The sequence below is a fragment of the Oncorhynchus kisutch genome, linkage group LG16, assembly GCF_002021735.2.
Source record: "Oncorhynchus kisutch isolate 150728-3 linkage group LG16, Okis_V2, whole genome shotgun sequence".
Lineage (NCBI taxonomy): Eukaryota > Metazoa > Chordata > Actinopteri > Salmoniformes > Salmonidae > Oncorhynchus > Oncorhynchus kisutch.
The window spans coordinates 39101420-39173508 of record NC_034189.2 but is presented as its reverse complement, the minus strand read 5'-3'; the positions used below and the strand labels follow the sequence as shown (position 1 = coordinate 39173508).

At 42.6% G+C, this 72089-nt stretch overlaps 3 protein-coding genes across 3 annotated transcripts; 2 read left to right on the top strand and 1 right to left on the bottom strand.

The window, feature by feature from the left end:
* Nucleotides 1–5169: 5169 nt before the first annotated feature.
* On the bottom strand, nt 5170–7367 carry s100b (S100 calcium binding protein, beta (neural)). Its single transcript, XM_020482649.2, has 3 exons — nt 7253–7367; nt 6541–6696; nt 5170–6254 (listed from the first exon to the last, which is right to left on the bottom strand). The coding sequence occupies exons 2-3, from the start codon at nt 6676–6678 to the stop codon at nt 6105–6107; spliced, it is 288 nt and encodes a 95-aa protein (XP_020338238.1). The 5' UTR covers nt 6679–6696; nt 7253–7367; the 3' UTR covers nt 5170–6104.
* Nucleotides 7368–27273: 19906 nt separating this feature from the next.
* sh3bp4a (SH3-domain binding protein 4a) lies at nt 27274–55915 on the top strand. The gene is made up of 5 exons (XM_020482640.2): nt 27274–27405; nt 39968–40186; nt 40317–42724; nt 53689–53877; nt 54159–55915. Exons 2-5 carry the CDS (start codon nt 40063–40065, stop codon nt 54381–54383), a joined length of 2946 nt encoding a protein of 981 aa, XP_020338229.2. The 5' UTR covers nt 27274–27405; nt 39968–40062; the 3' UTR covers nt 54384–55915.
* A 7161-nt stretch (nt 55916–63076) lies between these two features.
* On the top strand, nt 63077–65885 carry arl4ca (ADP-ribosylation factor-like 4Ca). The gene has a single exon (XM_020482646.2). The coding sequence runs from the start codon at nt 63191–63193 to the stop codon at nt 63767–63769; it is 579 nt and encodes a 192-aa protein (XP_020338235.1). The 5' UTR covers nt 63077–63190; the 3' UTR covers nt 63770–65885.
* Nucleotides 65886–72089: the final 6204 nt, after the last annotated feature.

Here is a 72089-nt window from a genome sequence, read left to right as displayed (position 1 = left end):
TATGGTATTAATATAAAGACATAAATATAGCTCTCCTGTCAGGGGCTATAATCATTCTCAAAACAGCTCCAATGGTACCAGAAAGACCAGGAAAACAATGTTGGTTAGGAGTTTACCAGACCCAGATTAAGCATATCCCTGGACAAAAAAAAACACCTTTTCACCCCAGTAGTAGTCTTATCTGGTGCAGATCGGCCTGATGTATGTTTATCGTATGCTTATCCTTGTACCTCGGCCAGACTTCATACTTTTTTAAATTATCCTTGGAAACAGAAGAAGAGAGATCATCCTTGAGTCCCACCCTGCTGTGGAAGTCACTCCCTATAGAGGGATTTAGAGGCTTATGGATTTAAATGTCCATGTGGCTTTCATACCTGGGGCTGTCGCTGTCCTCTGGCCCACATCTGCATCTGCTGCACTGTTTACAAGGCCACTACAGATCACTGGAGATCTATCTGCATGGCTGATAGATGATACGGGTAATTTATCACTGGACCAGCAGGATTTATAGTATAGTATATTTACGCAGTTTGTTTCCTAAACACTATATCCAAAAATGTTTCACATTTGTGTTTTTTCATCAGAAATGATTACCTTCATGTGTGTGTAAAATATTACTGTTCTCAGATTTTCTTCATGTGTGTGTAAAATATTACTGTTCTCAGATTTTCTTCATGTGTGTGTAAAATATTACTGTTCTCAGATTTTCTTAATGTGTGTGTAAAATATTACTGTTCTCAGATTTTTTTAATTCTTACATTTCAGAATTATATTTGTAAAATGCTATTTATCTATTATTTAGCTGGAATGGAGTGTTCTCTGTCTCACCACGTAAAATGAATGCACTGGCTGTAAGTCACTCTGGATAACAGCATCTGCTAAATGTTTACGTACAGATCTCATATTGCTGTATTGAATTGAGTTTCTTTTTATATTTCACAAATGTATCATTTGTACGTTTCTTTATAAAACATGTATTTATTTGTTACATTTGACTGTGTAAAAACTAGCAGTCCTGAAATTAAACCATCAAGTCTGTCATTGAACAACCCCATGCCATGATTGGATAGTGAAAAAACACGCCAATCTCTTTCATCATTTCTTTAACACCCACCCCCACCCCGCTGGACGGTTGAGCTAACATAGGCTAATGTGATTAGCATGAGGTTGTAAGTAACAAAGGGTCAGATCCTTTTAAACAATAAAAGTTCATTTACCAACATTTCTGAAAATGGATATATAGTGATTTGGAATGAAACTTCCTTTTCTCCCTTACTAAAAAAACAGATACCAATTGTCGCTGAAAGGGAAATATTTCCTCCAAACCAGTGTGCAAAACTATTCAATGTCATTAAAACCAGAAACCTGTTGATTAATTTCAAATGCATATCGATGTTGATGCATGTAACGTCCGTCGTTAAAAGGAGACCAAGGTGCAGCGTGGTAGGCGTACATTTTCTTTTCATTTTAAATGTTCCACCAAAAACAATAAACAGCTCAACGAACGTAAAGCTAGGAGTCCAAACACATGAAACACACAAAGACAATATCCCACAACAGAAGGTGGGGAAAAGAGCTGCCTAAGTATGATCTCCAATCAGAGACAACGATAGACAGCTGCCTCTGATTGGGAACCATACTCCGCCAACAAAGAAATATAAACAGATTTCCCACCCTAGTCACACCCTGACCTACCAAATAGAGAATTTAAAGGATCTCTAAGGTCAGGGCGTGACAACACAATTGCTTAATGCAATTGATTAGTGGGCATTACCCATGATTCTTATCTTTTCGCAAAAGCTTTACTTTTTGTGGATTAAAAGCTAATAGAAGCCTGGTCGAACTGATGTCATTCCAACCAGTTTTGCCCACAGCGAACCAGGTTCATGTTCACTTGATTTAATAGATTTAGATTTCTATTCTTCTCCCTGTAGAACAGATCTTAAGATATTTGAAACTTGATAATATTGTCTCAGGGGTGGATGTACTGGAAATACTGTTATGCTTGCCCTGGGGCGATGTTTTCTTAATCTCTCAGTCACTCATTAATTCAATTAATCAGTCGGTTTACCTGAAACACTCACTGAACACAAATCTTTACCTTTGTGGTGATGATAAAGTGGGGGACTTTTCCAGAGTAAAAAAGTAACAAGTTGTCACTGACATTTTCCCAATCCTCCATGGCTGGACCCACAGGCAGCTTGACGTTTATTGTCACTAATCTTCCCTGGAGGCAGACCTGAGTGATTTACACTAGATGGGCTAGCTGCAAAGTCAAAATTGTCTATATTGTGGCTGTGCTAGCTAGTGACAACTCTGCAGAGCTGCCTCCAGGTCAAGATTCATGACAATAAATGCCAATCTGTGACAGTCAGCCAAAAACCACCCGTGGCTGACAATACCATCGCCCAATGGAGATGCCAAGGATTTTTTTTAATGCCCTTGGTTCCTTAGGATCGCTGTTACCATTTCTCGCATGGTAACAGCAATATAATATTAACATAATATTATTAACGTAATATTAAACATATTAACATTTTTACATATACTGTACGGAAAGTCGCCATTGGTGCCTGACTGTCATTAATTAAAGTTCCACAGTCAGTCAGTCTACGTCAGTCTATGTCAGTAATTGTCATTGAGTCCCATTGTGGTAACCAATCTAGTTCCATGAAACAGATGGTTCCTCAGTTGGTGACTATGGGAAAAGGAACAAGCAATCGACCCACCAGAGTGACAATGCTCCCCATTTCCACTTTAGACCTTGCTGTCATGCCACGACAATGAGATGAACTGTCATGCCACGACAATGTTTTGCAGAGACACAATGGATATGTCCCAAATGGTACCCTATTCCCTACATATTGCACTTCTTTTGTGCACTACCCTATGGGCCCTGGTCAAAATCAGTGCTCTAAATAGGGAATAGGGTGCTATTTGGGACACAGGTAAAGAGAGAAGACTGATACTGCGACATGCTGATAGCCCATTAATAACCTATTAACACAGGGAATATTGTCATTGCATCATTTGATCCCACAGTATGTCATATTCATAGGTAGCTTCTACAGAGATGGTTTTTCCAGAGTATTTCAGCGTTGAAATGTCACGTCCAATGTCCAAACTTCAACAGGGGGTAATAAACAGAACAGATGGGTTGATGGGAATTTAAATGGCATTCAATTTACCCCACAGAGTCCCCATCACAGCTCTCCTAGATCAACTCCCAGAATGAATTGCAGTGGAACTCAATTTATTGTCCGGCTAGGCGCATTGTTGGATCAGGAACAGTATTGCTCAACACACACACACACACACACACACACACACACACACACACACACACACACACACACACACACACACACACTGCACCAGCAGTTCATATATCGTAAATAAACCCAAATAATTATCTGCAAAGGTATACTTTGTCATCTTTGAATAGAACAGGAATTGAAGGCATATAATGATCCTGTCCAGCGCAAACAAAACCTGTACAGTTACTAATCCCTTTGTTTACCAAGAGTAGCATAATGTAATCTAGATTGCAAAGAATTATGGAGAGATTAAAAGGAGGTCCCATCTCTACGTTCCAGCTAATGTCTAAGTGGATGGATATGAGATCTATCATATGTATGTAAAGCTGTGTATGGAGACAAAGCCAAGATATATATGATCTGATTCCAGTAGGGAATATCCCATGTGAATAAGGTCTATTACAGTCCACTCAAGTAATGAAACAGCTGGAGCTATTTTTGGACCATCTGTTGGTGTCTCAACATTCCATTTCCACAACACGTCCACTATACAATATTCAAGCCCAGCTGTTACCTGCAGCTCCTTGGGATGTGTTAAAGGGTCTGATGGGACTGATGATGCAGCTTCATGATTCTTATTATTGCCATTTATGTTGAACAATATGTTCCAAGTTGGACCGACTCATTAGACACCGTGGCACCGTTTTTTTTTGGTGTGACCACCACAGGCAGATCTGAACAACGTAGGCGCACACATACAGTTGCATTCCTGGTTCAAAGGTTATTTTGCTCTTTGAATAAGGTGCGCGACAGTGCACCTTGGAGAGAATCTCTAATAGGCAGTTTATTAAGCCTTTGACAGAGGAGACGACAGGACCACATCCCTAGATCTCTCCATCTGCACCCGCTCAAAGGGTAGCAGGGATGTACCACAGGCCACCATCCAATGAGGCCCTGCCAATTAAGATGGCCACAACCAGTAAGAAGGATGCATTTTCTGATCATGCACTCAGGTGCATGCATGTTTTAACAGATGCACCGTGTGCATGGTAACATTCTGCTGTCTATTCTCATACGCAACACATACATCTCGCCTAGTCGCGTCAAAAGGACCAGGAATCCATCAAGGAAGTGCGTCAGAGATTGATAGTCCAATTAAAACTTTTCCCCAAATGACATTAACGTCTATCTCTGTTGAGGAGTAAAAACAAGCTATTTGCCAACTCACAATGTTCCCTCAGAGTTTTGGAGCACTGCCCATCCACTTTATTTCCTGGTCTCACACTGGGGGCTGAGGCAGCTCTCCAGACCATTACGTTATGTTTCAGCACCAGATGCAGCAGCCTGTGTTGAAGGGTGTTTAAATGAGGCTTTTATGTCCCGTGTGCGTAAATACTTTTTGACATTTTACATCCACAATACGTATACTGTCCCCAGCGGTGTCATGTCCATAGGAAAAAGCCATTTCAGACTAGCACGTTAGAGCAGCTAGCTCGTTTGACTCTCTTAGCTGGCAATGTTGGTAGACTTTAGAAAAGCAGGCAATAACTAAACGCACTGAAAAGGACTCACATTCCTTTCAATCTTTTTACTCAGCTTTTTAGCAGAGACGCGCAGTTTGTTTCTTTTAAAAATGAACCACCATTCAGAGGGACACAGACGGCTCAAGAGGTATGCTTAGACGTGCATAAAAATAAACATGTACCTTTTGACATAGATCCAAGCGTAATGATTATGGCTCTAGATTACAGGAGAATGCTGTTTCAGGTTTTTTTTTTTAAAGTGAAATTCTCTTACTTACGGACGAGGAGCCTAGCACCCCTGCAAACAGAGAGAAAAATCTCATCTTGTGTCAGCCGTTGTGTGTATACTTTCTGAGAACATGGTCTCCCAGGAGAGCGTTGCCATTGGCTCAGTGGACCACTCCGTTTATTGATTTCACTGTCTCTTCATTCCCAGCACAGTTGAAACACAGAATTGGTAACAGACATCAAGAGGTATGCACGTATGGCATGTAGTCATGATAGTATGGAGATGTTTACTGAGGATGCATCAGGGAGATTTATACATTCTCCGTGTCACTGATTCAATATATTTGACATAGTCGCTACATCCAGTAGGTGCCAATGCTTTTGTCATGGAGCAACACTGCCACTCAGGGGCACACATCACAACTTTTCTACAGGAGACAGAAATATGAATGGTATGAATCTGAAGTGAAAAATGACATGGTTTAACTGGTGAAAAGTATGTCCTTGTATTCATCGGATCATCTTTATTGATTCTCTATGTTATACTTTTAATAGCATCTCACAAAGCACAGTTCAATTTGAAAACAACTTTCATAAAAACAGAATTCAGTTCAAGATATTGGCTGGAATTCGTCAACATTTTTTGGGTTCAAAATCAAACTGGAGAGTACTTGTTTTACTTGCCAAACCATGTCCAATGTAGCTGATTATACATGCATTGTTAGTGATAACAATTTAACCAATTTAGAGCCGCAGAAATGCATGAGTCTATTACCTTGGGTCTTAGCTTTACAGTATAACAAGGAAAGTGCTCTATGCTTTGTTGGCAAAAGCTATTCTATGAAGTTTCAGTACTAAACCAATTTGGTTTTGTCAACTCTGACAAGACACAGGCAATGAAACAAAGTGCCTTAACCCTTTGTAGGCAAACAGGTTATAAGAAACCTATTGAAACTAAATGGGACCAACAGGAAAAATACAACGTTTTCATTGACATTTAAGTTTTTTTTATCAAACTAAAGTTCCTACTTCATAATTTACTCGCTTTCTCTCTTTCTCTTTTCCTCTCTCTCTCTCTTGTTTAACTGGTGCCTAGCTACTCGTCCTCATGGTGCTCGCAGAAATCATGGCAACAGACAGTTACCATGGTGATAAATGTCATGAACTCTTGGAAGTCCAATTCCGAGTCTCCATCCGTGTCCAGGCTCTCCATCAAACTGTCCATAGTGGCCTGGTCCTTCACTTGCTGAGGGCAAAAACAGTAGATAAGATATGGTCATATTTGATTGGCTAAAGGTGCATTCGGCAATATTTACGGCTGGTTTATGGTCATTTCACCCATTGATTCTAGAATAATAATGTACGAAGGCCTCATGAGCTTAGTGCAACAAAGTCTGTCAAATGACTTATGATTATGATTTATTGATAAATGCACATACGTTGTCAACATAGCCTAGATCCTAACCTCATGTTCAATTTAAAACAACAACGTATTAAATATTGTAGTGAAAATGTGGTAGTGATATACTCACCCCTGTAAGGGCTGGTAGCTCCTCATTGATCAAGTCTTTCAGTTCACATTTCTTCACTTTGTGCTTGTCCCCTTCTTTCTCTGCATACTTATGGAACACCTCCATGATGGTGGCCAGTGAACTCTCCAGATCAGTCATTGTGGTTTGTAATGCGATCTACAAAGTAGAGCAAAAAAGCATTTCATCTCTAGGCCTAGCATGTGACATAAACAACAGGCTCTTAATTCATTTGAGTTTGCTACAGCAGGGGAAATAGTCCTGCAGCAACAGGAAATATGAATTATTATGGGGATAATAACCAAATTGACTTTTTTTTTTGTAGGGGTTGAAACATTTCTCATCAGGGAAAATCAAGTCTGAAATGTCAAAGTGGAAATGACAAACTTCCAAAGTATTTTTAAACCTCAAATATACTACAAGACGTTTCCTTCGTTGGAGGAACCTGCAAACAGGGTGATAAAACATTAAGATCCTACACCTGTAAGCAGTCATGTAACTTAAATATATCACATGATGACATTCTGTCTCTCAGACCTCTCTCTCAACAACAACAACAACAAAGGACAGCTCAGTGATTAGCGGGGAGTAATGAAGATACTCGTACAATTTAAAATAACCTTTTAAGCCTGTCATTTCACTATACAAATCCCCAAATCGAAGTCCATGAACGAATGCCTCCAAACAGCAGATACAGCAGAACATCTTGACTTACCAGTGAGTCTCGGACTGGAACAAAGGTTATTTGCGGATGAGAGTGAGTAGTGGCTGTGGAGGGACAAAGAGTATAGGCTTTTATAGTTGGTGTGGGGAGGGCCTAGTGCCTCTGGTCAACCACCCTGCCAGTCCAGCACACTGACCAATAGGCTCTTTTTCACCCTCTCACTCCACTGTATTCTCACACAGAATTCACCATTGATGGCTATGCCAGTCTTTTACCATGTTATAATGGTCAATTTACAGTATTGTTTGAATACCATTCTTTTGTATGACATTATGACATTGAGCTGAATTTGTGGATTTGAGCTTCCAGGTTTACAACTGATGTGTAAGAAAGGGATATCACTAGATTGCACTATATTATAATAGGCTATCTAATGTTCATATGATTGCACAGGCCTTGAAAGCATTGTCCAACGAATTAGGCAAAACAAACAAGGAGGACTTTCACCCTCTCCCCCTATGCGCCTTCCTAACCTCCACCGTTAAACCACTTTACCTGTGATTGTGAAGAGGATTTTCCATGCATGGCCATTTGTATTGATCTCTTAGACATAGGACCTTCTGGTTGCCACAATCCCCACCAACGTTTTGTCTGAGACAATGGCCTGTTTCAGAGGAAATGGATGGTTGTGCATGTTAATGAAGACATTTCTTTTCACTTGTGGAGTTGGCCAGACGTGTGCCCTATACACCCTCTGACTACTAAGTAGGCACAGCCATTCATGTCAAACCCATGTAAAAAAAAAAAGTGAAATATGCTGTCGTGTTTCATCATTATGAATAGATGCCTGAACTGTAGGAATGATAAGTGTTACAGTTAACTAGAGCAAAAATAGGAGGGCTCGGATTTAGTTGATTTACTATTGAGCTAAGACTTCCAAATGTGAGGTGTCTAAAGTGTAGGTATGCATAAACTACAAAAAGCTTAACCTACAGTAACAACATAATCCCTTACCATTTCATTAAAAGAGGTTCAAAAATGTTTTGATCAAGTTCCAGAACACATTGAATTCCTGTTCTACTGACTTCACCCTCCCCATGAACTCCCTCAACTTTCTGGCCAGCATCTGTTTTGCATTCTTCTCAGGAAGCGTTTGGGAGAAAGTGCTTTTAACTTCATGATAAATGTTTCTTTGTCTCTTCCGAAATATATTTCACATGCTTCTGACAACAGTTGACCATTGTCCACTGAAAACAGTTGTTCTTGTGTGAAGAAAGCAGCGTTGCTTGCTTTGAAAGACTGTCTATAGTCATTGTAGTCAGATGATTATATAAACTGATCCAGTCAAATCCATGATCTATCATTTTCATACCTCTTCTCTCTCTAACTCATTCATTAAGCATAAAACAAACTACGCTCTGGAAAATGCTATTGGTAGGAGGTTGAGTTTTTCTAGATGATTTCAGCTGAGCTCAGAGAAAAATCCACCCAATACCGAACAATCATCTGATCATATCATATGCACTCTATCCAATGACCCGACAGGACTGTTGGGCGGGTAGGTGATAGAGTTGACGACGTGACGCCGAGCTGAGAATAATCTCTCTCTCTCGATCCTTTGAGCACAAACAAATCGGTGTAATGATGAATGCATGATTATTTCAGTGTATCACGTATCAAGTAAGAGGATTCATACAGATCAAGATGAAGAGTGTTGTGTTCCTATTGGGTCTGATGGTTTCTGGTGGACTTGTGACTTCCCATCTTGAAGAGATGCATATGATGAGCCACGGTGGTGGGGGATGCTGGGATAGTAGTGAAGACACAACAGACAGGGCTCTGTAAAGACTAGCCAAGCAACCAATCACGTGCTCCCATTGACTAGTCATCTCAGGGCAGGAGTTGTAGTACCAGGATGTGAGTATGGCTGTCATTCCTTGTCCACATCGGCTAGCTATCCATCGACGTCTTTAATATTACTATTGATACTGGTGTTAACCTAACCCCAAAACTGGATTATATGGCTTGGAGATGTTGGTAGACAGATTTGTTATACTTGTGGCTTAAAGCAAGAGTCCTTAATTGAAACAATAAGAAAGTGCTCACCCCACCTCCATTATGGAAAAAGCTTTTTTAAATTATATTTTTATTTTTACATCTTATAAGTTAAATAACTCTTTAAATGTTTATAAAAACATTGTCTCGCTGTAACTCTCCAAAAGAGAGATGTCACCTTTTGTAGAGTGAGATAATGCGGTCTCCCTGTGTTTTGCTGTAACCATGGCTACAGGTCAGAGCCTCTCGCTGAGTTGAAAAGGTTTGCCAAGTAGCTGACTCATCCCTGGCAGAGTGTAGGGTGCTCTAGTGGTCTGGACACTGACTGGGGGAGTAACCAGGGGTAGAAATAAGAAAACAACACTGAGGTTTGGTAATCTCAGTATGTTCTTGTCTCTCTCCTTCTCTCTCCTTCTCTCCCCTTCTCTCTCCTTCTCTCTCCTTCTTTCTTATTCTGTCCCCTTATCTCCACTTTTCTCTCTCCAATTGGTAGTTTTCTACTTCAACTGGGATATATGTATATTGCTTGTAAGTCATGTATTAGCGTGGGGCTTTAGGTTAACAAGTTATTCCATTGATCCCCTTAGCTTACCATCTAAAAGCTCTACAGAAATGTAATGTTGGGCTCGTTGCCACAAGGTGGCACTCATGCTGTACATAGAGGACAAGTTTCAAGTTTCAAAAGACACACAAAAAAGTGATCAGTTTCAGTCATCATGTTAGTATTTTTAAACGCACTGGTTATGATATGGGTGAGGAGAGAAAGTCACATCCTGCTGGGAACACTGCTTTTATGAGAAGGAAGTGTAATGTTTCGTTCAACACACAAAGACACTTCATTTTCCTCCGGATCCAATCTGTGTTCAGGGACACCACTCCTCATCAACCTCTTCTAATTACATTGCATCTATTAACATATTTGATGTGTTCGACAGGTTATCATCAAGTCCCAGCGCCAGCGTTTGCACAGATAAGTACTGCGTTTCACTGGAATTGAGATGCGAAAAGGTTGAGGAAGGTTATGGACGAATCCATTCTGCAAAGTAATTAACTCAATATGGTGAGGGAATTTGCCAGCAGCAACTCCCAGAACATTCCCCTCGGAAGTAAATAGATATCTGGGATTGGTCCATTCATTATATGATAGGAGCTGGATGAGAGTTAGATTTCATAAAATAATAATGTTATGGTATTCACCACTAGAGGGAAGTAACTTAACACTTTATTTAGTAAAGAAGTTGTGACTTCAACTCTTGAATGCTTGGCATACCCACGTACAGAACACCCATTGACTGGTAGTAGGCTCTTTACAACCCATCTCAGACGGCTTGTGACAGCCAATCAGATCGAGATGCATGCCATAGAGCGCGTACCTCTGCACATGTGTCGCTGTCGCATGCCAGATCTTACAAATGCCTGGATAGGCATTTTACCTATCAACGCGACCAGTCACTTTCCGCCAACTCAGGTTGCATGCATCAGTCAATGGTCAAGTGCCACATCATCGACTGTGCAATCGGGCACCAAATTGAGATAAAATATGATGTGATTAGCTGAAACGTAAAATACCTTATCCAGGCGTGATAAGATCTAGCACATGTCAGCAACGCCTGGGCAGAGAGACACACCCACCATCTTCTCAATGTCACAAGATGTCCTTGTGATGAGATAACTGTGGGCCAACTTGGAGTCTTCACACTTGAGATATAATATTCCATTTGGCTTTTCTCACTGTCACGCTCACATACATTTTAACATATGGTTGCCCCAGCGGGAATCAAACCCCTTAACCCTTGGCGTTGCAAGCACCATGCTCTGCCGACTAAGCCACACAGGACAACTTGCACTGCCACTGACTCATTGACTGGTAGTCATCATCACTGTGACTATATGAGACAAATACCGGGCCATACTGACACACTATCCACCTTGGCAGTTGTCTGAGGATTGGCCGATGACACCCACACTCTGGATTAGCTACGAACTGGTAATTGGCCTTCTTCCTGAGTGCCTCTCAATACATCACAGAGTAATCATGAGAGAGCCTATATCCACCAATCCTATGTGTGTGATCCAATGCAACTCTCACTGAAAGTAGGACAGGGGTCAGGGGATACAATCCCCACCCAGAATCTGCTTCATCTTCATCCCCACACAAAGACAGACAGACATCCCTGTTGGCCAACATTGTAAGTGTATTTCCTGTGTACTACAGCTCTATTTCCTGTGTACTTTAGTCTGATAGTACACTACCTGCATGGGACTGATAGTACACTACCTGCATGGGACTGATAGTACACTACCTGCATGGGACTGATAGTACACTACCTGCATGGGACTGATAGTACACTACCTGCATGGGACTGATAGTACACTACCTGCATGGGACTGATAGTACACTACCTGCATGGGACTGATAGTACACTACCTGCATGGGACTGATAGTACACTACCTGCATGGGACTGATAGTACACTACCTGCATGGGACTGATAGTACACTACCTGCATGGGACTGATAGTACACTACCTGCATGGGACTGATAGTACACTACCTGCATGGGACTGATAGTACACTACCTGCATGGGACTGATAGTACACTACCTGCATGGGCCTGATAGTACACTACCTGCATGGGCCTGATAGTACACTACCTGCATGGGCCTGATAGTATACTACCTGCATGGGCCTGATAGTACACTACCTGCATGGGCCTGATAGTACACTACCTGCATGGGACTGATAGTACACTACCTGCATGGGACTGATAGTACACTACCTGCATGGGACTGATAGTACACTACCTGCATGGGATTGATAGTACACTACCTGCATGGGACTGATAGTACACTACCTGCATGGGCCTGATAGTACACTACCTGCATGGGCCTGATAGTACACTACCTGCATGGGACTGATAGTACACTACCTGCATGGGACTGATAGTACACTACCTGCATGGGACTGATAGTACACTACCTGCATGGGACTGATAGTACACTACCTGCATGGGACTGATAGTACACTACCTGCATGGGACTGATAGTACACTACCTGCATGGGATTGAAAGTACACTACCTGCATGGGCCAATTTTTTTTAATGCAAGAAACACATCGTGAAATGTTAACTAGTCCTTAACTATGAATATTTCCATATAGCAAAGAAAGCAACAATGGGCCAATTTAGAGGGGGTTTATTTGTTGATTGGAGAACATGCAGATTGAAGCTCAGCTCAGTTGTAATTCAGACTTGGCAACAGTAGTGCTCCTCTATTTGTATACACTTGCAAATGAAGTAGCTCAGTCAGGAGACTTCTAGAAGTGACCAGGGACAGGAATAGCAACATCTACACACCTAGTTAGATTATGGGTCAGTGTACTAGTAGGGCTGGGGTGGGGATGAGTAGTGTGTGTGTGTGTGTGTGTGTGTGTGTGTGTGTGTGTGTGTGTGTGTGTGTGTGTGTGTGTGTGTGTGTGTGTGTGTGTGTGTGTGTGTGTGTGTGTGTGTGTGTGTGTGTGTGTGCTTGCGTGGGTGCCTGCTTGTGTGTGTGTGTGTGTGTGTTGGCTAATCCTGTCATTCACACTCTCTACTAACTCTGCCAACTGCCTCAGTGAGACAGACAGTTAAAGTCGGCCAGGCCTAACACCATATGTGTGTATCCGGTCTCTGCCGGAAGAGACTCCGGCAGAAGAGACAAACAAACAAAACCATTTACAGTTAGATCTTTAAGCCAATTCCTACTGTGGAAGAAACAGAGGTCACGTGACATCAGGCCACGTAGCTCTAAGGCTTAGCGAAGAGAATTGCCAGAACTACACGGGGCAGCTGAGACTTGGGAACAAGTCCTGACTTGTTCTAAACTCTTTGCACAACACCAGAAGAATATCTACTGTGATAAGTGATTTCATCCATGGTCTCACACTCAGAGGCGGAGGCTGATTAGGAGAAGATAAGGTCCCATTATCATACTGTGATTAAAACGATAGCAGCCTCAGGTAGCAATGTGAACAGCCTTCACGAGTAGAGCCTTGCAGACCTTCTTTCTTCCTCAGATGCAGGTACGCAGCTATTCAGAAAGGGTTTGTAATAGAACTGGGCATCTGATTATGGTCATAGGAATTGGCTTAAAGAGGTAGGGTGTTTAAAGGTGCTACTGATAAATCAAAGAGCACCTTGATTAATTGCACTATTACCAACAGCCAGAAGCCTCTCTGAAATGGTTTTGAATTCATTCCAGTACAGCTACAGTGCCGAAAGCCAAAAGTAGAGGTAGAATTGCTTGGCTTTGTTACACAATAGATATGCCAAGAATTGGAATGTTATCTTTTTTGAATTTTTTAAACTAGGGCAAGTTAGTTAAGATTTTTATCTTATTTACAATTGACGCCTGATAAATTACTATCAATTCAGCATCAATTTAGCTTCAAAATTGTGCTTAGTCAATGCTTATCGGGGAGGAATGTTATGCCATTCTGTGCAGATCTACAGAGCTCAATAGCTGCTAGAACTGCTTTCCATACTGAACCATATGAGGGAACATATTTCATAGTAACGTATGGTGGTGGTACCCCTACAGTAACTCTGTAGCTTATTATACAGTCCAATTCATTACTGGCCTCTCCCTACTACACTCCAATCATGTAGGAGACACACACACACTCACACACACACACACATTTTTGAGCTGAGCAATTGGACGGGAGGAAATGGCCATGTAGCATTTTTAAAGGGTGTGGTAGTTCTGACTTGGCATCACTTTAGTCTCTATAATAAGTCTGTAAAGTACACTAGCTCTGCTAGAGGACAGATTTATCTGGCTTTATGAAGCAACTCCTTGCTTTAATGTTAGTTTAATGGCCTGGTCCAGTATCGTAGCATGCAGAGAGTGAGATAGCACCACACTTTCAAAAAAGACAAGTGAAATGTGTAGTTTCACATGTGACAAGCCCATTTTCAAAAGTGAAATGGCTTAGATTCCACATGTGAAATCACATTTTCACCTGTATTAAATTTAGAGTTCACATGTTAACACCACCTTTTCTCATGTGGGAGGATAACATGTTTTCACCTCACATGTGAATTGCAATTTCACATATGAAAATTAACATGTGAAAATCACATTTGCAGTTTCACATGTGACATTGCAAGTTCAGATGTGGGGGTGAAATAGTGTTATTCTCCTCACATGTGACAAGCTTGTGTTAACATCTTGCAGTAGCAATGTTTCCACATGTGGAATTGCAAATTATGTAATGCCTTTCTGTAAAAAGGCTACTTAGCCTACCTGAGTATAATAATTAAAGTGTGTTAAAAATAATGATTTATTAATTATTGTAGTCCTCCATGGTGATACAGCAAATTCAGAAATTATTCAGACCCCTTGAATTTTTCCACATTTTGTTACGTTACAGCCTTATTCTAAAATGGATTAAATCGTTTTTCCCTTGTCAATTTACACACAATACCCCGTAATGACAATACCCCGTTTTTCATATAACATTTGCATAAGTATTCAGACCCTTTTCTCAGTACTTTGTTGCAGCACCTTTGGCAGTGATTACAGCCTCAAGTCTTCTTGGGTATGACGCTACGAGCTTGGCACACCTGTATTTGGGGAGTTTCTCCCATTCTTCTCTGCAAATCCTCTCAAGATATGTCAGGTTGGATGGGGAGTGTCACTGCACAGCTATTTTCATGTCTCTCCAGAGCTGTTAGATCGGGTTCAAGTCCAGGATCTGACTGGGCCACTCAAAGACATTCAGAGACTTGTCCCAAAGCCACTCCTGCATTGTCTTGGCTGTGTGCTTTGGGTCGTTGTCCTGTTGGAAGGTGAACCTTCACCCCAGTCTGAGGTCCAGAGCGCTCTGGAGCATGTTTCCATCAATAATCTCTCTGCACTTCGCTCCATTCATCTTTCTCTCAATCCTGACTAGTCTCTGAGTCCCTGCCACTGAAAAATATCCCCACAACATGATGCTGCCACCACCATGCCAATGCTTGGCATTCAGGCCAAAGAGCTCAATATTGGTTTTATCAGACCAGAGAATCTTGTTTCTCATGGTCTGAGAGTCCTTTAGGTGCCTTTTGGTAAACTTCAAGCGGGCTGTCATGTGCCTTTTACTGAGGAGTGACTTCTGTCTGGTCACTCTACCATAAAGGCCTGATTGGTGGAGTACTGCAGAGATGGTTGTCTTTCTTGAAGTTTCTCCCATCTCCACAGAGGAACTCTGGAGCTCTGTCAGAGTGACCATCGAGTTCTTGGTCACATCCCTGACCAAGGCCCTTTTCCCCTGATTGGCCAGCTATAGGAAGAGTCTTGGTGGTTCCAAACTTCTTCCATTTAAGAATGATGAAGGTCACTGTGTTCTTGGGGACCTTCAATGCTGCAGAAATGTTTTGGTACCCTTCCCCAGATCTGTCTCTCAACACAATTCTGTCTCGGAGCTCTACAGACAATTCCTTTGACCTCATGGCTTTTTTTCTCTGACATGTTGTCAACTGTGGGACCTTATATAGACAAGTGTGTGCCTTTCCAAATCATGTCCAATCAATTGAATTTACCACAGGTGGACTCCAATGAAATTGTAGAAACAGCTTAAAGGTGATTAATAGAAACAGGATGCACCTGAGTTCAATTTCCATCATAGCAAAGGATCTGAATTTTTATGTAAATAAGTTATTTCTGTTTTTTTATTATATACTTTGCCAATATTTCTAAAAACCTGTCTTGGTGTTGTCATTATGGGGTATTGTGTGTAGATTGATGAGAAAACAAACCATTTTTCTAAATTTTAGAATAAGGCTGTAACATAACATAATGTGAAAAAAGTAAAGGGGTCTGAATACTTTCTGAATACAATGTCTACATGTTTACAGTACGTAGCGCTACCACTAGGAACGGCCTTCGGAGTGCTTCTGCTGCAGCCTCTTCTTCGACAATGTTCCGTGACCATTGGAAGAAGAAGCCCAGTGAAAATAACAGAGAAACTCGCTCTCTATTTCTATATTTCTATATTTATCCTGTTTACCGGTTTGTAATCATTTTCATATCGAGAGGTAACATGTTTAAATATACTGTGTTCACTTTTCTGGTCATTTTGATGCATAATTTAATTGTTTTGACCGATTGAAACACAAGTGAGATTTTCCCATTGACAAGTAGCTAGCTTGCTCACTTTTATATGAGTGTATGTACATGTGTAAATATGAACCATGATAATGATATGTATTTTAGAAGGTTACTTTCAATGAAATTTGTATCTACTGATCGCAAAATTGCAAACTGCTAGATTACTTAGTGACAGACGATAGCTACCTGTCACACCCTGACCTGAGTATTCTTTGTTTTCTTTATATATTTCGATTAGGTCAGGGTGTGACATGGGTGATGTATGTGTTTTTTACTGTCTAGGGTTTTTTGTAGGTTTATGGGGTTGTTTACCATCTAGGTGTTTATGTATGTCTATGGCTGCCTAGATTGGTTCTCAATTAGAGGCAGCTGTTTATCGTTGTCTCTGATTGGGAACCATATTTAGGCAGCCATCTTCTTTGGGTATTTCGTGGGTTGTTGTCTATGTGATGTTGCATGTTAGCACAGAGTTTCTATAGCGGTCACGGTCGTTTAGTTAGTTAGTTAGTTAGTTAGTTAGTTAGTTAGTTAGTTAGTTTTGTTTGTTTGTTTAGTGTACTTCATGTTTTTTCGTCCATTCATTAAAGTATGCATTCACACCACGCTGCGCTTTGGTCTCCTCAATAACACGATCGTGACACTAGCCTTCCATTTTTCCCCAGATATTTTTAGTTACATTTAATAAACAGACCTAAAAGGGATTATTTCGTACTTGAAAATGTGTGAACGTGTTTGCTACTGGAATGAATGTAAAACATATAACTTTCTACAAAAACATGCTTTTGAAATAGGTCTGTCAGAGTTAACCTCTTTAAATGTTTGTGCACATTTATTTATTGAGTTATTAATTGCATAGTCTGAAAGCATTCGAAATACATTAAACATCCAAAATAGAAATTTATATTGAGGACAAAATCAAGACATACATTTTCTTACAATCCTTTTTATATAAAAAAAATTATCTTAAATTACAGCTCCATTTGAGCATTTTCTTGAATTTGCGATTAATCGTGATCAATCACAGCAAATCCTTTAATTAACAAAAGAAAAATGTAAATGTTTGACAGCCCTTTTTAAAAAATTGAACAGTCAATAGTCTGAACCTGAGTTCTAATCCCACTAGTTACAAAAGTAGTGAAATGTTATTGAACCACATGTCTGACTCATGTGAAAAATATTTATATAAAAAAACTATTCACATGTGATTTGTTCAAATGTCTGTTCATACACACTACCGTTCAAAGGTTTGGGGTCCCTTAGAAATGTCCTTGTCTTTGAAAGAAAAGCTAAACATTTTGTCCATTAAAATAACATCATATTGATCAGAAATACAGTGTAGACATTGTTAATGTTGTAAATGACTATTGTAGCTGGAAACAGATAATTTTTTTATGGAATATCTACATCGGCGTACAGAGGCCCATTATCAGCAACCATCACTCTTGTGGTACATTGTACATTGTACACAATGGTACATTGTATTAGCTAATCCAAGTTTATAATTTTAAAAGGCTAATTGATAATTAGTAAACCATTTTGCAATTATGTCAGCACAGCTGAAAACTCTTGTGGTGTTTAAAGAAGCAAAATAAACTGGCCTTCTTGAGACAAGTTGAGTATCTGGAGCATCAGCATTTGTGGGTTCGATTACAGGCTCAAAATGGCTAGAAACAAATAACTTTCTTCTGAAACTCGTCAGTCTATTCTTGTTCTGAGAAATGAAGGCTATTGTTAGGTGCCTCCTAAGAAGAGGTAGGTGCAGGAGTCAGGAGCAGGAGAGCAAGGAATTCCAGTTTGCACAGTCGTTTATTAGAAGTCCCAACCCACCAACAACAAGCGGGGGAAATCACGAAACACACGGAGGAGAAACCTCTACTCCTAATACAGTACCAACGGTACAACGACTGTGAGGAAAAAAACCCTGTGGCGCAAACACGCACCCCTAACAGAGCTAACACAGCAAAAAATAATCCCGCACAAAGACTAGCAGGCAGCGGAGGTTTAATAAACCCACCGAAATGAACTAATCAGACACAGGTGATAAGAAAAACAGACAGATACAAACAAAAAGGGAAAATGGATCTGTGGCAGCTGGCAACGACAACCGCCGAGCGCCGCCCGAACAGGGAGAGGAGACCCCTTCGGTGGAAGTCGTGGCAGCTATTCTAACATTATGATGGGTAAAAGAACACAGACACAGGACAGAGGAAGTTTGGAAAAATACTAATCTAAGTTTGTAGTGTTCGGATCACAAAGAAGAACATTCGTGAGACGCAGAAAAAATGAAAAGATGGAGGAGTGCTTGACGCCATCTGTCAAGCATGGTGGAGGCAATGTTATGGTCTGGGAGTGCTTTGGTGGTGGTAAAGTGGGAGATTTGTACAGGGTAAAAAGGGATCTTGAATAAGGAAGGCAATCACTCCACGCCATGCCATGCACTGTGGACGGTGCTTAATTGGAGCCAATTTCCTCCTACAACAGGACAATGACCCAAAGCACAGCTCCAAACTATGCAAGAACTACTTAGGAAAGAAGCAGTCAGCTGGAATTCTGTCTATAATGGTGTGGCCAGCACTGTCACCGGATCTCAACCCTATTGAGCTGTTGTGGGAGCAGCTTGACCGTATGGTACGTAAGAAGTGCCCATCAAGCCAATCCAACATGTGGGAGGTGCTTCAGGAAGCATGGGGTAATCTCTTCAGATTACCTCAACAAATTGACAACTAGAATGCCAAAGGTCTGCAAGGCTGTAATTGCTGCAAATGGAGGATTCTTGGACGAAAGCAAAGTTTTAAGGTCACAATTATTATTTCAATTAAATTATTTATAACCTTAATATATTTCCTATTCATTTTGCAACTCATTTCACGTATGTTTTCATGGAAAACATAGACATTTCTAAGTGACCCCCAAACTTTTGAACGGCAGTGTATGTGTCCGATAACCTGCTGCTTCTCTCTCTCTCTCGGTCTCTGTCTCTGTCTGTACCGCACATGCTGTCTCAACCTCTTAAATGCTCTGCTATGTAAAGCCAACTGACATTTACTCCTAAAAGGGTTGACCTTGACCCTGTTCATCTATGAATGTTTGAACATCTTGAAGAACGATCTGTCATAAATGGCCATGTACTCTTATAATCTCCACCTGGCACAGCCAAAAGAGCCTGGCCACCCCTCAGAGCCTGGTTCCTCTCTTGGTTTCTACCTCGATTCGTGCCTTTCTAGGGAGTTTTTCCTAGCCACCATGCTTCTACATCTGGATTACTTGCTCTTTGGGGTTTTAGGCTGGGTTTCTGTATATGCACGTTGTACCAACGTAAAAAGAGCTTTAGAAAAACATTTGATTGATTTATTGATTGACTGCAGAGTCTAGCTATGGGATAAATTCTGTCCCTCTAGATGAATTCAGACCGGAGAGCAAACTGAAAACATTTGCCTTGATTATAAAACCTACACCTCTGTATCCTGCCAACTTCATTAATTAGGGATGATCATTCTTGAAGGTCATCGGCCAGAGCCAAATCTCCAGACACATAAGATTTAAATATCCTCTTGGGATGGGTAGGTGTACTGTTGTCTCACTCTCACACACACACACACACACACACACACACACACACACACACACACACACACACACACACACACACACTCTGGGGATGGGGAGGTGCACATACACACATGCATGCACACACACACACACACACACACTCACTCTGGGGATGGGGAGGTGCACACACACACATGCACGCACACACACAGACATACACAAAGGAGTATCTGTCCAGCTGACCTCTCACTAAGATAACACATTACTCACCGCTGCCACTAGAGAGTCAGTGCCATGGGAGAGCATGCAGCCCCAGCACATGGACCATGACTAGGCTGGGTGTTTATTCCATCAGTGGGAATTAGAGGACATCAATCAACCTGCCCTTTAGATTTAAGGCTACATTATGTGTTAAGAGCAGATGTATGCGGACAAACTTTACTATCATTCAGTAACCAATTTAGATCCTAAAGTTCTGGACACATGAATGTATTATTCAAAACTCAGTTTTATTTTCACATGATGAAGTGCTGAACGTGAATCTATTTAGCTAGATATACCTTCCTCTTAATCTTTATTTGGTTATTTACCATGTAAAACAGATTGTACATCTCCAGTGACACTATAAATATCCTAATTGATACGTTTATCGTCTCCAAGGTACCTGCAGGATATCCGGGGGAAGGGTGAAGAGGGCGTAATCCCAGAATCATTCAATTGGCCAGGTGGGTTGCCATGGAGATAGAGGGTGCCAAACCCTGTGACTTCTAGGTAATCAGAGTATATCTGAATCTGGGCCTTATGATTTCCAGCTAAAGTACCTTATAACAATGTTAGGTTGCTCCAATGTTGCCCCACTGTAATGGTCATGACCTTCTCACCACCTATTTGCAATGTTGTGAAAATGTTGTGTGTCGTTAGTAGGGTTGGCTTGTAGCACTTCCTAGCACTTTAGCCTTTGCTTTCTAAAAGAATAATGCAACAAAGGCAGATGGTTATCTGTGGATTAGGGATTCGATTAGTGGGGCATTGCTCAGATACAGACTAGGAAATGTACCTACTGAATTCACTTCCCTTTAACAGATCAGATTATCTTCCGATCAGTCCTGCCACTGAACATTTTCTCTGATATGAACACTGCAATATTATTATGCGTGATGATATTAACAAGAACTTTATTCTGTCGGTAGATTAAAAAGAAGAGCTGACTTTTCTCCCAGGATTTTATGTATTGTCTAATGAGTCAGCACAGCTCATCAAATCATAGCAGTCCTCTCTGCAGTAAAAGTGGTAGCATTTGGAATGAGAGACATAATTGTGACTCTTTTTTTTATTTAACTTGTCAAGTCAGTTAAGAACAAATTCTTATTTACAATGACAGCCCAGGAACATTGACGGCCTAGGAACTGCCTTGTTCAGGGGAAGAACAACAGATTTTTACCTTGTCAGCTTGGGGATTCAATCTAGCAACCTTTCAGTTACTGGCCCAATGCTCTAACCACTAGGCTACCTGCGGCCCCCGGCTCTAGGCAGACACTTAATGCAGCTCACTCATTGAAAGTTTGCACTCAGTCTAAATTGAATGATGGGTTAAATCCAAAAGTGGAAGCCCTATCTCCTTACATTTAATCTTTTAACCTGTGCATTCGTGTGTTTGTGTACGTGCGCTCTCGTTGGCTGGCCCTCGCCAAACCCACTGGCTCCAGGTCATTTACAAGACCCTGCTAGGTAAAGTCCCCCCTTATCTCAGCTCGCTGGTCACCTTAGCAGCACCCACCTGTAGCACGCGCTCCAGCAGGTATATCTCTCTGGTCACCCCCAAAACCAATTATTCCTTTGACCGCCTCTCCTTCCAGTTCTCTGCTGCCAATGACTGGAACTAACCACAAAAATCTCTGAAACTGGAAACACATCTCCCTCACTAGCTTTAAGCACCAGCTGTCAGAGCAGCTCACAGATTACTGCACCTGTACATATCCCATCTATAATTTAGCCCAAACAACTACCTCTTCCACTACTGTATTTATTTATTTAGCTCCTTTTCATCCCATTATTTGTATTTCTACTTTGCACATTCTTCCACTGCAAATCTACTATTCCAGTGTTTTACTTGCTATATTGTATTTACTTCGCCACCATGGCCTTTTTTTTTTGCCTTTACCTCCCTTATCTCACCTCATTTGCTCGCATCGTATATAGACTTATTTTACTACTGTATCATTGACTGAATGTTTGTTTTACTTCGTGTGTAACTCTGTGTTGTTGTATGCGTCGAACTGCTTTGCTTTATCTTGGCCACGTCGCAATTGTAAATGAGAACTTGTCCTCAACTTGCCTACCCTGGTTAAATAATGTTTAAATAAAAATAAATAAATACATGAATGTGTGTGTGTGTGTGTGTCCATGCCAGAGGGCAAGTCCGCTGATTAAATGAGTCACCATCTTGTCCACTTGAGCAAATAAGCTGTGTTTTGTCGTTGTCCTACGTATGATGAATACCATGGGAGTGAACCCTAATTGATAGCTGCCTGCCTTCCCTATCTAATGAAGCAAAGGCATACCGATTGATTGATATGTCCCAAATGGCACCCAATAACCTACATAGTAAACTTATTTTGACCAGAGCTCTACGAGCCTCGGTCAAAAGTAGTGCGCTTACATAGGGAATTAGGACTCACCACTCTGTCAAACCGCTCATTTAGTAACGATTTTCTCACCGCTCCATGTTTATTTGGTGAATCTACTCTATTGTGTGATGTTTGATGTCGCCAATAAATGCATATATTCCAAGATGTTATCTTGTTTGTTATGCTGTTAGCGTACCCGAGACGTTGACGCCGAACCCCCCTGCACCTCTCTGATTCAGAGGGGTTGGGTTTAATACGAAAGACACATTTCGATTGAATGCATTCACTTGTGCAACTGACTAGTTATCCCCCTTTCCCTAGTGTGAGGCTCAGACAGCTATTCCATGTCTTTGACTGATCTCACCAGCAACAGAGCGCGGAACAGTGGTGTCGTCAATTAAAAGTGAATGCACAGGTTGTGTCTGTTTGCTGCTCATTATTAGTTCTCCCAGGTATTGCTGTGTTGTAATGAATGTCAAATTACCTCCACCATTGAATGTCTCTGTGTCACGTTCTGACCTTCATTTCCTTTGTTTTGTCTTTATTTAGTATGGTCAGGGCGTGAGTTGGGGTGGGCAGTCTATGTTTGTTTTTCTATGTTTGGTTTCTGTTTCGGCCTAGTATGGTTCTCAATCAGAGGCAGGTGTCGTTAGTTGTCTCTGATTGAGAATCATACTTAGGTAGCCTGGGTTTCACTGTTAAGTTGTGGGTGTTTGTTTCCGTGTGTGTGTTTGTTGCCACACGGTTTCGGTTTTTGTTCATGTTCGCGTTTATTGTTTTGTATTTCATAGTGTTCTGTTTATATCTTAAAATAAACGTTATGGACGCTTACCACGCTGCACATCGGTCCTCCGATCATTCTCGCTTCTCCTCCTCAGAAGAGGAGGAATGCCGTTACAGAAACACCCACCAACAAAGGACCAAGCAGCGTGGTAACAGGCAGCAGCAGCAGGAGAGGCAGCGATACCTGGAGAGATGGACTTGGGAGGAGATTCTGGATGGTAAAGTACCCTGGGAACAGCCAGGGGCATATCGCCGCCCCAAAGCAGAGCTGGAGGCAGCGAAAGCAGAGAGGCGGCATTATGAGGAGCTAGCACGGCAGCGCGGCTGGAAGCCCGAGAGGCAGCCCCAAAAAATTATTGGGAGGGGGCACACGGGGAGTGTGGCGAAGCCAGGTAGGAGACCTGCACCAACTTCCCGGAGAGAGAGAGGGACCGGGCAGGCACCCGGGCTAGAGTGTGCATCGAGCCAGGTGCCATGAAGCCGGCTCTACGCATCTGGTCTCCAGTGCGTCTCCTCGGGCCGGCGTACATGGCACCAGCCTTACGCATGGTGCCCCCGGTTCGCCAGCACAGCCCAGTGCGGGCTATTCCACCTCGCCGCACTGGCCTGGCTACGGGGAGCATTCAACCAGGTAAGGTTGGGCAGGCTCGGTGCTCTAGAACTCCAGTGCGCCTGCACGGTCCAGTCTACCCAGTGCCACCTCCACGCACCAGCCCTCCTGTGGCAGCCCACCTCTCCCTCTTCTACCTACAGGTGTTCCCGCCTGTCCAGCGCTGCTAGAGCCTTCCTCCTCTCTAGCGCTGCCAGAGTCTCCCATCTGTCTTGAGCGGTCAGAGTCTCCCGTCTGTCCTGAGCTGCCGGAGTCTCCCGTCTGTCCTGAGCCGCCGGAGTCTCCCGTCTGTCCTGAGCCGCCGGAGTCTCCTGTCTGTCCTGAGCCACCAGTCTCCCATCTGTCTTGAGCAGCCAGAGTCTCCCGTCTGTCCTGAGCCGCCAGAGTCTCCCGTCTGTCCTGAGCCACCAGAGCCTGCCAGTTAGCCAGGAGCCGACAGAGCCGCCAGTCTTCCAGGAGCCGCCAGTCTGCCAGGAGCCGCCAGTCAGCCAGGATCCACCAGAGCCGCCAGTCAGCCAGGATCCGCCTTATCCGCCAGTCAGCCAGGATCTGCCATAGCCGCCAGAGTCGCCAGTCAGCCAGGATCCGCCAGTCAGCCAGGATCTGCCAGAGTCATCAGCCAGTCCAGAGCTGCCCTTCAGTCCGGAGCTGCCCCTCAGTCCAGAGCTGCCCCTCGGTCCAGTGGGGCCCTTTAGTAGGGCTGCCAGTCCTAGGTTGGCGGCGAGGGTCGCCGTTCCTAGGAGACCACAAAAGCGGACTAAGACTATGGTGGAGTGGGGTCCACGTCCAGCGCCAGAGCTGCCACCATGGACAGACGCCCACCCAGACCCTCCCCTATAGGTTTAGGTGTGCGGCCGGGAGTCCACACCTTTGGGGGGTACTGTCACACCCTGACCTTAGCATTCTTTGTTTTCCTTGTTATTTTGGTTAGGTCAGGGTGTGACATGGGTGATGTATGTTTTTCCCTTGTCTAGGGGTTTTGTATGTTTATGGGGCTGTTTCCGTTCTAGGTAAATTGTATGTCTATGGTTGCCTAGATTGGTTCTCAATTAGAGGCAGCTGTCTATCGTTGTCTCTGATTGGGAATCATATTTAGACAGCCATGTTATGTGGGTACTTTGTGGGTGATTGTCTATGTCTATGTTAGTTGCTTGTGTCAGCATAGTTCTTATTATAGCTTCACGTTCGTTATTCGTTTATTGTTTTGTATTCCGTGTTCAGTGCTTTCTTTAATTAAAACATCATGAACACATACCACGCTGCATTTTGGTCCTCTTCTTACGACAATCGTGACAGGCAAGGACTAGGGATAAAAATACAATAAATAGAGCTAAGAACAGGCAAAATCCTAGAGGAAAACCTTATTCAGTCCGCTTTCCAACAGACACTGGGAGACAAATTCACCTTTCAGCAGGACAAGCAGGACAAAACTCAAGGCCCAATATCTACTGGGGTTGCTTACCAAGACAGCGTTGAATGTTTCTGAGTGGCCTAGTTACAGTTTTGACTTAAATTGCCTTGAAAATCTATGCGAAGACTTGAAAATGGCTGTCTAGCAGTGAAATAGTAATTACATTATTTTTTTTTTTAAATAGTCGTGTGAAAATATTGCACAATCCAGGTGTTCAAAGCTCTTAGACTTAATCGCTGCCAAAGGTGGTTCTTACATGTATTGACTCAGGGGTGTGAATACTTATGTAAATAAAAACATGTTTTCTATTTGACATTTTTTGGTATTGTAATTTAATCAATTTTAAATTCAAGCTGCAACACAACAACATGTGGAATAAGCCAAGGTGTATGAATACTTTCTGAAACTGATACGTTCTGCACTGTATGTGACGTAGTAGGCAATTTTCTGCTTTTTACTCGTGAGCACTACCTTCAGAACTACTGGCTCAAAGGTATACAACACTGAAATCAATAGGGATTATCAACCACCAAAACCACACAAGATTCCAAAGAGAATTATATTAGTATTTCTCTCTGTCTCTCTCATGTAGCCTCGTAGGAACAATGAGTTATTATAAAGTTGTTACACAAAATATTATTACACAACAATAACGATATTAGGATCAATGATGACATTGAGCATACTATTAAATAGTAACTTATTTATAGCTCCAATCAGCATCATTACAGATTCAGAAACTATACGATTAAATGTTGATTAATTCGTTTAGCCTCCGTTTCCAGTGTCCACCCCCTTGATGACGTCGGCAATCTCCAAGCCCCAGTTTGAGCAGAGCACTTTACAGAGCGAGCACTCTTGTAAGGGAGCTGTAAAAGAGCAACGTCCGAAGCCAGTTCCCGAAGTTTCGGATACGTTTTGGGACGTGGTCAACATTTTGGTTAGGTTTTCAACATTTTGATTAGGTGTTCACAGGCCCTTGTAAGGTATGTCAAGCTTCTGAACTATTTTACGTTTCGTTAAACGAGATGCCAAGAGACAGTAGGCCTATGTGTGATAACCCATTAATTGATGAAGCACCCAATATCTACTGGGGTTGCTTACCAAGACAGCGTTGAATGTTTCTGAGTGGCCTAGTTACAGTTTTGACTTAAATTGCCTTGAAAATCTATGCGAAGACTTGAAAATGGCTGTCTAGCAGTGAAATAGTAATTACATTATTTTTTTTTTTAAATAGTCGTGTGAAAATATTGCACAATCCAGGTGTTCAAAGCTCTTAGACTTAATCGCTGCCAAAGGTGGTTCTTACATGTATTGACTCAGGGGTGTGAATACTTATGTAAATAAAAACATGTTTTCTATTTGACATTTTTTGGTATTGTAATTTAATCAATTTTAAATTCAAGCTGCAACACAACAACATGTGGAATAAGCCAAGGTGTATGAATACTTTCTGAAACTGATACGTTCTGCACTGTATGTGACGTAGTAGGCAATTTTCTGCTTTTTACTCGTGAGCACTACCTTCAGAACTACTGGCTCAAAGGTATACAACACTGAAATCAATAGGGATTATCAACCACCAAAACCACACAAGATTCCAAAGAGAATTATATTAGTATTTCTCTCTGTCTCTCTCATGTAGCCTCGTAGGAACAATGAGTTATTATAAAGTTGTTACACAAAATATTATTACACAACAATAACGATATTAGGATCAATGATGACATTGAGCATACTATTAAATAGTAACTTATTTATAGCTCCAATCAGCATCATTACAGATTCAGAAACTATACGATTAAATGTTGATTAATTCGTTTAGCCTCCGTTTCCAGTGTCCACCCCCTTGATGACGTCGGCAATCTCCAAGCCCCAGTTTGAGCAGAGCACTTTACAGAGCGAGCACTCTTGTAAGGGAGCTGTAAAAGAGCAACGTCCGAAGCCAGTTCCCGAAGTTTCGGATACGTTTTGGGACGTGGTCAACATTTTGGTTAGGTTTTCAACATTTTGATTAGGTGTTCACAGGCCCTTGTAAGGTATGTCAAGCTTCTGAACTATTTTACGTTTCGTTAAACGAGATGCCAAGAGACAGTAGGCCTATGTGTGATAACCCATTAATTGATGAAGCACACAAGCCATCGTATTGGGTTTCCGATACTTTCTGAAGTCATGTCTTACTTATCGTATCCATTACATAATGTGCAAATGGTTGTATTCATGTGAAATTAATTTAGAAGTATTTACCATACTGCTGAATAGTATTTTATGAAACTGTTGTTTAAATATCGCAAATAGTCATAACTGACACCTCATACTTCACCGTTGACCATGTGTTGCCTCCTACCACAAGAGCTCATGCTGTGAAACAATGTGGAGAGTGTTGCCAAATCATTAAGTTTCATCAGCAGCATCGTCGCAATTAACATCACCTATATAATATTACTACTATAACATAGTATAGAACTATAGAAACCATCATCACCATCATCATACTCATCTTTCTCTTGTTACATGTTCTCCTCTTTCTCCATTCTTTATTAGCAGAACATATATCATGTTTGTTGTAATAATGAATGGATATGCTCCTAAATAACACTCATTCATTTCAAGGAGAAATAGAAAGTAATGAATGATGAGATATTCCATCTTATACCATTCATTAAACCTTTACTGCAGTGGGCTAAATCAGGGTTGGTAGTCTTAAACAAATCTACTTTGAAACAAAAGTATACACCTCACACACATAGTTATGGGCTTAATAAAAGAAGACACCTATACCATGTCAGATATGAAGTTGAACTGTATTGAATTATGATTTTGCATCCCAATATTCCACTTTATATACATCACAGAAGACTGAAACATAACAAAAACCGTTTGACATAAGAATGCTAGATTTCCAGCTGTTAAAAAAAAAAAAGTTTATTAATTATGAAATTATGAAAAATATTTACAACATTTCACCCATGAGGCCACTGGTCATTTGACTGCAGGAAAGGGCTACGCTAATTGGAGTCTTTTAATACAGTTTTTTATTTGTTTGACAGAAAATGGTTTTGAAGCCAGGCCATTTGTCTTCAGTATTATTTTGGTAATTACATATTCATAGTGTGTGTGTGTGTTTTGTGTGTGGCAGCAGAACAGCATTGTTGTTGTTCTTGGGAGGCCCTTATTGCCTTTCTCCCAGACTGCATTAGAAGTGGATCAGAGCTTGGGACTGAGACGGGAACGTGGGTAGCAGCCTGCCTGGGTAGTGAGAGGATTTTAGGCTTATCAGATGACCTTATTCGCAAGGGATGCATCCCAAATAGCACCCTATATAGTGCAGTACTTTTGACTGTGCACTTCATCGGGAATAGGGTGCCATTAGGGATTCAAGCCAAAGGCTCAGGAGGTGTTGGGAGAACATGCAGCGCTCATTCACATTTGACATGCCCGTCACGCTTACCCTTTACTGTTGTCACTCAACATTGTGGGCCTTTGACTCAAATGAATGTATCAGACTGTCATATGTCGGTCCTTCCCAAGCATAGTTATTATTACATGAAATGAAATACCTTGCACCCCATTATATCAAAGCGATTCAAAATCCTTGTTGATAAACCTGTGACGGGTGCAAAAATAAATGATCACAATAACATAGTAACGGCACCTTTCTTGACTCTCGTGACTTTATTAAAGGCAGTTGAATGCTACAGTATGCAGCTTAGCTCTGCCGTCTTGCTGTGTGACATCAGACACCGTTCCATTTCCTGGTTGAGATGATTTAAGCCAGAGGGTTTGGGGGATTCTAAATTACAGCAGGAATGTGAGCTGAGAGGTACTCTGCTGTAGGAGACCAGAGACCTGCTGTTAGTCTGTTTCCCATCAGAGAAGCATTTCCTCTCGTCTTGTCCTCCTCTCTTCTTCTCTTCTTCTTCACTGCATCTCTTCCTTCCTGTTTTCTTCTCTTCCTCGTCTTCTTAATTAATGCGGCGAGAAAGAGGAATACGAGGGTTTTGGTTTCAGAAGTAATAAGAGAGAAAAAGCTTAATATCGCTTTTCTAGCAAGTCTATCTGTTTGGTTACCAAAACAACTACTATAGCTATCTTGTAAACTTGCTAGCTATTTCAGTGGATGTTGAATCCATTTGTATCCACAAATGAACACATTTTTAGCGTTCTCTGGAAAATAATGCAACTTCCTAGCGCGTCGCGCAAAACACCTTCCACGTCGGTTATTATTTTCCATAGAACTCATAGCCCCTCGTTGATTTACCCTTACGTACAGTCTGTATGTAAACAGAAACTATCAGAGCACTTGAGCAGGATATAAACTCTATTGCGCTAAAACTGCTCACTCAGAATGACCCTGGTCTGGACAGAACTTTACAGAACATTTTCGTTTTGCCACTCTCAGGGACATGGTATGACAAAATATCCTAGCGCGTAAAAATAAATAAATTGGAACAGCCGGTAGGGAGTTTGACCTCCCAATATAGGTGATTTTAACATTCAAATGATCTTCCTCTTCTCCTCTTCACTTTTTCTCCTGCCTTCTCAGAGCTGTAAAGAGCAAACAGTGTCATAGTCCTCAATCCAGCCTTCCCATTAAAGGCTACAGATAGCCTAGCGGTTAGAGCGTCTGGCTGGTAACCGCAAGGTAGCTGATTTGAATGCCCAAGGTGAAAAATCTGTTGATGTTCCCCTTGAGTAACGCACTTAATCCTAATTGTTTCAGGGGCTGTTGATAATGGCTGACCCTGGTTGACCCACTCTCAGGGAGTGAGTTGAGATATGCAAAAATAAAATGTCACATGTGTATAATACACACTTGTACATGTGTGAAACAAGACCAATATATATTTGTATTATTAGGGCTTGGAGAGGCTTGGGACCTCACAATATGATATTAACAGAGTACTATATGTATTGCGATTCGATACTATGATTGTATTGCGATTCGATGTTCCAAACATATGTCTGTTGCAGAGGGACAAGAGAGAGCCATGAGAAAACAAGTTTTGATCTGTCATGGCAATATAAGTGCTGAAAACAAATGGTCTTCCTGTTTAAAAAGAAGATGGAGAACAAGCTATGAATGAAATATTTTTTGGTGCAGGACAGGTACAGCCAACTAGCGCAAAAATAATATTGCAATATTGTCCAAACAATACCATACGATATATATAATAGCCCAATATGTAACTGCATAGATTTTTCCCCCGTCACTAATTATTATTTACCAGGCTACAGCACAATAACCTCTAAATAAACATCTACATGATTTTCAATGTTTGGTACACAGAGTAAAATATAATTGAGGGAGAGGTTTGGGAGGGGAAACAAACAGCTATTCATTCATTACTATTACCTATTACTGTCTCATTCGAGTTTCCTTGGAAGCTTGTCTCCCTTCTCTGCTAGTTTGTCTGGTGCAGTACAGTATAATGATGCACACACATATGCTACACTCTCTCGCTCGCTCTCTCTCTCTCTTGCTCGTTCTCTCGCTCTCTCTCGCTTGTTCTCTCTTGCTCATTCTCTCGCTCTCTCGTTCTCTTGCTCGGTTTCTTGCTCTCTTCCTCATTCTCTCGCTCTCTTGCTCGTTCCCTTGCGGGTTGTCTCGCTCATTCTCTCGCTCTCTAGCTCTTTCTCTTGCTCATTCTCTTGCTCTCTTTCTCTCACTCTCTTGCTTGTTCTCTCACTCTCTTGCTTGTTCTCTCACTCTCTTGCTTGTTCTCTCACTCTCTTGCTCGTTCTCTCACTCTCTTGCTCGTTCTCTCACTCTCTTGCTCGTTCTCTCACTCTCTTGCTCGTTCTCTCGCTCTCTTGCTCGTTCTCTCGCTCTCTTGCTCGTTCTCTCGCTCTCTTGCTCGTTCTCTCGCTCTCTTGCTCGTTCTCGCTTTCTCGTTCTTTTGCTCGCTCTCTTGCTCTCACTCTTGCTTGCTCTTTCTCACTCTCTTGCTTGTTCTCTCGCTCTCTTGCTTGTTCTCTCACTCTCTTGCTTGTTCTCTCGCTCTCTTGCTTGTTCTCTCGCTCTCTTGCTTGTTCTCTCGCTCTCTTGCTTGTTCTCTCGCTCTCTCTTGCTCGTTCTTTCGCTCTCTCTTGCTTGTTACGTCGCTCTCTTGCTCATTCTCTCGCTCTCGCTTTCTCGTTCTTTTGCGCGCTCTCTTGCTCTCACTCTCTTGCTCTCACTCTTGCTTGTTCTCTCGCTCTCATGCTCGTCCTCTCGCTCTCTTGCTCGTTATCTTGCTTGCTTTTTCTCCCTCTTGCTCTCGCTCTCTTGCTCATTTTCTCTTGCTCATTTTCTCTCTCTTGCTCATTCTCTCGCTCTTGCTCACTCTCTCTCACTCTCTTGCTCGTTCTCTTGCTCGCTCTCTCTTGCTTGTTCTCTCTTGCTCTCTTGCTCGTTCTCTCGCTCTCTCTTACTCGTTCTCTTGCTCGGTTTCTTGCTCTCTTCCTCATTCTCTCGCTCTCTTGCGCGTTCTCTCGCTCATTCTCTTGCTCTCTTGCTCATTCTCTCGCTCTCTTGCTCATTCTCTCGCTCATTCCCTCACTCGTTCTCTCGCTCTTGCTTGTTCTCTCGCTCTTGCTTGTTCTCTCGCTCTCTTGCTCATTCTCTCGCTCTCTTGCTCATTCTCTCGCTCTCTTGCACGCTCTCTTGCTCATTCTCTCACTCTCTTGCTTGTTCTCTTGCTCTTGCTTGTTCTCTCGCTCTTGCTTGTTCTCTCGCTCTCTTGCTCATTCTCTCGCTCTCTTGCGCGTTCTCTCACTCATTCTCTCGCTCTCTTGCTCATTCTCTTGCTTGTTCTCTCGCTCTTGCTTGTTCTCTCGCTCCCTTGCTCGTTCTCTCGCTCTCTTGCTCGTTCTCTCGCTCTCTTGCTTGTTACCTCGCTCTCTTGCTTGTTCTCTCGCTCTCGCTTTCTCGTTCTTTTGCTCGCTCTCTTGCTCTCACTCTCTTGCTTGCTTGTTCTCTCACTCTCTTGCTTGTTCTCTCGCTCTCTTGCTTGTTCTCTCGCTCTCTTGCTCGTTCTCTCACTCTCTCTTTTTCTTGTCACCTCGCTTTCTCGCTCGTTCTTTTGCTCTTTCTTGCTCGCTCTCTTGCTCATTCACTTGCTCTCTCGTTCACTCTCTCGTTCTCTTTCTCTCTTGCTCATTCTCTTGCTCTCTTGCTCATTCTCTTGCTCTCTTGAGCTCATTCTCTTGCTCAATCTCTCACTCTCTTGCTCGGTTTCTCGCTCTCTTGCTCGGTTTCTCGCTCTCTTGCTCATTCTCTTGCTCTTGCTCGTTCTCTTGCTGCTCTCTTGCTCATTCTCTCACTCTCTAGCTCTCTCTTGAGCTCATTCTCTTGCTCGTTCTCTCGCTTTCTCACTCTCTTGCTCGTTCTCTCTCTCGCTTGTTCGCTCACTCTTGCTCATTCTCTCACTCTCTCTTGCTTTCTTGCTCAGTCTCTCGCTCTCTCTTGTTCGCTCTCATTCTTGCTCGTTCTCTTGCTTGCTCTTTCTCGCTCTCACTCTTTTGCTCTTTTTCGCTCTCTTGATCATTATCTCTCTCTTGCTCGCTCTCTTGCTCATTCTCTCACTCTTTGCTCTTTCTCACTCTCTTGCTTGCTCTTTCTCCCTCTCTTGCTTGTTCTCTCGCTCTCATGCTCGTCCTCTCGCTCTCATGCTCGTTATCTTGCTTGCTTTTTCTCCCTCTTGCTCTCGCTCTCTTGCTCATTTTCTCTCTCTTGCTCATTCTCTCGCTCTTGCTCACTCTCTCTCACTCTCTTGCTCGTTCTCTTGCTCGCTCTCTCTTGCTTGTTCTCTCTTGCTCTCTTGCTCGTTCTCTCTTGCTCGTTCTCTCGCTCTCTCTTACTCGTTCTCTTGCTCGGTTTCTTGCTCTCTTCCTCATTCTCTCGCTCTCTTGCGCGTTCTCTCGCTCATTCTCTCGCTCTCTCGCTCTCTTGCTCATTCTCTCGCTCTCTTGCGCGTTCTCTCGCTCATTCTCTCGCTCTCTTGCTCATTCTCTCACTCTTGCTTGTTCTCTCGCTCTTGCTTGTTCTCTCGCTCTCTTGCTCATTCTCTCGCTCTCTTGCTCATTCTCTCGCTCTCTTGCGCGTTCTCTCGCTCATTCTCTCGCTCTCTTGCTCATTCTCTCACTCTCTTGCTTGTTCTCTCGCTCCCTTGCTCGTTCTCTCGCTCTCTTGCTCGTTCTCTCGCTCTCTTGCTTGTTACCTCGCTCTCTTGCTTGTTCTCTCGCTCTCGCTTTCTCGTTCTTTTGCTCGCTCTCTTGCTCTCACTCACTCTCTTGCTTGCTTGTTCTCTCGCTTGTTCTCTCGCTCTCTTGCTCGTTCTCTCACTCTCTCTTTTTCTTGTCACCTCGCTTTCTCGCTCGTTCTTTTGCTCTTTCTTGCTCGCTCTCTTGCTCATTCACTTGCTCTCTCGTTCACTCTCTCGTTCTCTTTCTCTTGCTCTCTTGCTCATTCTCTTGCTCTCTTGAGCTCATTCTCTTGCTCAATCTCTCACTCTCTTGCTCGTTCTCTCGCTCTCTTGCTCGGTTTCTCGCTCATTCTCTTGCTCTTGCTCGTTCTCTTGCTGCTCTCTTGCTCATTCTCTCACTCTCTAGCTCTCTCGAGCTCATTCTCTTGCTCGTTCTCTCGCTTTCTCACTCTCTTGCTCGTTCTCTCTCTCGCTTGTTCTCTCACTCTTGCTCATTCTCTCACTCTCTCTTGCTTTCTTGCTCAGTCTCTCGCTCTCTCTTGTTCGCTCTCATTCTTGCTCGTTCTCTTGCTTGCTCTTTCTCGCTCTCACTCTTTTGCTCTTTTTCGCTCTCTTGATCATTCTCTCTCTCTTGCTCGCTCTCTTGCTCATTCTCTCACTCTTTGCTCTTTCTCACTCTCTTGCTTGTTCTCTCGCTCTTACTCTTGTTTGTTCTCTCACTCTCTTGCTTGTTCTCTCGCTCTCTTGCTTGTTCTCTCGCTCTCTTGCTTGTTCTCTCGCTCTCTTGCTTGTTCTCTCGCTCTCTTGCTTGTTCTCTCGCTCTCTTGCTTGTTCTCTCGCTCTCTTGCTTGTTCTCTCGCTCTCTTGCTTGTTCTCTCGCTCTCTCTTGCTCGTTCTTTCACTCTCTTGCTTGTTACCTCGCTCTCTTGCTCATTCTCTCGCTCTCGCTTTCTCGTTCTTTTGCTCGCTCTCTTGCTCTCACTCTCTTGCTTGCTCTTTCTCCCTCTTGCTTGTTCTCTCGCTCTCATGCTCGTCCTCTCGCTCTCTTGCTCGTTATCTTGCTTGCTTTTTCTCCCTCTTGCTCTCGCTCTCTTGCTCATTTTCTCTCTTGCTCATTCTCTCGCTCTCTTGCTCACTCTCTCTCACTCTGTTGCTCGTTCTCTTGCTCTCTTGCTCGTTCTCTCGCTCTCTCTTGCTTGTTCTCTTGCTCGTTCTCTCGCTCTTGCGCATTCTCTCGCTCTCTTGCTCATTCTCTCGCTCTCTTGCTCATTCTCTCGCTCTCTAGCTTTTTCTCTTGCTCATTCTCTCACTCTCTTGCTTGTTCTCTCGCTCTTGCTTGTTCTCTCGCTCTCTCTTGCTCGTTCTCTCGCTCTCGCTTGCTCGTTCTCTCGCTTGCTCGTTCTCTCGCTCTCTCTTGCTCGTTCTCTTGCTCTCTTGCTTGTTACCTCGCTCTCTTGCTTGTTCTCTCGCTCTCGCTTTCTCGTTCTTTTGCTCGCTCTCTTGCTCTCACTCTCTTGCTTGCTTGTTCTCTCGCTCTCTTGCTTGTTCTCTCGCTCTCTTGCTTGTTCTCTCGCTCTCTTGCTCGTTCTCTCTCTCTTTTTCTTGTCACCTCGTTTTCTCACTCGTTCTTTTGCTCTTTCTTGCTCGCTCTCATGCTCGTCCTCTCGCTCTCTTGCTCATTCACTTGCTCTCTCGCTCACTCTCTCGTTCTCTCTCTCTTGCTCATTCTCTTGCTCTCTTGCTCATTCTCTTGCTCTCTTGAGCTCATTCTCTTGCTCAATCTCTCACTCTCTTGCACGTTCTCTCGCTCTCTTGCTCATTCTCTCACTCTCTAGCTCTCTTGAGCTCATTCTCTTGCTCGTTCGCTCGCTTTCTCACTCTTGCTCATTCTCTCGCTCTCTCTTGCTTTCTTGCTCAGTCTCTCGCTCTCTCTTGTTCGCTCTCATTCTTGCTCGTTCTCTTGCTTGCTCTTTCTCGCTCTCACTCTTTTGCTCTTTTTCGCTCATTCTCTCACTCTCGCCCGCGCTCTCTTGCTCATTCTCTCGCTCTCTCTTGCTCATTCTCTTGCTCTCTTGCTCGGTTTCTCGTTCTCTCGCTCTCTCGCTCAATTGCTCTCTCTTTCTCGTTCTCTTGCCGTCTCTTGCTTGTTCTCTCTTGCTCACTCTCTTTTTCTTGCTCATTCTCTCGCTGTCTCGCTCTGTTGCTCGTTCTCTCGCTCTGTTGCTCGTTCCTTTGCTCTCTTGCTCGTTCTCATTCTCTCGCTCTGTTGCTCATTCTTTTGCTCTCTTGCTCGTTCTCATTCTCTCGCTCTCTTGCTCGCTCTCTCTTGCTCGTCCTCTCGCTCTTTTGCTCTTGCTCATTCTCTTGCTCATTCTCTCGCTCTGTTGCTCATTCTCTCACTCTCTCTTGCTCGTTCTCTCGCTCTCTCTTGCTCGTTCTCGCTCTTTTGCTCTTCCTCTCGCTCACTCATCTCTCTTTTGCTCTTTCTCTCTCTCTCATTCTCTCGCTCTCTTGCTCGCTCTGTTGCTCGTGCTCTCGCTCTGTTGCTCGTGCTCTCGTTCTCTCGCTCTCTCTTGCTCTCGCTCTTTTGTTCTTCCCCTCGCTCTCTCTTGCTCGTTCTCTCTCTCTCTCTCGTTCTCTTGCTCATCTCTCTCTTGCTCTTTTGCTCTAGCTCCCTTGCTCTCGCTTGTCCTCTCTCTCTTGCTCATTCTCTCGCTCTCTCTTGCTTTCTTGCTCAGTCTCTCGCTCTCTCTTGCTCGTTCTTTTGCTCTCTTGCTCGTCCTCTCGCTCTCTTGTTCGCTCTCATTCTTGCTTGCTCTTTTTCGCTCTCTTGATCATCCTCTCTTGCTCATTTTCTCACTCTCGCCCGCGCTCTCTTGCTCATTCTCTCGCTCTCTTGCTCATTCTCTCGCTCTCTTGCTCTTTCTAGAGCTCATTTTCTTGCTCATTCTCTCGCTCATTCTCTCTCTCTTGCTCATTCTCTCTCTCTCTTGCTCATTCTCTCTCTTGCTCATTCTCTCTTGCTTTCTTGCTCACTCTCGCTCTCTTGCTCGTTCTCTTGCATGCTCTTTCTCGCTCTCTTGCTCATTCTCTCTCTTGCTCATTCTCGCGCTCTTGCTCATTCTCTCGCTCTCTCTTGCTCTCTTGATCGGTTTCTCGATCTCTCGCTCTCTCTTGCTCATTCTCTCGCTCGCTCTCTCTTTCTCGTTCTCTTGCAGTCTCTTGCTTGTTCTCTCTTGCTCACTCTCTCTTTCTTGCTCATTCTCTCGCTGTCTCGCTCTGTTGCTCGTTCTCTCGCTCTGTTGCTCGTTCTTTTGCTCTCTCTTGCTCGTTCTCTCACTCATTCTGTCTCTCTTGCTAATTCACTCGCTCTCTTGCTCATTCTCTTGCTCTCTTGCTCATTCTTTCTTTCTTTCTTTCTTTTTCTCTCTTGCTCGATCTCATCCTCTTGCTCATTCTCGCTCTCTTGCTCTCTTGCTCATTCTCTTGCTCATTCTCGTTCTCTTGCTCATTCTCATCTCTTTCTCTCTCTTTCTTGCTCATTCTCATCTCTTTCTCTCTCTTTCTTGCTCATTCTCTCGCTCTCTTGCTCCTGCTCCCTTGCTCATTCTCTCTCTCTTTCTTGCTCACTCTCACACACACACACCCACCCACCAAGTGAAACAGTCTGAAGCCCATTAAGTGTCAGATAGTTCCATTAGCTGAGAAACAACTTTAGCTAATTATGATGTTGTGTCACTGTGTTGGAAACACATTTAATAATCGGTGTTTGAGCTTCCTGGAAGGCTGCTTTCTTAAAGAGCTCATTTATCCTTCCCTCGCATAAGGCATGACTTCAATATCAGACTCCTATAGTTCTCTTATTAGTTGTTTCCAGGGAGAAAATTAATTAATGAACTAATGCTAATGAATGCAAATTATTTAGCGGTTGACTACCATACCCATGTCTTCTTGTGCAGAGAACTTCTCTACACCAATGTCTCGGGGTGGATATCAATAACATAGTACTGTTGGTTTTAACATTAGAATAGTAGGTCTATGCTGACTAAGGTCTAATGGTGAATGAAGTATAAGTCCTTACTGTTTTACTGCAGTATACTCGTATCCCTCTGTTAGGAACTAAACCCAATTCTGATTTACTTCAACAATGAGCTTTCTGTGGTCTTAAAGGATTAAAGGAACCTACAGTCTTATCATTCACGTCTAAGAGTCTCGTAAATAATTCTGATAATTTATTACTTTTTGTATAGTGATTAAGAGCCTTACTTTTGACAAAGTAATTAGCTTGTCAGTGAAGCAGGACAGAATAATGACATTGGCATGAATCTTTAAGGTGAAGGTATACATACTTACAAAATGCTAAAAGAGGTTATAAATAGTTTAGAAACCATTCATGTTTGTTTATAGATGAGTTATAAACAGTTGTTACACATCATTTGAAATTGTGTGTACTGTAACTGTTATTGAGAAGGCCTGGTTGTTGTCTTTTTGACAGGCTTCTCATTCCTATAACGACCACAAATATTTCTAGGAGCCAAAGTTGTAGGCATATGCTTAATGTTATTGCTATAAAAATGGGGGACAGAGAATCTTTGAGAAAATACTCAAAAAAGGTAATTAAAGTAGCAAGTCGGTCAGGGATTAGAGAACACTGCTGTGGATTTAATTAAAGTGTGTTAAAGTCTCTGCTCCCTCGCATGTGTTTACGGAACGGTTTGCTGAAACAATATACCCCCTTCCCGCTTTGTCGGCTAGATTAGATGAGGACCTTCAAAATGTATTGATGGAAATGAGGCCTTTCAGAATGTATTGACGGGAGAACTCGGTGTGTCTCATAAATAATGATGATATTTGATTGTGATTAACAGCCTTACTTCTGACAACGTAGTTAGCTTGGTGGTGAAAGTTTGGACAATGCTGCACAGCCATGAACTGAATTGAAGATTGAAAGCATCTCGAGAGATCTCGATCTTACGAACATTGAAATAAGATTGAAATAAAGATGTAAAACTTTCCAGTGCACTATGGAAAGCATCTACAGAGACTCAGTGACAAGTCACAAGTGGCTTCTGGTTCCAATTCATCATGTCTGGCTGTGGTATCTGTGGATTCATCTCAGAAAGGATCTCACAGCCAGCGTCTGCTATTTATCTTGGTGCAGAACATCGACTAGCAATCTGACCCGGGTGTTGCATCAAAGTGGATGACAGTCTTTTTTTGTCAGTCGAGCTTTATTGATCCTCACATCCATGGACTGTCACTGTCCCCCGAGCCTAGCTAGCTCCCTGGCAAGGGGGAGGAGAAACAAACGGGTTACATTGAGCCACATATTTTCCTCATGGATTGAGAGTGGGAGTGAAATCTCTCCCTGACATCTCTGGGGACTTTAGTGTCTCTGAACAAAACCTTTTAGCTTTTAGGCCAGGGCTGTAAGGTTCACTGCAATGAGGTGTAGTGTAGCACGCTACCCCTCCTGCTTCCTGTGCGAGAGAAAATGCTGGAATCAAGAATATGGTCTCGCTCATATGAAAGTGCCCTCGTCCTGAGCTCAACTGACAGTGTGTTTGGAATTATGGATTGGCTAAATGTGAAATCACGAGAGAGGTCTTTGAGCTAGTTTGTTGTAAATAGGGGAAGCTGTGTGACATGGCACTGCGATATTTGCTTGCTCTATACACATTGCATATATTTGAAATGTTCCATGTGATATAAAGTCAAATTACACTAAGTCATGTCCAAATTATTGTCGAAACAATAGCTATGTCAAGGAAGAAACCTATCTGACCTATCTAGTCTGCGCTTACATTTTTACTGAACATTGTACATCTGAGAGGGTTTAAGAAGGGAATGTCCCATGATTTCCTGTATGTCTATACCCCAAGTGATTCACTGTCCCTCCCTGAGGCTTTATTGCTTTGCAAAGCAACAGAATGAGATGGAAAATATGCAATTATCATCTACAACTGCACACTGAGATACAGAACACAGAATTAGCAAGTGCAGGCATATTGAGGACACCTATGACTGTAAAGTAATTGGAAAGGTGTTAAGATAGCAGAAGACCGACTGGGCACAGACGTCAATTCAACGTCTATTCCACATTAGTTCAATGTAATTTTATTGAAATGACTTTGAAATCATGTTGACTCAACCAGTGTGTGCCCAGTGGGATATGAGTGTCATAAGATGTTAAACTGTCCCATGGCGGGGTGCACTGCTCAAAATGTTTATTCTCTTCACAGGATATTATTTGGCATCTGCTGGAATCTATTCATTTTTGTCCCTAGCCAAGACTGTCCCCACTTCCTACTGAATCAAACCATGTTGTACATTGTGATGATTGAATCATTTATGGCTCTTACAGGAATGGCTCAATCACAACTAATGAAGATGTTCTCATTTTTGTTTCCTTTAGTCTAGATACAATGGAGAGCTGCCAAAGACTGAATATCATAATTGGAGAAATGGAAGAGTAGTAGTGCGACTGCAACTCGGACAATTCGCACCAAAATGGCGGCCCACCGGATCATCAGAGTGACCAACAGTAACCATGTTCTCCCTCGCTGCAAATCGGAGGGCACGCTCATTGATCTCAATGAAGGGCTCTCTGAGGCTAGCGTCACAGATGTCAAAGGTGAGGATTCAATACTGACTAATGTACCAGACAGTTATTCAGCCCTTTAAATATATATTGATTTGAATGCAAATTGAGGATGAATTGAGGATGTTTGTGAATTTCTGATCTTCCTTTTCTTTTCATGCAGTGCCTTCTTCCAGTGCCTTACGGCTGGACAATTCAGCTTCCTTTGTAACTGCTCATGAAGTAGTCGCCATCAAGGATTACTGCCCGTCTAGCTTTACCACTTTAAAGTTTTCCAAAGGTGACCGGCTTTATGTGATGGACACGTCGGGTGGAGAGTGGTGGTATGCCCACAACAACACAGAGATGGGCTACATCCCCTCAGCATACGTCCAGCCCATCAACTGTAGGAACTCATCGCTCAGTGATAGTGGCATGATAGACAATCTAGGGGAGTGTACAGAGGAAGGGGCTAAGGAGTTGGATCTCCTAGGGGAGTGGACAGGGGTGTCCATTAAGACCACTCCTTATTCGCCTTATTTTAACAGCAATCCCTTCTCCCTCCATACCTCCTCCACCAACCCCTTCATCAACAGTGGTCATCTACATGGTTCTCTGGACCAGAACTGTAATGAGAGGGGAAGGTCCACGGACCTGTTAGTCTTTGACTCCCTGGCCTCCCCAGTCTCCCCTTCGGGACCTAACTCTACCTCCAGGACCACCATGATCAATGGCTTCAGTAGTTGCAACATATTTGACATGATGTCAGCCACCAGCCCCAACCAGGACTTACAGGTTTTACAGACACTGCGAAGGGATAACCCATTCTTCAGGAGCAAGCGATCGTACAGTTTATCGGAGTTGTCCATCCTACAGACACAATCCAACCCCCCCTTGCCTTCTTCCGGGTTCTTCACCGGCCTCAAGGCTCCCTCGCCAGAGCAGTTTCAGAGCAGGGAGGACTTCAGGACTGCGTGGCTAAACCATCGGAAGCTGGCCAGATCTTGCCATGATCTGGACTCTCTGGGGCAGAGCCCTGGTTGGGGACAGACTCAGCCGGTGGAGACCAACATCGTCTGTAAACTAGACAGTCGTGGAGGGGCCGTTCAGCTCCCAGAAACCCAGATCAGCGTCCATGTCCCTGAAGGACACGTGGTTCCTGGAGACACCCAGCAGATCTCCATGAAGGCCCTACTGGACCCTCCACTGGAGCTGAACAATGACCACTGCTCCACAGTCAGCCCAGTGGTGGAAATCAAAGTGTCCAACATGGAGACAAAGTCCTTCATCACTCTGGAGATGACTGTGTCCGTGACGGTGAAGAAAGACAGTGGTCAGGTAGCCGAGGTGCTCTGCGTCCGGAGTGACTGCAAGGAGGGACCCTATATAATCATCCCACATGCTTACCTATACAAGGACACAGTACAAGTCCAGTTGGATAACTTGGAGCCGTGTATGTACGTGGTGGTAGTGGTGCAGGCCCAGCACGTCAACCTTAATACAACTGTATGGGACAATGTGTTGAAGAAAGTCACCCTGGGTGTCTATGGGCCCAAGCACATCCATCCTTCATTTAAGACAGTCGTGGCCCTATTTGGGCATGACTGTGCCCCTAATACCCTACTGGTGAGTGAGGTGGGGAAGCAGGCCCACTCCTCCCCGCCAGTGGCGCTCACGCTGTGGGGGAAGCATCAGTTTGTCCTGGGTAGGCCCCAGGACCTTCAGGTTGGCCTATACTCCAACATGTCTAACTATATGATTAAGGCTAATGAGCAAACCAGGATGATTCGGGCCTTCCAGGTCAAACTGGGGAAGGTTAGCCGACTCATTTACATGATCACATCCAACAACCCTGAGGACATATCAGACTTCACCTTGCAGGTCCAGGTCAAAGACGGCCTGGATTGTATCCTGGCTCAGTTCTGCGTCCAAACACCGCAACCGCCTCCGAAGAGTGGAGCGCGGAACACTGGCCACAGGCGGTTCCTGAAGAAGAAAGAGGTGGTGGGTAAGATTCTTCTGTCACCTCTGGCCATCACTGCCAAATATCCACAGTTTCAGGAGCGCTGCATCACCAACCTGAAGTTTGGCAAGTTGCTCAAATCTGTGATCAGGCAAAACAAGAGCACATACCTGTTGGAATACAAGAAGGGAGATGTTATCGCCTTGCTGAGCGAGGAGAAAATCAAACTACGAGGACAACTGTGGACCAAAGAGTGGTATATTGGATATTATCAGGGAAAGACCGGTCTTGTTCACGCGAAAAACGTTCTGGTTTTGGGGAAAGTCAAGCCTATTTATTTCTGTGGTCCGGACCTCACAACAACCATGCTAGTGGAGCAGATTCTGAAGCCTTGCAAATTTCTCACATACATCTACGCCTCTGTGAGGACAGTACTCATGGAGAATATAGGGAACTGGAAGACCTTTGCAGACGCACTGGGATATGGGAACTTACCTTTGTCTTGTTTCTGTCGGACTGAACTGGACAACGAGCCTGAGAAGGTTGCCTCGGTTCTGGAGAAGCTCAAGGAGGACTGCACTAACATGGACATCAAGGAGAGAAAGACCTTCCAGAAGGAACTCATGACAGTACGTTTGTGTGTGTGTGTGTGTGTTTGTCTCTCTCTCTCTCTCTGATGCGTGTGTATGTGTGTTTGGAAACCGCTCGTCATGCACGTTGTACCTCTTAGGCTGTAGAAGCTATTCAAATGTTCAATACAGAAACCATATCAAAAAGGTAAAGAAATAGGAAATTCCACTTCCTCTGGAAATGGGTAGCGCTTCTGGGGGGGGGCTGATATTTTACTGTACTCAGGTTATTCAGTCACATGTGCCTTAGGAGTAGGCCTACTTGTTGGGAGAATAAGTGTGCTGTGACTTACAATGCACAAAAACACAGCTACATCACCTCCTTCAGTGCAACTCCCGAGACTGAGACACAAACAGAGACGATAATATCCTGAGAGATTCTCCTCAAAGCAGGCAGGGTTGCTGTTGTGACCAAAAGTGTTGACTCAACATGCCTCCCACTTCCTCTCCAGTCACCCTTTTCATGTTTTAGACAGAAGTGCTTGGTAATGTAACAGTTACAAACAGGCAACAGTTGTTTGAATTTTGGATCTGTGGAGAAATTGAATCTGTCTGGGAAAGTGAGGTTGATGTCTTTTTCACAATGCTTGCTTATGCAAGCCTCTTATCAGTCAGAGCTAGCATATATCAGTTTATTTTGGTATGAAATATAACAGTTGTTTATGCCAACAATGGTATTTTGATCAAAGGCAGGCTAGAATTCAAGCAAACATTTTTTCTGCCAACAGGCATGCTAAGCTGATGTTAGGCTTTAGGTTTGTGCAAATATTGCCACTGCTGGCTACTGTACATACAGTAGACAAAGGGATGAGGATGGATTGGTCTCTGATAACAATGATCCATGCCCAAAGCCCTCATACTACCCCTCACACACACACACTATTTATGGTGGACACACAGATCGGTTTACTGTGCCCCCTAGCCTGGGAGTAACCTAACATAGCAGGCATAAAAGAAAACACCTGAGTGGAGTTCCCACATCCGGTTTTCAGTGGAAGAGGAAGTTGAATGATTGAATGAGCTGGATCCCTGAAACCTGGAGGCACCTGGCTGTTGGCAACTCTGCTAATGGTGTCCTGGAGTCAGTGCCTGAAATAGATCCATGTCTTATCTTTTGATTCCAGCCAGTCTTCATAGCCTGCAAGCCACAGTAGAAACAGAAAGTGTTGTTGCCGATCCTGATCAGGCCAAGAAACACCAGATATAAACATCAGTGACACAAGTGTTGGTCCATACTGGTCCATTCGAGCAGGATCTTGAAGACCATTGATATTGCTGCGCTGCAGTCAACATAATATGCTGCATCTTACGTTTATCCTCCGGTTGTTGCCGGAATTTTCCCGCACAGCAAGAAGTAATGTATTCAAGGTTTTAAAAAGCGAGTCATTTCCTTGATTTGCCCTAAACGCAAAAAAATGTATCAATCGCTCTGCATTATTTCCATTAATTATATTCCACATAACAATTCACATTTCCTGTTGCTACAAGATTATTTATCTGCGGTGCGAAACTGGCTCAAGTTAAGATATGGGATCTGTATATAGGTTTGTGTGGGGGGAGGTAGTTGTATAAAAGGTTTGTGTGGGGGGAGATGGTTGTATAAAGGTTTGTGTGGGGGGAGATGGTTGTATAAAGGTTTGTGTGGGGGGAGATGGTTGTTTAAAGGTTTGTGTGGGGGGGGAGATGGTTGTATAAAGGTTTGTGTGGGGGGAGATGGTTGTATATAAAGGTTTGTGTGGGGGGAGATGGTTGTATATAAAGGTTTGTGGGGGAGATATGGTTGTATAAAGGTTTGTGGGGGGGAGATGGTTGTATAAAGGTTTGTGTGGGGGAGATGGTTGTATTAAGGTTTGTGTGGGGGAGATGGTTGTATTAAGGTTTGTGTGGGGGGAGATGGTTATATAAAGGTTTGTGGGGGGGAGATGGTTGTATAAAGGTTTGTGTGGGGGAGATGGTTGTATAAAGGTGTGACAATATTGCAGCACTTTATGTCATTATAGTGAGAGTCTATGGTGAGAGTTCTGTGGTCTTTCTGTTGTTCTGTGGTTCTGTAGCCTTTCCTCAAATTTAGTCATTTGCCCCTTTGGTGACCTTAATCTCACACAGTATTAATTCATTATCTGGACTAAAACTGTTAATCAAAAAGTTTGTGCAAAAACTAAACTAAGAAGCTTTAAAGCTCAGGTAGTAGGCATTGTTAGACAGAACATAACCATGGTTAGGTCATATGCTTGTCTGAATTAACACAAACAAAAAATACACTACATGACCAAAAGTATGTGGACATCTGCTCGTCAAACATCTCATTCCAAAATCACTGGCATTAATATGGAGTAGCCCCCCCCCCTTTGCTGCTATAACAGCCTCCACTCTTCTGGGAAGGCTTTCCACCTGATGTTGGAACTAGAGGTCGGCCGATTAATCGGAATGGCCGATTAATTAGGGCCGATTTCTAGTTGTTTTCATAACAATCGGTACTTTTGGACGCCGATTTTGCCGATGTAATTTTTTTTATTACACCTTTATTTAATCTTTATTTAACTAGGCAAGTCAGTTAAGAACACATTCTTATTTTCAATGATGGCCTAGGAACAGTGGGTTAACTGTCTTGTTCAGGGGCAGAATGACAGATTTTTACCTTGTCAGCTCAGGGATTCAATCTTGCAACCTTACGGTTAACTAGTCCAACGCTCTAACCACCTGCCTCACGAGGAGCCCGCCTGTTATGCGAATGCAGTAAGAAGCCAAGGTAAATTGCTAGCTAGCATTAAACCTAATCAATCATAATCACTAGTTATAACTACATATGGTTGATGATATTACTAGTTTATCGAGTGTGTCCTGCGTTGCAGTGTGCATTCGCGAAAAAGGACTGTCGTTGCTCCAACGTGTACCTAACCATAAATACCAATGCCTTTCTTAAAATCAATACACAAAAGTACATATTTTTAAACCTGCATATTTAGCTAAAGGAAATCCAGGTTAGCAGGCAATATTAACCAGGTGAAATTGTGTCACTTCTCTTGCGTTCATTGCACGCAGACTCAGGGTATATGCAACAGTTTGGGCCGCCTGGCTCATTGCGAACTAATTTCCCAGAATTGTACGTAATTATGACATAACATTGAAGGTTGTACAATGTAACAGGAATATTTATACTGATGGATGCCACCCGTTAGATAAAATACGGAACGGTTCCGTATTTCACTGAAAGAATAAACGTCTTGTTTTCGAGATAATAGTTTCCGGATTTGACCATATTAATGACCTAAGGCTCGTATTTCTGTGTGTTATCATATTATAATTAAGTCTATGATTTGATAGAGCAGTCTGACTGAGCGATGGTAGGCACCAGCAGGCTCATAAGCATTCATTCAAACAGCACTTTAGTGCGTTTTGCCAGCAGCGCTGCTGTTTATGACTTCAAGCCTATCAACTTGTCACGCCCTGGTCTTAGTATTTTGTGTTTTCTTTATTTATTTGGTCAGGCCAGGGTGTGACATGGGTTTATTTTGTGGTGTGTTTGTGTATGGGGGTTTTTCGTAGGTTTTGGGATTGTGGCTTAGTGGGGTGTTCTAGCAGAGTCTATGGTTGCCTGAGGCGGTTCTCAATCAGAGGCAGGTGATTCTCGTTGTCTCTGATTGGGAACCATATTTAGGCAGCCATATTCTTTGAGTGTTTTGTGGGTGATTGTTCATGTCTCTGTGTGTGTTAACCTAAACAGTCGATCTTGTGCTTTCGCGGTATGGTTGTTGTTTTTGTATTGTGTTTTTTCGTCTTCATTAAATATGTATCAAGAATACCACGCTGCATTTTGGTCCGATCCTTGCTACACCTCTTCGTCAGAGGAGGAGATAATAGAAAACCGTAATACAACTCCCGAGATGAGGCTGGTGTAACGATGTGATGTGAAATGGCTAGCTAGTTAGCGGGGTGCGCGCTAATAGCGTTTCAAACGTCACTCGCTCTGAGACTTGGAGTAGTTGTTCCTCTTGCTCTGCATGGGTAATGCTGCTTCGAGGGTGGCTGTTGTCGTTGTGTTCCTGGTTCGAGCCCAGGTAGGAGGAGGAGAGGTACGGAAGCTATACTGTTACACTGGCAATACTAAAGTGCCTGTAAGAACATCCAAAGATATATGAAATGCAAATGGTAGAGGGAAATAGTCCTATAATTCCTATATTAACTACAACCGGAAAACTTCTTACCTGGGAATATTGAAGACTCATGTTTAAAGGAACCACCAGCTTTCATATGTTCTCATGTTCTCACGTTAGCTTTCTTACATGGCACATATTGCACTTTTACTTTCTTCTCCAACACTGATTATTTAAACCAAATTGAACATGTTTCATTATTTATTTGAGGCTAAATTGATTTTATTGATGTATTATATTAAGTTAAAATAAGTGTTCATTCAGAATTGTTGTAATTGTCATTATTACAAATAAATTCAAAAGAATCATCCGATTAATCAGTATCGACTTTTTTTGTCCTCCAATAAATCGGTATCGGAGTTGAAAAATCATAATCGGTCGACCTCTAGTTGAACATTACTGCGGGGACTTGTTTCCATTTAGCCACAAGAACATTACTGAAGTCGGGCACTGATGTTGGGCGATTAGGCCTGGCTCGCAGTCAACGTTCCAATTCATCCCAAAGGTGTTCGATGGGAAGGAGGTCAGGGCTCTGTGCAGGCCAGGGAAGTTCTTCCACACTGATCTCAACAAACCATTTATGTGGACTTCGCTTTGAGCACAAGGGCATTGTCATGCTGAAAAAGGAAAGGGGCTTCCCCAAACTGTTGCCAAAGTTGGAAGCACAGAATCATCTAGAATGTCATTGTATGCTGTGGAGTTAAGATTTCCCTTCAATTGAACTAAATGGCCTAGCCTGAACCATGAAAAACAGCCCTAGAGCATTATTCCTCCTCCACCAAACTTTACAGTTGGCACTATGCACTCGGGCAGGTAGTGTTCTCCTGGCATCCGCCAAATCCAGATTTGCCCGTTGGACTGCCAGATGGTGAAGCATTTACACCACTGGTGATCTTAGGCTGTGTGCGGCTGCTCGGCCCAGGAAACCCATTTCATGAAGCTCCCGATGAACAGCTCGTGCTGACGTTGCTTCCAGAGGCAGTTTGGAACTTGGTAGTGAGTGTTTTAACCGAGGACAGATGATTTTTACGCACTGTACGCTTCAGGACTCTGAGGTCCCATTCTGTGAGCTTGTGTGGCCTACCTCTTTGCGGCTGAGCCGTTGTTGCTTGTAAACGTATCCACTTCACAATAACAGCACCTACAGCCAACGTGGAAAGCTCCAGCAGGGCAGAAATTTGACAAACTGACTTATTGGAAAAGTGACATCCTATGACGGGGCCACATTGAAAGTCACTGAGCTCTTCAGTATGGGCCATTCTACTGACAATGTGTGTGTATGGAGATTGTATGGCTGTGTGCTCGATTTTATACACCCGTCAGCAATGGGTGTGGCTGAATTCACAAATATTAAGGGGTGTCCACATAGTTTGGTATATATAGTGTAGCTGATTATTATATAAAAGTCGCTAAATAAAAGATAACCGAGATTAGCACTTCAAGCTAAGTGGCCTATGATTCAAATTCCTCACAAAACGTTAATTCACAAGTGTGACCACCACATGCATAGCTCTGTCTAGCCTACACAACGCTGTGCTCTATGGGCTTTAACACCCTGCCTTTCCTTTTTTTCCTGAGTCGCTAGCATGGTCTGACAGGTGTCGTCAGTTGAAATGTGAGGAGAGGAAAGGAGACATTGGTCAGGCGAGATAGCAGGCCAGGGGGGGAGACCAACGCAAACTGACACCCACTAAGAATTCTCAAAGTGATGGATGGTGTTGCTCAGGTAGCAGACAATTGAAATTCCATCCCACTGCTCATCACTGAAATTGTTCCCAACGGCCAACCAGAAAGACCGAGAGAGACACCTGCAGATTATTTCTTTAGAGGTCGACAGATTATGATTTTTCAACGCCAATACCGATTATTGGAGGACAAAAAAGCCGATGCCGATTCGGTCGATTTTTAAAATGTATTTGTAATAATGACAATTACAACAATAGTGAATAAATACTTATTTTAACTTAACATAATACATCAAAATCAATTTAGCTTCAAATAAATAATGAAACATGTTCAATTTGGTTTAAATAATGCAAAAACAAAGTGTTGGAGAAGAAAGTAAAAGTGCAATATGTGCCATGTAAGAAAGCTAACGTTTCATTTCCTTGCTCAGAACATGAGAGCATATGAAAGATGGTGGTTCCTTTTAACATGAGTCTTCAATATTCCCAGGTAAGAAGTTTTAGGTTGTAGGTATTATAGGAATTATAGGACTATTTCTCTCTATACCATTTGTATTTCATATACCTTTGGCTATTGGATGTTCTTATAGGCACTTTAGTATTGCCAGTGTAACAGTATAGCTTCCGTACCTCTCCTCGCTCCTACCTGGGCTCCAACCAGGAACACAAGACAACAGCCACCCTCAAAGCAGCGTTACCCATGCAGAGCAAGGGGAACAACTACTCCAAGTCTCAGAGTGAGTGACGTTTGAAACGCTATTAGCGCGCACCCAGCTAACTAGGTAGCCATTTCACATCACATCGTTACACCAGCCTAATCTTGGGAGTTGATAGGCTTGAAGTCATAAACAGAAGAGCTGCTGGCAAAACGCATGAAAGTGCTGTTTGAATGAATGCTTATGAGCCTGCTGGTAACTACCATCACTCAGTCAGACTGCTCTATCAAATCATAGACTTAATTATAATATAATAACACAGAAATATGAGCCTTAGGTCATTAATATGGTCGAATCCAGAAACTATCTCGAAAACAAGATTAAACAAGTTTATTCTTTCAGTGAAATACGGAACCGTTCCGTGTTTTATCTAACGGGTGGCATCCATCAGTATAAATATTCCTGTTACATTGTACAACCTTCAATGTTATGTCATAATTACGTAAAATGCTGGCAAATTAGTTTGCAATGAGCCAGGCGGCCCACACTGTTGCATATACCCTGACTCTGCGTGCAATGAACGCAAGAGAAGTGACACAATTTAATCTGGTTAATATTGCTTGCTAACCTGGGTTTCTTTTAACTAAATTAAATTTTAAAAATATATACTTCTGTGTATTGATTTTAAGAAAGGCATTGGTGTTTATGGTTAGGTACACGTTGGAGCAACGACAGTCCTTTTTCGCGAATGCGCACTGCATCGATTATATGCAATGCAGGACACGCTAGATAAACTAGTAACATCATCAACCATGTGTCGTTATAACTAGTGATTATGATTGATTAAGTTTAATGCTAGCTAGCATCTTACCTTGGCTTCTTTTACTGCATTCGCGTAACAGGTGGGCTCCTCGTGAGTCAGGTGGTTAGAGCGTTGGACTAGTTGACCGTGAGGTTGCAAGATTGAATCCCTGAGCTGACAAGGTAAAAATCTGTCGTTCTGCCCCTGAACAAGGCATTTAACCCACCGTTCCTATGCCGTCATTGAAAATAAGATGGTGTTAACTGACTTGCCTAGTTAAATAAAGATTAAATAAAAATCGGCGTCCAAAATTACAGATTGTTATGAAAACTTGAAATCGGCCCTAATTAAATCGCCCATTCCAATTAAATCGGTCGACCTCTAATTTATTATTTGAACCTTTATTTACACAGTGTTAAGACCCAGGTATTTCAGTCCAAGCAAAATTCTTGCTTGATAAATTGCTCTTTGCTAAGAAGCTATTTTATTTATTTTTGACCATTTTAATAAAAAAATGTAAAATCATCTTTCAATATGAAATGTAGTCAATCTTTAAAACATGAAAAATGTCACAAATAAATACAAAATTAAACAATAAATACTTTTAATAAATTGTGTGTGTAGTAAGACACTGACTTTGTACAGACACTTTTGACAAATAGATACGGCAATGATTTTAGTCACCACTGCCATCATCCTATGTACTGTACACACCATTAAATATAATGACTGAAAGTCACCGTTGGGCCTACTTTCCCCATTTCAAACTAGAGAGAGGTTTATAGACTGCTGATGTAGAAACTTTTTCCTCACATATAAAGTCCCTGGTTGACTTTAATGAGCAGGTTGAGTCCTTGTTATTTTGTTCTTCCCTCTCCTCTCTCCCCTCCCCTGCTGTTAGTCTCAGGGACACTGTGTGTGTGTGTGTGTATGCATTTGGCGCTTGCCTGTGTGTGTGTGTGTGTGTGTGTGTGTGTGTGTATACGCTCCTTTCCCTGCCTTTTAAATGCAGGGAGAAGAGCCAGACAGGCTCATTTGGAATGACGCTTAGAGAGATAACTGCCTCTGAGAGCTCTGAGGCACATGGTAAATTTGAGCTGTCAGTCATGTCTGTCAGGGCTTTCCCCCAGTGGACATGTGGATCAAGTCAGAGAAGGAGTAAGCCTCCACACCCACATTTTCGAAGGATGTCCCTAAAGCTTCCTCATTTTCATCAGCCTGCCTACCACTGGCATTCAGGTGCCATTCTCTGATTGGATGAGAAACTGTCTGAGTGTGCCGGTGCGCAGGCATGTACACACACACACACACAGGATACACTTCAGAAAATTTCAGCGAGTTACGTAGTTTTATCATAGGTTTAGATTAAGAGTTGAAACGAGAAGTAAACGTGAATGGCATGAGGCCTTTTGGAATTGGAAGGTTTTATAAGGATCCATTGCACTCCATTGCACTTGTGCAGGAGGCCATTCAAAAGAGCTGGATTCCTTTTTATACAGTTCCTCTCTGAAGATAAAGATAATGGAATATGACATTATTAGCTATTGGTTTCATGAAAGAGTTCTGCATGAACCATAGTACATTATCACAACGTTTTTGGTTTGCTCATGTTATGGGATATAACTTATGCAGCATTTAAGCGTTGTTTATCTACTGCCATGGAATACCTGACCCAACTCCTCAGCACTGTATGGGAAAATGACATGTCATTTGGTTTGAGGTTTTCATGACAGGAAGTGATTGAAGGATTAAGAGGATAGATGTTGAGTTAAGAGGTTTTAAGAGACAGTGATTCAACTAATCTTCCTGCTGGTTGAAGGCTATATGACATAACTGTGACATGGTAACAAGAGTTGCACTCCAAATGGCACTCCATAGGGGTCTGGTCAAAAGTAGTGCACTATATAGGGCCCTAAAACTCAACTCTGGACCTCGAAGCCAGTTCCACACCATCTAATCAGGAACTGATTTAGATCTGGGACACCAGGTGTGTACAATTCATTATCAGATAGAACAGAAAACCAGTAGGCTCTGAACCTCGTAGGGTAAGAGTTGAATATCCATGATGGTATAGGGTGCCATTTGGGACTCACACTAGTAACTACGCTACCATGTTGACTCCTTGGCCCTGCCAGACCGGTGCCAGATGTTGTGAATGACACAGCATTAGGTCTGTGACTGAACTGAGCCACTCCATTGTGTCACTCACAGTTGACTCAGTTGGCATTGTTGGCAGACGGAGGTAGAAGCCGGCCCAGTAACCAGACAGATGGTGGTGATGGTGGACGTTATGCTGCAGTCCTGTTCGAGTAACTTTGACAGAAATGTGAGTCCTGATACAGCAGTCAGCGCAGGACAGAGGCCAGCTCATTAAAACAGTGGTGTTCAGAGTCGGGCCAGGTGGCCAAGGTGACTGGAGTAGCACTGAAATTCTTTGAAGACAGTGTGTGTGTCCCGGTAAGCACCCTATTCCCTATTTAGTGCCCTACTTTTGACCACGGCCCATAGGGGACTATATAGGGCAGTGTTTCCCAACTCGAGGCCTAGAGTACCCCAACATAACTCGTTATTGTAACCCTGGACAAGCACACCTGATTCAAGCCCTAAATGAGTCCGGGGCTACAACATAAATATACGCTGTTGGGGGTACTGGAGGACTGAAGAAAGACCGATATAGGGAATAGGGTGCCATTTGGGATGCAGAGGTCACTCAGCTCCCAGTTTGACAGACCAACATATGGATTTGAGTGTTATGAGCTCCACATGCCTCATTCTCTTTCTGCGAAGCAAACACATGCTGGCTCTTCTATTTAGATACAGTACTGTGCAAAATATAGATAGTATGCCTGCCTCATCAGATCCTGTCAAGTTGCAGGCAAACTCTCCAAAGAGACTTTGAAGTGGAAAAAAACATTTATGTATTAACTGTTTTGTAAGATATAGTGGTGAAACTTATGCAGTCTCTTATTGGCAGGCTTAACTGGTTGGCTCTGACTTCAAAACATGAGTTCCTGTACATAAAACATATTTTATTGGGTTGTACTTTCCATTTTCCTTTGATATTATATAGCCCTCATGGGTTGTAGCCTACACAGTGTAGACATGCTGTATGGCAGCCCACCTCCTCATGGGATCCTACCTCCTCATGGGATCCTGATAGGCTTGATTTGCAGTCTCCCTTTCTTTCATCCCCTGTTCATCTGTGGTGTTTCTGGTAGGGAGAGGAGTGGATTACTAGTGTATTTTCCCTGGCCTCCTGGTTTTATTGTCATTCAACACATATGTGTGTCTGTGTGGTAAGACCCAGAGAGGCTCTTCTGAATCATGCTATAATTCATCCTCAGACTTCACAGCAGGCTTTGTTAAAGAATAGGGAGGGATAGTGTAGCCGTAGTTAGAGACGCAAATGTATTGTATCAAGACAATACCCTGGCCCCCTAATGCTGTTCTTCCCCACTCCTTTCACTATGTCTCGAGAGTCATGTCTTCACACCCCTTTAATGGTGAACACTATGTGACACAATGGTGTCATTGCTGATCCTTGGGGTGTGTTGTTGAACTGTTGTCTCATAGCTAAATGTCGTCTTCTGTCGACGACCTATGCTCCAGGAGGAATAAAAAGCTTGAATTAGTAAATCAAGTTGTCTTTATGTGGCCTTTCTTCTAGGCCCTGTTGAAGATGGACTGCCAAGGCCTGGTGGCCAGGCTGATCATGGACTTTGTCCTGCTGACCACGGCCGTGGAGGTGGCCCCGCGCTGGAGGGAGCTGGCGGAGAAGCTGGCCCGGGTGAACAAGCAGCAGATGGAGCAATACGATGCTCCGCACAGGGACAAGAACGGCCTGGTGGACAATGAGGTGAGATTATCAGCCCATTACATCTAGATACTGTAACGTTTACTGGGTTTGACTGGTGTTGGCTGCCTCAGACCTGTAATAAAATGGATGTGAGAAAATGCTAACCCTGCTATCAGTTTCTTGTGTGCAATGTTCTTTTATATTAGCCAGTCAGACTTGACCTTAGAAGCATTTGGAATGATTCTCTGTCCCCTCTGTTGATCTTGAAGCGTTTTACAAGTACTTTGGATTGATTGATCGGTTGTTCTATAACAGTCGATTGATTGATTCTATGTTGACAGTCAATGTGGAAGCCAGCCTACGACTTCCTGCTGACCTGGGCGGCCCAAATCGGGGACAGCTACCGGGACGTGATCCAGGAGCTGCACCTGGGCCTGGACCGAATGAAGAATCCCATAACCAAGCGCTGGAAGCATCTCACCGGAACGCTCATTCTGGTCAACAGCCTAGATACGTTACGCAGCTCTGCCTTCAGCCCTGTAGGACAGGGGGACTATGCCATTTGATCTGTACCCATCTATATCTGAAATGGCATCCTATTTCCTAAATAGGCTGCGTTTACAGAGACAGCCCAATTCTGATCTTTTTTCCACTAATTGGTCATTTGGCCAGTCACATCAGATCTTTTTCAGAGCTGATCTGATTGGTCAAAAGACCAATTACTGAAAAAAATATCAGAATTGGGCTGCTTGTGTAAATGTAGGCATAGTACGCCACACATTCTGGCTGGAGCCTGATCAGAAGTAGTGCACTATGTAGGAAGTTGAGTCTCAGGAGGCCATCTGAGGGGTGATTCCTAACTTCCACTGACGTGAAATGTTCACTTCGTCATGCATTGACGTCAGTGGGAGACTAGGTGAACGTTTGATTTAACTTGAAGTTTAACTTTGAATCTGCGTCAGAAATGGCACCCTATTCCCTACATAGTAGTGCACTAGTTTTTGCAAGAACCTGGTCAAAAGTAGTGCGATATATTGCGAATAGTGTGCCATTTAGGATGCACACAGAGTCTCTGGAGCTTGGCATTATGGATCCAGCAGGACTACTACTGGTCTCCTCCAGCCCTCAGGATGACCAATCAGCAATCACACCTTGACCATCGCTGTTATACCAGGAACTTTCAACTCTTGACCCTGCTCCCATCCTCTTGCACAGGACTACAATGGTTTGTAACCAGTAACCACCACTTCACACAGAGCACATGTTACTGTAGGTCAATTTCTCTGGCGGGTTAAACACTCTCATTGGAATTTACAGTAGATTATTATTAAGCCACAATATTGATGTGATTTCATAATGGTTGATGTTTCAATCAATTTGTAAAGGGTGGTTTTTAATCTGTATTGTCTTTTGCTACACATTTTTTTCTACAGAAAGTGGCATAGCACATAGCATATATATATACACACATTTCAAATGAAAAATATACAGAAACTTGATTTATGAAGTGCATTATACGCAATCACTTCTGATTTCTATTTCTATCCCCCTGTGCTGAAAATCTCTTTTTGACTGCTCTTTGTACTTTCTGCTTGCCAAAACAGTTAGGTGCTAGCCTAGATCAGTTTATTGTTCTACACAAAAGTATCATCATTTCAGAATAAACCCCCTTTGGTTAGTTTCCTCTATGTTCACTTTAGGACAAAATGCGTGCCACAACAATAGGAAGAATAATTACATAATGTATCCAGCAAGGATCTTTCCTCTTTGTTTTCTGAACATTTAAATGCAGAATTACCTCACGATATGGTCTCTTTATTTAATTTGTTTTAACCGGCAGTAACGGAATGAACAATTCTTTTGAGGAATTCAATTAGATGTGACGGTATAAATGGTTTGGTATGTTTTGTGAATGCAGATGAAATGTTAATAGTATTATTTGGGTAGTTAAATGGTCACACTGGTCTGTGACGGTACAGATTGACAAGTTCTGCACTTCGATGCCTCTATTAGTTGTTGTCTTTACCTGTTGGTTCATATTAACTCAATAAAATGGCTGACAATTCTAAAGTGCCTCTGTCAGGCAGTGTGCAGCTTTCATGGTCGGAATTTGTGTTCCATGATTCTACATTCACAGACATTATTAAACATCATTTGTCTCAGTATGGCCCTACACAAAGGAACACAGTGAAAGAGTAGCCTAGGCTACAGTGTTGGCTTGTTTGCTAATTTAAAGCATTCCTAAGCATTTGCATCAGGCTGATTCATGAGATCAATCTCATACTGTAGATAAATAACACAATTCATTGTAGACTTGCAAAAGGAATCCATTTTTTTTTTTTGCATTTCCATAAAAAGATGGACTTTTAATGAGGAAACTGATTAATGAATTAAGCTAAAACAATTCTGGAATTAATGAAAACACAAAGATAGTATAATGAACAACAAATCACAGTAATATATGGATGGATTAAATACTGTATGCAACAGGATCTCACAAACTAATTTCCAGTCTTGACGTTCGTCCAACTTGCGCCAAGGTCTAATTGCGAGGCTGCAGTCAAACGTCAAATTATGCCGTCAAAAAGTGAGATTGGGTTGCAGACGCTCTTATCCAGAGCAACTTACAGTTGGTGCATTCATCTTAAGATAGCAAGGTGAGACGACCACATATCAGTCGTAGTAAGTTAATTCTTCCTCAATAAAGAAGTAATGAGCAAAGACAGTGCTAGTAAGACAAGGGGGGGTCAAACAGAAAAAAAGTGTTCTTGGCCCGTCCCCATTAGAGACCCCTGTTTGGTTCCAGGTAGAATTATTTTGGGTTTCATGTAGAAACCCTGTGGAACAAGGGTTATACGTTGAACAATAAACGGTTCTATTTGGAACCAGAAGGGTCCTTCAAAGGGTTCCCCAATGGAAACAGCCGAAGAATCCTTTTAGGTTCTAGATAGCAACTTTTTATTTTTAAGTGTAGGGTTTCAGACATTTTCGGAAGATGGACGGGGACTCTGGTGTCCTAGCACCAGGGGGAAGCTGGTTCCACCATTGGGGTGCCAGGACATAGAAGAACTTTGACTGGGCTGAGGGGTTGGAGAGCCAAGTTGGGATATAAGTTTTGACCAGAGCCTGAAGGAAGGGCAGTTCCCCATGCTACTCAGTAGGCAAGCACCACAGTCTTGTAGTGGATTCAGCTTCGACTGGAAGCCAGTGGAGTGGTGACATGGCAAAACTTGGGAAGGTTGAAAAACAGATGGCCTGTGGCATTCTGGATAAGTTGCAGGGGTTTGTTGGCACAAGCGGGGAGCCCATTCAACAGATAGTTGCAGTAGTCCAGACAGGATATGACTAGTGCTTGGATTAGGCCCTGCGTCACTAGTTGTTTGAGTTCATGAGAGGCCTTGGTTTATCTGAGTTCAAGCAATACGAGAGTGGCTACCGAAGCCAAGGCATTACACATAGTTAAGTAGAAGGATGTTTAAATATATGACACTTTCTCTGTACCCAATATTGAAGGTAGAGCTCTCATTAGAGCCTAGCAAAGGGCACTGCAGCAGTTGAATCAATGTCATTTCCATAGCTCTGATCTAAATGTGCCACCCCATCAATCAAAAGAGGAGGATGAAAGAGAAAGAGGGGGAGCAAAAAAGAGAAAGAGAAGAGTGGCCAGACACCATTGCATTCCTATATAAATCACATCTATTATTGTGTAACTGTGTCCTGTCGCACCTTTTTATAATAATAATGGGGTTAATTCATTAAACTAAATCTATGATAATTATTCCTCCCTAACGGAGACAGACTCCCCATGGTGACGGAGGGGCACCTTCAGTTCACTTCTTCCTGCTTCCATATGAGTCACCATGGAGATGAACATTCCTTCCTGCCCGTCGCCTGGTTACAGCTCAATGGCCTTCAACGTGCGTGCTCAGAGAGAGGGTCACGCCATTGTCTGGGGTTCGACCCTCTGCTTGTGAATCATGCATAAACCAATGAATGCCCATGAGACACTAAGGCCAGCCCAGACCATACACAGCGTATTGGAACATTGAGGATGGCTGTGAAAGAAATCCTCACGCAAATGCAAAGTACAAATGCAAAGCAGGCCTACAATCATCACTTTCTCAGATAAGCTTCAAATCCTCAGCTTGGGACAGGGCAGGGGTTTAGTTTCCCAGGCCCATGTTTCACCTCATGTGTTCTTTAATTTCTCAAACTGTAAATGAACTGTTATTGGCAAAAGAGGTGCCTAGGCTAGTGGGTTTTATAACGTAGGACGCCCTTTTGAGGTAATGATGATGTGATCATTTGTCTAACGATGGTAGAGATGTTGTGACCTGAGGGCGATGCCTGTCCCATTTACTAAATGTTGTTAGATTTCATATCCTGTCTCCCTGGGATCATGATAATCACCTCTGTCCCTGACTCCTTGTGTGTGTGTGCATATGTGCGTGTGTATGTGACTTTATAGGGAAGGAGAACATATTGGCTGAATGTGCTGCATTGATGATTTGCTGTCTCCATGGTAACCTCTCCATATAAACACTTGCAAAGGGAGTGAGCTTGCCTCTGTCTGAGAAGAGGGGGAAAGCACTTGAGCTTCTACTGCCAACAGCCTGACACTGAGGGAGAGTAATCACTGACAGTAATCATCTTAAATCCTGTTCATTTCAATTCAATGTTTCTACAATATTCAACAATATTTTATCTGTGAAAAATAAATAACCGAACAGGGCAACAAAAGCCTGCTTACCTAGTTTCAGAAACCAGTGTAGGCTAGTTACAGTTGTCTTACTCTCTAGGCCTGGCCATATAAAAATGCTGTCCTAAGCAGTATACCAAATGGTCTTGTTTTTACTTTTCCTGTTCACTTTCTCACTAACGTCCCATGGAGTCTTGTAGATTTCTGTATATCATACTGTCAGGTGTCAGCACACGAGAGTAAGAGTACTGTCAGGAGGACGGGAGGAGGACAGGACAGGAGGGAGTAAAGGTCTCACTAGTTCATCAGCGAAGGGATAATGGCACTCTCTCTCTCTCTTTATCTCTCCAATCCAGGCTGCATCCCATCCGCCTGGGATTGGGAGTCCCATATAGGGTGGTGCACAATTGGCCCAGTGTCGTCCGGGTTTGGCTGGGGTGGGCCGTCATTGTAAATAAGAGTTTGTTCTTAACTGACTTGCCTTGTTGTAATCAATAGGAGGTTATTAGACCATCCCCTCTTCTAACCTCTCCAAATGAGAAGGTGATTATTATTAGAGGTCGACCGATTATGATTTTTCAACGCCGATACCGAATATTGGAGGACCAAAAAAGCTGATACCGATTAAATCGGCCGATTTTTTTAATGTATTTGTAATAATGACAATTACAACAATACTGAATGAACACTTATTTTAACTTAATATAATACATCAATAAAATCTATTTAGCCTCAAGTAAATAATGAAACATGTTCAATTTGGTGTAAATAATGCAAAAACAAAGTGTTGGAGAAGAAAGTAAAAGTGCAATATGTGCTATGTAAGAAAGCTAACGTTTCAGTTCGTTGCTCAGAACATGAGAACATATGAAAGCTGGTGGTTCCTTTAAACATGAGTCTTCTTCTTACCTGGGAATATTGTTTTAGGTTGTAGTTAATATAGGAATTATAAATCAAAATCAAATCAAATTTATTTGTCACATACACATGGTTAGCAGATGTTAATGCGAGTGTAGCAAAATGCTTGTGCTTCTAGTTCCGCAGTAATAACCAACGAGTAATCAAAACATCGATATTTTGGGTTCATGGCCAGGAAGTTAATTGACAGCATGCCAGGGCAGATTGCAGAGGTATTGAAAAAGAAGGGTCAACACTGCAAATAATGACTCTTTGCATCAACTTCATGTAATTGTCAATAAAGCCTTTGACACTTATGAAATGCTTGTAATTATACTACAGTTTTCCATAGTAACATCTGACAAAAATATCTAAAGATACTGAAGCTGCAAACTTTGTGAAAATGTATATTTGTGTCATTCTCAAAACCTTTGGCCACGACTGTATATGTTTGCGAATGGGTCTGTGCATGTGCATGTGTGTAGTCTCCATTTTACTCCCTACTGAAAAAAAGAGGCCGTGTTTCAGCACTGTTTCTCCCTCCACCTGTAGTGTACCCTCTCCTCTGCAGGCAGGCTGTGTCCACTGGACCATAGCCGAGGCAGTACCAGGTACACTGGAAATGGAGTGGAAGACAAAGTCAAGGGACTTCTGAGTGTGTGTTGTCGATTTCAGATAAGGAAATATGTCAAACCTCGCTAACGTAGAACTAGATAGAGCAGAAGTTAGAACATAAAGTGTATCCTCATTTAGCTGTTAATCAGGCTTTCAGGTATAATATACAGAAACCGTAGGCTATTAAAATTCCTTTGTTTGGCACCAAATGTTCTTTTAAAACTAACAATGTACAACATGAACTAAAAGATAGTTCTGGAACCTTGAAAGTTAAACCAGAAATTACAACTACATTACATAGTAAGATAAGATTTGGGCTACAAAGTGATGATTACGGAATTCGCAGAAATGCTACAAGCCACCAAGAACGCCAAGCAGACTTGGCCTGTGTCATTATTTGCCCCATCAAAACTACAGTAACACCTGTATCCCAAATGGCACCCTATTACCTACATAGTGCACTACTTTTGACAACATCCAATGGCTCTGGTAAAAATATGTGCACTACATAGGGAAAAGACTGCCAGTTGAGACGCAAACTGAGAGAACTGGAAGGAAATCAATGTTGCTGCTGCCTCCTTTTGCCACTGAAGCCCTTTACATTAGAGCTACTGTAAAATGCATGAGCCGGCCTGGCTGGAAGGGTGTCTCAGGTGTCAGGCAGTAGGACTGGTTAAACACCAATAAAGAATATGTGACATTTCACATGGAGGAGAGAGAGCTAGAGAGAGAGAGAGAGCTAGAGAGAGAGAGAGCGAGAGGAAGAGACTCCTATTGTCTTCCTATAGGGAGCTAGATAGGGCAACATGATTTGCAATGTGTTGATTTGTGAAGTCTCAGCTTTCTTAATTTTATTGATCCCAGCTCCCACCACATGCTGCATCAATGAGCCATTCAAGGATAGAAAGCAATTAGTGGGGAACACAGCCCTGTTGAGTCAGGTTGCACAGTTAGAAAGGCCTCCCTTGACTGCATCCTAATGGGAGCATCATTATTATTCTCTCTCTCTCTCTCTCTCTCTCTCTCTCTCTCTCTCTCTCTCTCTCTCTCTCTCTCTCTCTCTCTCTCTCTCTCTCTCTCTCTCTCTCTCTCTCTCTCTCCCTCTCTCTCTCTCTCTCTCTCTCTCTCTCTCCTTCTCTCCTCTCTCTCTCTCTCTCTCTCTCTCTCTCTCTCTTCTCTCTCTCTCTCTCTCTCATCTCTCTCTCTCTCTCTCTCTTCTCTCTCTCTCTCTCTCTCTCTCTCCTCTCTCTCTCTCTCTCTCTCCTCTCTCTCTCTTCTCTCTCTCTCTCTCTCTCTCGTCCCTCTCTCTCTCTCTCTCTCTCTCTCTCTCTCTCTCTCTCTCTCTCTCTTCTCTCTCTCTCTCTCTCTCTCTACTCTCTCTCTCTCTCTCTCTCTCTCTCTCTCTCTCCTCTCTCTCTCTCTCTCTCTCTCTCTCTCTCTCTCCTCTCTCTCTCTCTCTCTCTCTCTCCTCTCTCTCTCTCTCTCTCTCTCTCTCTCTTCTCTCCTCTCTCTCTCCTCTCTCTCTCTCTCTCTCTCTCTCTCTCTCTCTCTCTCTCTCTCTCTCCTCTCTCTCTCTCTCTCTCTCTCTCTCTCTCTCTCTCTCTCTCTCTCTCTCTCTCTCTCTCTCTCTCTCTCTCTCTCTCTCTCTTCTCTCTCTCTCTCTCTCTCTCTCTCTCTCTCTCTCTCTCTCTCTCTCTCTCTCTCTCTCTCTCTCTCTCTCTCTCTCTCTCTCTCTCTCTCTCTCTCTCTCTCCTTGAGATGAGCTGTATAATTAGTTTGCCTTTTTTGGGATAAAACGTTTTTGTATGAAGAAACAAAATATATAGCCTATTAGCCAAAAAGTCAATATGTTGCAGTGTGTGTATTTATGCATAAACTATTTAGTTACAAAGCATAGGCATACACTAATAGTCCTACCCTAAATTGTCTCATATATGATTAGGAAAGGCTGATCCGAAAATAAAATGCAGCGCTGGCTGAACTGTGATAAATTGAGAAAATATTAGGTGCTTAGATAATAACCCCTGAGGCAGGCTGTACATTAAAGGCCCACTCCTTCATTTGAAAAACAATAAAACGGCAGCCCTGCCACTTAGTTTGCTATAAAGCTGAAGGATGGAACTGGAAGCCTACTGAGGAGTTGTCCTGACATCTAGTGGTGAATATTTTCAACACATGCATTTTTTGTAATGTGCTGTAAATGTAGGCCTACGTGCCACGGGTGATTCAATAGAACTTGCCATGGGTCATAAAAAAAGGCAATAGGCATACCTGGCAACAACAAAAAATAAAAACACCTGGCAAAAATGTGTGTCTAAACTCCACCTCCTCAATTATGGATGCAGTACTCATGTCATAGGCCTACATATTCTTCATTTTTATATTTATTTGCATCTGTATGTCATAGCCTACAAAGGTGCCAGGAATGTATTTTAATAAATACATTAATGAATAAATAAATGTAACACTGTACAAAGTTTTGCAACCTTGAGGTTTCGTTTCCTTTGGTGCAGGTTGCTTGCCGTTATGCACATGTGGCACCGGTAATGTGAAGTTTCGCCCCTCCATGCTGAACTCTATAACATTCCTGATTTGTCTGCTGCGCGAAGGCGGAGTCTCCTAGTGTAGTAGACTAATATGTGTGCGCAACGCTGAATGGTAACCACTGTGGAAACCTTGTGAACCAACAGTCTCTCCACAGCGCTTCGCGTCAGGATGTTATTTTTTTCGCTGATAACAGAGATGTTCTGAATTTCGGCTACCTGGCCTCTTCAGAGAAGGTCAGCATTTGCATATTAATTAACTTCAAGATGAGATGTTAATACAACAACTCGTGGTGGATTGTTAGGCAGCATCCGATTATTGAATAGCATTTGTTGCTGCAGCTGTATGCGTCGGGAGCCAACGTGCCAGAGGTGACTGCATCCATCGCAGATTTTATAGACCAAGGGGACTGATGACAATAACAATTTCGGATAGTATTTCATTGTGACCGTGCGCTCTTCTCCAATCCATACAGGTTATCTACCTTGAGAAATGCGTGCTTGCAGAATGCAATAGCAGATGATGGAACAATGACTTTTTTTCACGGAGATCTAAGATATGTATGCTTAGCATAAAGCAGGTGCCTCTTACTTGACTTCTCATTCACCAGTGCGTAAAATGGGTAACAGTTTTTCTAACATAGCTGCTTTTCAGTCCCTGCATATTGTCTTGCTGGGTTTAGATTCTGCCGGTAAAACGACTGTCCTGTACCGCCTGAAATTCAACGAATTTGTGAACACTGTTCCCACAATCGGATTTAACACCGAGAGGATAAAACTAAGTAACGGTACCGCCAAAGGGATCAGTTGTCATTTTTGGGACGTCGGGGGACAGGAGAAGCTAAGACCGTTATGGAAATCGTACAGTCGGTGCACGGATGGCATTATTTACGTAGTGGACTCAGTGGACGTGGACAGACTAGAGGAAGCCAAAACAGAACTGCATAAAGTTACCAAATTCGCAGAAAACCAAGGGACTCCACTACTGGTGATAGCCAATAAGCAGGACTTGCCCAAGTCTCTACCTGTCCATGAGATTGAGAAGCAACTGGCACTGCATGAGCTCAGCCCTTCTACCACTTACCATGTCCAGCCTGCATGTGCCATCATTGGTGAAGGGCTCCACGAAGGCATGGATCAACTGTATGAAATGATTGTGAAACGAAGGAAATCATTGAAACAAAAGAAAAAGAGATAAAGACTCATTACTGTAAAGTTGACCCCTATCTTCTGAGCTGCCTGCTACTGTAACATGACTTTTGCCGTAGTAGGTATGTCAGGTGATTCTTGTTATGCAGAAGGTTACACTTGCAGTGTTTTTTTTTAAATGATACACTGTGTATAGCTTTGGGGTAATTGGTGAAGTTAGTCACTTTTAGCTGTGCTGTTACATTCAATCACACATAGGGAGGAAAATAAAAACTTGCCTCTTGCTATCAGAAATGTCCTTGACAGGCTGGTACCTGTTTGTTGCTGCTTCACAGTATTTTCCTGTCAATATTTTTTTCCCCCTGGAAAGTGAATGCCCTACACAGCAATTTTTGACAGACTGGAGTAGCAAACATTATTTCCAGATTGGAATGAGCGTCATTAATCAATATCAATGTGCTTATAATTTTTCCACTTTGCATGCTCTGTTTATGTCACTAACACATTTTGAGAGAGACCGTCCATTTCGTTCTAATATTTCCCCTACTCCTTTGATAACTGGGCAAACAGTGCTGTTTTACAGTAGAATACAATAGCCTATATTGGGTTTCATGTGTCTTTCAAATAAAGAAGGCTATTCATATTTTGCACGTTTCATCACAATGTTGTTGTTGAATGTTTGTTTTATGACTGATGCCCAGCTGAGCATTCTACTCAATGCAGTGTCAGTAAGTGCCAAGGAAGATTTAGTCTGAAGTGCATTACTGTGGCTTGGAAACGCGATGACATTCCGAAAGGAAGCAAATAATTAGTACGACAAGCTTTTGTCATTATTGTTATGTCGCCAGATTGACTTTAGATGCAGTATAACTTTAGCTAGCTAGCTAAAATTGAAGGGAGCGCAAACATTTTTTTTGCTAGCTAACGTTAGCGTTGTTACTTATTTCTTTACAAACTTTGCTATCTCACGACAAAGTTATTTTCTACTAATTATTTGTCTTCTTTAGCAATATCATCGTATTTCCAGGCCACGATAGTGTAATTTTAACGAAACAGTCATTAGCCCCCGTTCAGAAAGACTGAGCAATTAAATCAGTCTGACATCAATATGCTGCGGTATCTGTAGAACGTTGATAACAATGGTAGCGACATGATGGAGGTGCAACCCCATGAGACATTATGGTTGCAGTCCAAACATTTAAAACACACACCCAATCCCCTCAGCCCTCAAAATAAGTGGACACTTCTGATGATGTTTCATGACGTCTGACAAGTATACACTTGCAGGGCAAGGGGCAAGGGAGGAAGGAATGATTTTTAAATGGACCACCCATGGTCGGATATTCATCACTCGTTCATCCTGCGAGGATTGTGTTTTCATATATGCGCTACAGTCAATTATGAGTGCATGTCTACTTATATTAAATATATAATTATTAGTCTACTGTATGATAGCTAGCAAATTAATTAGCTTACTAACGTTAGCCTGCCTAGCTGGAACTTCTGAAGGAGGAAAATGTTTTATTTCTATAATTTCCAAAAGATAACCAAAAAAAAATATAATTACATTTTACAAGATGTGTTTGTGCCGTCATGTGCATTAGTACCACAATTTCTAACTTATTTGCATTTGTTTTTACTTACACTTGTTTGTTGACTTCTCCATTGATGCTGTTTTTAAGTTTTTGCGGACTTTTCTTAGCGGATGTACAATCGTCACTAATTGAATTGTGGGGAGTTTCAGGCCCCGGAGTAAACATAATTGTAGACTCTCAAAGCCGAATAAAAACAAGGGCTGAGGGGATTACGTTGCAAACTTCCCTTGCTTGGCTAATCATTTGAACCGCCCTCCAATATGGCGACGGCGATTCCGCAAGGGCAGAAGGGGAGGGTAAGTGGACAAGGGTGTGTCTTTTAAAGGTTTGGACTGCATCCTATGTGTTCTAACTTCAATAGTATGATACTCACCCCGGTTCTTATTGCTACTTCCTCGGCTACATTGGTAGTAGTTCAATGAAGGTTCCATACGTAAAAAAAAAAAAACTAAATTTACAGTTTTTTTTTTGTATTATTATTGGAGAATTAAAGCTAGCCAACAATAGAAAAAACAAACTGTATGTACAGTAAGACAAACCATTTTTTATCCAAAATTAAAATGTTTGCAAACAAAACTTGTGTACTTTTATTTACTTTCCTGAGAGGTATTGACACTTAATGGTATGCTAATAAGTGTGGAGGTAATTTTATTTTACTGACAATTTTTACTACATTTAAATGTGGAGATTGTCGGCTGTTTGTCCAATGCAGAAGGGTTTGTGTTGAAATGGTTTTTATCTGAGTATATCTTTACAACTGTGTTATAACAGGATATTTTCTAGTAGGAGGTAGAATATTTAAAAAGTGAAGAGCTATACCAACATAAATTATTCAGTCTTAAATTTACAAACTGCTTGTACAGTGTGACAAAAATGTGTGCGCACAGTCACATCTCAGGTATAGAGGCTAATGGATTTAGGCAGATAATTTTTAGGTTTTACCTTTATTTAACTAGGCAAGAACAAATTCTTATTTACAATGACGGCCTACACCGGCAAAACTCGGACGACGCTGGGCCAATTGCATGCCGCCCTATGGGACTCCCAATTACGGTCGGGTTGTGATAGAGCCTGTATTCGAACCAGGGTGTCTGTAGTGATGCCTCTAGACTGCTGCGCCACTCGGGAACTGGTGAGGATGGGACATCCCAGACCAGTTCATGCTAACCAACCACACACTTTACCTTTCAAAGAAAGTGGCATTTAAAAAGAGGGACACAAAAAATACATCACACCATGATTTTTGTATTGATTATTTTCAGTATTATACAACAAACCCAGTGGGGAACTGTCAGGGCCCTCTACACCCTCAGAGAGGGCCTAAGGACAGACACAAATCTGTATATATTTTTATATACTATAATTTGTCATTTTATTTTCATTGATTTAATATTTTTTGTCTTAATTGTATTGATCTTCCTATTGAATTTCTTCAGTTTGTGTTGGAAAAAGAAGGGTTAATATCCAAGAGAAAAAATATCCAATCATAATTTTTCTTTGGTAGTCTCTAGGTAGGCCCTCAGGCTTTGAATGGAAGACACCAGCCAACGTCATTAACATTGAATTCAATTAGAGCAGCATTTTGGAATGACAGTAGAATCAACCAATCACAAATTGTCATGTAATAGGTGGGACAATTGTATGATGCCTAAAGGCCCTCTAGAGGGCCTAAGTATATGTCACTAATTCAGAGCCAATAGCGAGCCTTATCTTTTTACAGTGAGTGTATGTAACGATGGTGATGGCAACTGCAGAGAGAGTAATTGAGGATGATGTGGTGCCTAAATTGTTAGCATCGCCCTTTTCAACTTTTAATGAAAAGTTTAATCTTGTACAGACTGGGAGACCAACTCCTGCACTGACTGATTTGGTGCAACAAGAAAAGAGTTTTGAAAGGCATTTTCAAGTTAATAATTATGAGCGCTATCCGTGGATAACCGGCTGTGAGCTGACAAAAAGGCTTTACTATTGGAATTGCCTACTCTTCAGCACTGATAATAGCTCAACTTGGACAATTGGTTTCAAAGATATAGCCTGTTTGACAAAGTCAGCACTTCGTCAGCACAGTAAGTTTAAAAACATTTGGAGAAACAAGAGTAGACCTTCTTAACGAGCAGCGGCGTAATGAGACACTTGCTCACAATGATAAAGTCAGGCACAACAGGGAGATTCTAAAGCGCCTTATTCATACGGTTGTGTTTTTAGGCAAGCAAGAATTAGCATTCAGAGGACATGACGAGGGTAAAGAATCAGCTAATAAGGGAAACTGCTTGGAAATACTGGATTTCTTGGCTGAGTATGACAGCACGTTAAACTGCCATTTGGCTATGGCTACCGTGTTCACAGGCACTTCCAGCAAAATCCAAAATGACCTGATACACGCGATTGCGAATGTAATGACCGATGTCATGAAGGAAGAATTGAAGAAAACCCCCTTTGAAACCATTATGGTTGACGAGCCCAAACGTATTATGTGTTGCGTTACACTACCGATGGTGGTGTGAAGGAAAGGTTTTTCAAATTTGAGGATGTAACTGAGGATTAACAGGCAGAAGCAGTTGCTGCCTGAATTATCAGCTTTTTAGAGGAGTGTGAATGCACGGCCAAAGTTGTGGCACAGTGTTACGATGGGGCCGCAGTCATGGCCTCTGGTATAAACGGAGTACAAGCCAAGGTGAAAGAAACTATCCCGCAAGCTCTGTTCATTCATTGCTATGCGCACACTCTTAATCTGTTGATGTCACATGGTGCTGGTAAACTAAAAGAATGCAAGATTTTTTTTCTCATCTTGGTGGGGTTAGCAGCGTTTTTTCTCAAGATCTGTCAAACGAACAAAAATACTGGGTGAAATATGCCAGCGAAGACGACCCAGAGTGGCGCCAACATTGTGGAACTCCTCCTCACGCTTAGTTTGCGCTGTGTATGAAAAGAAAGGCGGTACTCATTGAACTCTTTGAATATATAGTGGACGATCACGATGCCTCTGATGAAGACACGGTTCACAGGGCAGATGGATACATGACGCACCGGACAAGCTTCGAGTTCTGCTTCCTGCTATCCGCGTTCTAATCCGTGTTTGCATACTCCGACGTGCTGTTTGGAATATTGCAGAACAGGGAGTTTGACATGCAGTTCTGCTTGTCCAGGATGGACGACTTCTGCAACACCACAGAGAGAGGGAAAAGGAACATTCGATTCCATCTACGAGGACACCGTGAGTGAGACCGGAGTACCAAGGGGGAGCAGGACACATACGCAAGGAGACGTTCACGGCCAGTACCAACAGATACACTGAGTGATCATCGACAACATTGTCACTCAGCTCCTTAGCTGAACAGGTTCAATGACCATGAAAGGCTCATGTTCCTTGCCCTCCTTGACTTAGTTCCCAATATATAGGGAAAAACCCAACTTTCCAAACGCTGCATTCTCAAGTCTCGAGGGAAAGCTGTGGCCCTAATTTAGATTTTCCATGGCTTCAAACAGAACTCACCGTTATGTTCTCAATGTGTGACTTCGAGGGTAAGAGCCCGGCTGATCTGCTCCACATTCTACAGCAGAAGAGACCAATTGATAGTATGCACCAATTGTATCTGCTTACCTGTCTAGTTTTGACCATTCCAGTGTCCAATGCATCAGTAGAAAGAACATTTTCTACACTAAAAAGGATCAAGACATCTTCCAGGAACACCACTGGATCGGCCCGACTGTCAACCCTGGCTTTGATCTGAATCGAAAAATAACTTATTTCGGATTTAAAACCAAAAGACAAGCTATATGAACCTGCCATTGCCCATTTCATAAAGAAGGACAGGAGAATGGACTTTGTTTTTAAATGCAAATTATAATTGTGAGTGGACTTTTTGTTTTCATCTGCAGCTTGCTTTTTGTTGCTATCTCGTTCATATTATTTTGAATTGCAACAATGGTAATGACGTTGCAATTGGAAGTACTGGGTACATGACATTTCGTGTTGTGGTGCATTTTTTTTATTGTTGATTGCTGGAGAGAGAACATCGAATACAGCACTACATTTTTCTCTCTGACAGCCAATACTGTCCGTGGTCTTGAAACAATGTGAGTAGTTGTGTGGTTGAAATTATTCCGCCACTCTTTGAGTGACTGTTTGTTTTGGCAAATGTTTCTTTGAAATGACGCCACCGTATTTTCGTCTAACGTGGTTCCTGCTATCAATATTTGCAACCGTTGTGTACGTGTGCTGCTTCTGTGAGCCACAGCCGAGGCGTGGCTTAGGACCGTTTGATTCTGTCATCAAAGAATTGCTTCTCCTATGTAGGTCTGCAAAAGAAAGGTCTCAAGTCATGCTCTGAAATACACAAGCATGCGAGTCATCCATCTGTATGTATGATGTCAGATCTTTTTCCGTAACTGAGGGCCTAGCTCCAATAGTCACTGTTCGCCACTGAATAAACCGAACAGTAAAGTATTAATTATTAACAGTAAATTACCGTAAATCGCAATGGACTCTGGTTTTAGGCATAACTGGTGAAATATACAAAAAATGCCAAAGAACAGTAGTAGTTTAACAGTAAATGACTGTAAAGATGTGTTGTATTTCGAATGGTCCTGTAATTTCACTCCACAGAATACAGTACCCTACTGTATTTTTAGAGCACCTAAAATATTTTGTCCACTAGTGGGTGCGTGGTATTGTTGTTTCTGGCTCATTAACATATTTTCAGGCATGCCTTGTAAGAGGGTTGCACCCGTTAGTGAGAGTGATGTACCCATTTCATTGATATGTGGTACTTTAGTAGTGTACCTACAATTAAATGTGTATAGAGGACAGCTTGGAGTGTCAGTAAGTAATGATTGAGTATTTGCCATGTCCTTTGATCTGTTTTGTAGTGATGGGCATTCCCGGCTCGTTCGGCTCAGCTCACCAAAAAGAGCCTGCTCTTTTGGCTCCCAAACATGTTTTGTTATTTTTCATGTCAAACAGTTTGTGATAGTTTGACTATGATTGGTATTAAAAAAATTCTAATTCAATTATTAAATGAAATCATACTCTACCTTAACCACAATGTATTTAAAAATGCATTGGTTTGTAATGAAAAAGAATGCTATTAAACATTTGCATTTAAAGTATACATTTTTTATGTATATAAACAAAGTGTATATAAATGTAACAATTCAAAACAAATACAATCTGAACAACATAATAATAGCATATTGCACCATATCAAAGAAAAATAAATAACAATGTGCAAAACTGCAGCATCCCACTTAAAACATTAAACTGGTCCCTCTTTTCTCTCTCTTCTTTATTGCCATGTTATAACCAGCAGCACACAGCAATGCTGACCATATCTTGCTTTTATGAGAGATTTGCATTCAGAAATGCAAGCTGCCTCACTTTCGAAGGGCTGATGCGGTTTCTTCTCTCAGTAATTATTTGTCCCGTTTTCGAGAAGACCCTTTCAGAGGGATCGGATGAGGCCACTATGTAGTCTCCCTGTTATGACTTTAGTAAGCTGTGGGTAGACAGAGGCCTTGTTCTTCCACCAGCTCAGAGGATCTGCAGAAGGGTTCCTCCAAATAGGATCGGACCTCCATTATGAAATCTGCTGAGGGATTCCTTCGTGCTGCATCCCCAGTTGCTCTCTCGTCAAACAGAATCCAAACAGCAGACGTTTGTGGCACAACTGCTGGTGCTTCTGCTCAATCTGCACCTTCTTCTTGCTGTTGCCCTCGTGCCTGAGCTAGCTGACTGCTGGGGCTGTCCCTCCCTGCTGCTGAGGTTATTCTTTGAAGAGCCTCATCAATCGCTCAAACATCACTGAAGGCTAACTTCTTAAACCTGGGGTCAAGTGCGGCGGTTTCTGATAGCACGTGATTATATATTCCTCTTGGGTCAGAGGTGCATCAACAGGTGCATTTACAATGGCCAGGGTAGAGATGATGGCATCATTTGACTCAAGAAACCGCTTCAACATATAAAATGTTGAATTCTACCTTGTAGTGCAGTCTTGTTTAGGCCTCAGCTCAGGCATCCCCATCTGGAGTTGTGTAGACTTTAATTTTTCAGCACCTACTGTGCTCCTGTGGAAGTATTCCACAGCTGCTTTCACTTTGTCCACAGTGGGCTTCATCACCTTCAGAGCATCTCTTACAATCAGGTTGATTGTGTGGGCAAGACATGGATGGGTCCATTTAAACATGTTCATGGCTTTGGTTATGTTAGCTGCATTGTCGCAACAGACCAACTTTCCATCTACTTGCCATTCTCTGGCCACTCTCATCAGTTCCTCTGCTAAGTTCTCTGAGGTGTGTCTGTTACTGAACTCAAAGCAGTCCAGAAGACAGCTAGACATCGAAAAATCTTCAATGAAGTGTCATGTAACCGACATGTAAGAAATGGCTACCCTTGATGTTCAGCAGTCAGTAAGGCAAACTGCAATAGCTTTTTAGACTCTTTCCCGCACTGAAGCCTGTGTGCTCTCGTACAGTTGTGGAATAAGTGATTTTGAAAGGGTTTTCCTGCTTGGAATTGTGTACATTCGATTTAGGATTTCTAAAACCTCTGTCCTCCACGATCGAAAATGGCTGGAAATTGGTGGCAATCATTTTAGCCAATGCAATATTAATTTGGCCTTGTTTTGCTACAGACATAGACTTTGAGGAGAGTCATAATGGAGTGTAAATGGAGTCTGTCCACGGAACATGCTCCATAACACTAAAAGTACAGACATGAACAAACATGGGTACGAGGACCCGTCGTGCACCAACACAACAAATAAACAACACTGACAA

Coding starts and splice junctions, on each gene's coding strand:
- s100b (XM_020482649.2), bottom strand. CDS start 6,678: ATGACTGATCTGGAGAGTTCACTGGCCACCATCATGGAGGTGTTCCAT. Junction 6,255..6,540: donor AGCTACCAGCCCTTACAGGG/GTGAGTATATCA, acceptor TTTTGCCCTCAG/CAAGTGAAGGACCAGGCCAC.
- sh3bp4a (XM_020482640.2), top strand. CDS start 40,063: ATGGCGGCCCACCGGATCATCAGAGTGACCAACAGTAACCATGTTCTC. Junction 40,187..40,316: donor TAGCGTCACAGATGTCAAAG/GTGAGGATTCAA, acceptor CTTTTCATGCAG/TGCCTTCTTCCAGTGCCTTA. Junction 42,725..53,688: donor TCCAGAAGGAACTCATGACA/GTACGTTTGTGT, acceptor CCTTTCTTCTAG/GCCCTGTTGAAGATGGACTG.
- arl4ca (XM_020482646.2), top strand. CDS start 63,191: ATGGGTAACAGTTTTTCTAACATAGCTGCTTTTCAGTCCCTGCATATT.